The sequence below is a fragment of the Triticum urartu genome, chromosome 1 (genome assembly GCF_003073215.2).
Source record: "Triticum urartu cultivar G1812 chromosome 1, Tu2.1, whole genome shotgun sequence".
Taxonomy (NCBI): Eukaryota; Viridiplantae; Streptophyta; class Magnoliopsida; order Poales; family Poaceae; genus Triticum; species Triticum urartu.
In genome coordinates this window covers 226,884,265-226,956,353 of record NC_053022.1, presented here as the reverse complement: position 1 = coordinate 226,956,353, position 72,089 = coordinate 226,884,265, and positions in this window count along the sequence as shown.

Sequence of the window (72,089 nt, the reverse complement as noted above, 5' to 3'; positions counted from 1 at the left end):
ATCACACAAAGCAGTTTTGCCATAATTATTTTTGATGGAGCAAAGTATAGTTGTTATTCCCGGATCTCAAAGTTTTTTAGGTAGTCCATCTTTAAGAGTATAATTAGAGAGCATAGTGGAGATTTGAGCTTCTGGTATTTTTGTCTTATTAGTGATGATGCCTTTCATATACTTTGCATAAGGAGGCATTTTCAAGATATTTGTCAATCGAGTACGCAAAAAGACTGGCCTCAGCATTTCAGCAAAGCATTCAAATTCTTCATCATCTTTCTTTTTAGCTCACTTTGGTGGAAAAGGAATAGGTTTTTGAACCTATGTTTCTCTTTGTTTACCATGTTTTCTAGCAACAAAGTCACTTTTATCCTATCTTTTATTCTTAGGTTGTGGGTTATCAAGATCAACAGGTGGTTCTATCTCAACATCATTGTCTTGTTCTTTTTGATTATTTGTTTGGGTATTCTCATCAACCTCATCATTAAATTTTTCATTATCAGAAGGTGATTGTTCATTACCACACTGAGTTTCAGCATGAGAGATAGAAGTTTCATTATCATTGTCAGGAGATTTTTCTATTTCAGGTTCACTAGGAGTATGCAAATCCTATCATTTTTCCTTTTCCTTTTCTTTTTAGATGAACTAGGTGCAGTGGTGTTGTTCCATTGTGAATCATGTTCTATTCTTTTTGGGGGTCCCTCAGGATAAACTGGTTCCTGAGTCATTTTACCTCCTCTAGTTGCAACTCTAACAGCAAAGTCATGTATATTATTATTCATTTCATGAAGCAATTGTCTTTGACATTTAGCAACTTCTTCAAACTAGATTTGAACCATAGAATCATGCATTCCACCACCTCTAACATCATTTGAGATTCTAAATAACAAGTCACCCAAGCGAGAAATCATATCAGAATTGTATTTCAATTGTTTCATAACATTTGCATTGAAGTGATCTTGTTTTCTAATGTAGTTTTCAAACTAATAAATGTATTGACTAGGATGCATATTGTGAGGATTTTCATTATCATTGAACTTCATAAGACAATTTACCTCTACCATCTTAGGTGGTGGTGTATTAAGGCCATGTATTTCTTCAATAGGAGGTAAATTTTTAACATCCTCAGCTTTAATACCTTTTTCCTTCATAGATTTCTTTGCCCCTTGCATATCTTTAGGACTGAGATATAATATACCCCTCTTCTTAGGTGTGGGTTTAGGTGGTGGTTCAGGAATAGTCCAATCATCATAATTTTTCAGTATATTGTTCAATAATTCTTTAGCTTGTCCAATGGTTCATTCCCTAAAAACACAACCAGCACAACTACCTAGGAAATCCCTAGAAGTATCTGTTAGTCCATTATAGAAGATATCAAGTATTTCATTTTCCTTAAGAGGATAATCAGGCAAAGCATTAAGTAATTGGCAAAGCCTCCCACAAAATTGTGGGAGACTCTCTTCTTTAATTTGAACAAAGTTAAGTATTTCCTGTAAAGCAGCTTGTTTCTGATGAGCAAGGAAATATTTTTTAGAGAAGTAATAAATCATATCCTGGGGACTACGCACACCACCAGGAGCAAGAGTATTGTACCAAGCTTTAGCATCACCCTTTAATGAGAACAAAAATAATTTGGCAATAAAGTACTAGCGAGTTTTCTCATCATGAGTAAAAATGGTGGCTAGGTCATTCAACTTAGTAAGATGTGCCACAACAGTTTCGGTTTCATAACCATGGAAAGGATCAGATTCAACCAAAGTAAATAACTCTGGGTCGACGAACAATTCATAATCATTATCATCAATAAAGATAGGTGAAGTAGCAAACTTAGGATCACATTTCATTCTGGCATTTGGAGATTTTTCTTTATAATTGCATAATAATTTCTCTAGATCATCTCTATCCCTACAAGGAAGAATATCTCTAGTTGTCTCCTCATTCATGGCATAACCTTCCGGTACCTTAGGAAATTCATATCTATGAAGGCTAGTTCTAGCAGGTGTTTCAGGAGATTCAGTTTCAAGCTCATCATCAGATTCAACAACATCATGTTGTATTACTCTAGCAATTTGTGCATCAAGAAATTCACCAAGTGGCACATCATCATTATCAAGCAAGGTACTAGCATCATCATAATTATCATTCATAGAAGAAGTAGCAACATCAATAACATGCAACGTATCGGGATTGATAGCACGTGGTGGTGTTGCAAGTTTACTTATAACAGAAGGTGAATCTAAAGCAGAAATGGATGGCAGTTCCTTACCTCCCCTCGTCTTTGAGGGAAAAATCTTAGTCTTGGCATCCTTTAGATTCTTCATATTGATAAATTGATAATAATCCCAAGTGACTCAACAAATATAACTATGCTCCCCAGCAACGGCACCAGAAATATGTCTTGATAACACACAAGTATAGGGGATCGCAACAGTTTTCGAGGATAGATAATTCAACCCAAATTTATAGATTCGACCAACGGGAGCCAAAGAGTATTTGAAGGTATTAGCAGCTGAGTTGTCAATTCAACCACACCTGGAGATTAATTATCTGCAGCAACATGATCAGTAGCAAAGTAATATGATAGTTTGGATAATAGTGACAATAGTAATAGTAACCATAACAGTGATAGCAATAGTTTTGTATCAAGTGTAACAGTGATGATAACAGTAGTAACTTAGCAAGAATAATATAAGATAAATTCGTAGGCATTGGATCGGTGACTTGTTGGATGATATTCATCATGAGACAGTTATAACCTAGGGCGATACGGCACTAGCTCGAGTTCATCAATATAATGTAGGCATGTATTCCGTAAATAGTCATACGTGCTTATGGAAAGAACTTGCATGGCATCTTTTGTCCTACCCTCCCGTGGCAGTAGGGTACTATTGGAAACTATGGGATATTAAGGCGATGCAGAAGGGTTGGTGATGACAAAGAACGAAGATCCCCCTCTTCGGAGCCCCAAACAGACTCCAGATCTGGCCTCCCGATGAAGAATAGGAGGCGATGATAGCTCCGTATCATGGATCACGATAATTCTTTCTCCCTAATTTTTGAATGGAAAAATAGGATTTTATAGCATCTGTTGCAGGGTCTGCGGGGCCACCAGGTGGGGACAACACACATGGGCGCACCAGGAGGGGGCGCCCCTGATGGGTTGTGCCCACCCAGGTGCCCCCCTTCGGTAGGTCTTGGATCCAGAAATTCTTGTTTACTGTATAAAAATTCCTCGCAAAATTTCGTTCCATTCCGAGAACTTTTATTTCTGCACAAAAACAACACCATGGTAGTTTTGCTGAAAACAGCATCAGTCCGGGGTTAGTTTCATTCAAATCATGCAAATTAGAGTCCAAAACAAGAGGAAAAGCGTTAGGAAAAGTAGATACGTTGGAGACGTATTATGGCTCACATCATATGAACCTCGCGAGATGCACCTTGCATAGATATCTCCGCTCCTCGAGAGCCAGCCTAAGGAGCCTGCCCCCCAGGGAGGTCTTGGTGTCACCCGCCTCGCGAGGCTTGGCCCCTCGCGAGGGTCTTGGGTTGTTGATCCTGAAGCTGGGCCATACCAGGCCAGCAATGGAGCCATGTCATGGGCCGCAGGCAGGCATGTCTGGGTACCCCTGTTCCCAGGATGTCGACACCTTTACTCACCCACACCCCCTGTTATAATCTCGTGATGGCAGCCTTACACCGCAGCCGTACCAGTGAGCCCTCGTACTCCCCTTCGTGTGGGCATCACTACTGCAGGATGCTGCTAACGCGACAAGAAAGGGGGGTTACAGTGTACCACTACTGCAGGAAGCTCACTACGATCAAAGACCCTTCGACAAAATTGTGTGTGATGCACTAATCGCAATTGGTGGTGTAAAAAACCGTCAAAAGAGGTGCAAAAAGTTTGTGATGGAGGATGCATCAAACACAATGTCCGCTTTCTCGGAATGGGGGTACCCAGACTTTCCTGCCTGGGGCCCATGATGTGGCTCAATCGATGGCCTGGTACGGCCCAGCTTCAGCAACAAACAAATCGAGACTGTCGCGGGGGGGGGGGGGGGCAAGCCTCGCGAGGCGGAAGACACGAAGACCTCCACGAGCAGCAGCCTCCCCGGGCTCGCTCCTGAGGAGAGGAGATTCCTATGCAAGCCTCACCTCGCGAGGTTCGGATGAAGTGAGCCATGATGACCAAGGCCAGGCGGGCGCCAGTGGGCGTAGTGTACCAGTTTCCTCATTGGTGCTAAGGTGGCAGGAGCAGGCGCGGAGTCCCGAGGAATCAGCCAAAGGTTTCCATTCTGGTGCAACAAGACCAAGACCGCCAGGACAGCAGGATGAAAGTCATCGTCGAGCCCACCATGGTGTCACAACTAGAGGCTTTTGTAGGAAAAGTCCACTTTTGTCATGATGGCATGTACTAGTTGTCTCCCTTCGAATTTGGCCGTTCTGGGATCCCTTCCTGCCTTCATTTGGGAAGAGGACCAAGGCCATTATAAATAGGACCTGGCCACCATCATAGAGGTGGATCGATTCGACCCTGATTAGCTCACCAGCTCACTCGAGCCCAAGAACACCCCTCCTCCTGAGGTTGATCTCCACTGTACTAGTTCATCCACAGCCCATTGAGGCCAATCCACCACAAAGCTGGAGTAGGGTTTTACACCGCAAGGTGGCCGAAACCTGGGTAAACTGTCGTTTCTCCATTCCATTAGGTTCGTCGAGCTAGGGCGTGAGATTAGCGAGTTGGCAGACTGGGGAGGACGACTTCTTCACACGCACCCCAGAGTTCGAACCTCTCAAGGGTCTGTGGAACCAGAAGTCCGACATTTGGCATGCCAGGTAGGGGTGAGTCGAAGATCCGCCGCTCTGTCCGCTATGCTCCGCTGTCGGATCTCATGGCGGGCGCTCCTCCATCCACCGGATAGACGCACGCCTTCGGAGAAGCCGAGGGCCTCTAAGCTTTCACCCCCGCGCTGCGGCAGGTGCAGTGGCCACCTAAGTTTAGGCTGGAGCTGCCGCCCCGATACGACGGCGCGGTGGACCCGGCAGGTTTTCTTTAGGCGTACAAGGAGGCTATGTTGATGGCCGGCGGTGACGACAAAGCCATGGCCAACTGGCTTCCTATGGCCCTCGCAGGCACGCCACACGCGTGGCTGCTCAACCTGCCGGGATCTTCTTGGCCCCCCGGGCAGAACTGTGCGGCCTCTTCTCCGCGTGCTTCATGGCTCCGACGCCCCACACCGTCGCGGCCCTCCTCGGTGGTTCGCGGGCACCACCCTTGGACCTCCATGTCAAGTAGTTCTTTTGCCAGGTGGGTGCCGCTCGCGAGCAATGGGGGGCTCCGCCGGGCTGGGCGGCACCCAAGGCAGCCCTCACCTTTGACTCAAGGGACCACCCCGCGACCACCACAGGCGCCGTTGCGTTCCCGATGATCAACACCCCCACCATATGCAATGTGGGGATCACCAAGACCCTCATTGACGGTGGAGCCGACCTCAATGTGCTCTCTATAGAGGCATTCGGCTTGCTTCATGTGCCTCATGGCTGACTCCGCCCCACCAATCCCTTCTCTGGCGTCGTCAACGACTCGACCAGCCCCCTGGGGCAGATCCGCCTCCCGTTCACCTTCGGCACCCACGACAACTACCACACCAAGCTTATTGACTTCGACATTGCTCGTATTGGCCTCCCGTACAACCCCATCATTGGGTATCCAGCCTTGGCCCAGTTCATTGCAGCAACTCACCCTGTCTACAATCTCATGAAGATGCCAGGGAGCAGCGGTGTCCTCAATATGGCAGGAGATACAAAGGAAGCATTGATAGCCCTCAGACACGCCTTCAGGGCCGCGGCGGCTGTGCGACCAAGCGAGGAAGGAGCCCTAATGGCTCCAATGGCCATGTCAGCGAAGAAGAGACATCTGTTCTCCCTAGATCGTGCCGAGACGAAGCAGGTGCCTGTTGACGAAGACAGGGCAGCAGGTTCCACCTTCACCATAGGAGCCAGTCTCCCTCCGGGTCAAGAGGAGGCGTTGGTCGGCTTTTTGTGCAGGAACAAGGATGTGTTTGTGTGGGAGCCTAAGGATCTGGTCGGGATCCCGAGATGGATAATTGAGCATCACCTAAGGGTATGCCCTAACGTGTGCCCAGCGAAGCAAAAGACGCGGCGGCATTCCACAGAAAAGCAGTCGTTCATCGTCCAGGAGACTCGCAAACTGCAAGAAGCCGCTGTCATTTGGGAGGTGCGGTACCCGGAATGGCTGGTGAATCAGGTTGTCTTCCCCAAGAAAGGCGGGAAGGAGCGCATGTGCATCAACTTCACCAACCTCAACAAGGCTCCACCGCCGAGTACGGCCTGCTGTGTTTTCTGGAAGCCTTCTCAGGCTATCACCAAATCAAGATGGCGGTCCAAGATGTTGAGAAGATGGCTTTCCTGACCCCATGCGGGTGTATTGCTACACCTGCATGCCACTCGGGCTGCGTAACGCCAGAGAAACTTCCCAGCGGCTGATGCACGTCGCTCTGGGCCAATAGCTCGGGAGGAACGTTGAGGCCTATGTTGACGCGCACATAGTGGTGAAGTCTTGGGAGGTGAGGAATCTCATTGAAGACCTGGAAGAAACGTCTGCCGGCCTACGCAAGGTGGATCTACGGTTCAATCCAGAGAAATGTGTGTTCGGCATCCCCTCTGGCAAGCTTCTAGGCTTTCTGGTGTCGCATAGGGGAATCGAGGCCAACCCACAGAAGGTCAAGGCCATAGAAGGGATGAGCCTACCATAGACCCTCAAGGAGATGCGGAAGCTGGCGGGTTGTGTGACCTCGCTAGGGCGCTTCATCTCCAAGCTTGGGGAGCACGCCCTCCCATTCTTCAAGCTGATGAAAAAAGAAGGGACCACTCGAGTGGATTCCGGAGGCCGACGCGGCGTTCCAAGACCTCAAGAAGTACCTCAACAGCCCGCCAGTGATAGTAGCGCCACATCCCCTCGAGCCCCTGGTGGTCCACCTGGCTTCCACCCCACACTCGGCTAGCGCGACAGTGGTGGCGGTCCGGGAGGAATGCCCGGCCAAGGGCTCTCAAAGCACCACCCCTGCTGCCGGCTGGAACGCACTGGCTTCAGGATGGTGCTCCTGAGGCCTCGGCTACCCCAACAGAAGACCAAGCCCCTTAGGACGGAGCTCCTGAGGCCTCGGCGGCCTCGACCAGAGACCAACCTCCTGAGGCCCTCGGGCCTTAGGAGGTGCAAGGCGTCACCTACACTTCCGCCCTCGTCAAGCACCCGATGTACTTCGTCAGCATGGTGTTGCGTGATGCGCGAGCATGCAACCCCATGCTGCAAAAGCTCTTGCTCGCCCTTCTCATCGCCTCCCACAAGTTGCCGGGCCACCCCATCAAGGTCGTGATGTACAGTGGAACCCTATACGGCCGATCTTTCATGAAAGGAGCGGATCCCGCGAAGAACACGAAGAACACGGGGAAGAACGAAGAGAAAACACAAGGGGAAACACTCAAGAACAAGTCCAATCACACATCCACTAGACAATCAAACACACAAGATCCACAAGGTACATGAACAACAAAGGGAAATATACAAGGTAAGGTTCATCTCCGTGAGGAGGTCTTGAAGGGGACACCCAAGAGGGGATCTTGAATCCAACGTGGATCTTCTCCGAAGAGGGGCCGCGGTCTCTCTCTCAAGGAGTAGATCCATATGGATGAGCGAACCTCTATCTCTCAAATGAGCTATCACAACGCCAACCCTAAGTAGGAGGAGGTGGAGGAGTATATATAGTCTAGGTCCACGAAGGGGTAAATGGGAGAGGGATACATGGGCCTCGGGCCCGATCCTGTGCGCAGACAGGTACCAGACGTCCGGTGTGTAGTGGTCTTCCGGTAGTCGCCGGACTCCCACTCATTCTGGCTCGGTCGCTGAAGTACCAGATTTCCGGAGGTGTCCGGTCATCCGGGCACCGATCGTCTGGAGGTGTCAGATGTCCGCTTCCTGTAGCTCGGCTGGGGCTTCAGGCGCCGGTCATCCGGTGGAGGCCGATCGTCCGGTGGAGGCCGGTCGTCCGGTGTGGGCCGGACGCCCGCTCTCTGTAGCTTCTTTGGTAGCTCTTCTTCCGTCTTCGTTTCCACGCTTCCCTTGTGGATGGTGTAGTTGTTCCTTGGCATTTGCACTCCTCCTCGTCGTGCATAGTGTTCCGACAATACCTATGCATGCACACAAGAGCGGTGTCAAGTAGTATACCATCCTCGAAAGGGTCAAATGAGCACGTGTAAAGGAGATGAGTCACCTTTGTGTATGTGAAGTACATGTCGCACGTGTCACTCGCCGAATGGACTCTTAATATGGTGATGCCCATAGGATGCTCCGCACCATGTCCCCTCCCTTGCGAAAGATCCTACCTCGGATCGAAAACCAAATCACCATGGGAAAGAGATGGCTTCGTTGTGTAGAAGTGGACGTTCACCAAGTTCTTGTCATCTTAAAGATCAAAATAGGCACTCTCCAATGTCGCACCATCTTGTGATTCCTTCAAAAGGATTAAGGACAACAAACACTTGGAAAAACAAATATGGTTAGCATTAGTGAAAAACCAAGCATTCAAGATGTTATTCACCAAACAAGTGTCGTCATCATGCAAAGCATATGGTGTGACAAAGGATTGTGACATGGCATGTAAGCATATCAATCGAGCACAAGCAAAGAAATGTGAGGTAGTGATGCAAATATGTGTAACAAGAGAAGAAGCATCTACCTCAAGTTCATAGCAAGCATTCACAAATTGCTCAATGAAAGGTCTATGGTAGGCATAGGAATCATTAACAACACCAAAAAAATGAAGTGTCTAAACACATGGGTCAAGTGCAAGACAATCCGAGCATAATGTGCATTGGGTGTAGTGAATATCGTGTGGGACTCAACAAAATAGAAAGAGCAATTGTTCATCATGTGTGAGGCAATCAAGGCAAGCATGTAGCAATCAATGGGACATGGCATATGTGAAGAAACGACATTGTTGCAACCAAACATGTGAGAGGAGCAAGTAATCCAAGAATTGGATGCAAAACACAAGGTATATATATCATGATGCATGGAATGATGAAAATGACAAGTCGAAGCAAGATCTCTAACAAGTTTGGAATCAAGTGGTCCAAGTCTCATGGTGCAAGCAACACAAGTAGTATGATCCACAATATTCATGCTCATGGTTTTGGGATTGTCAAAAGAGAATGATATCACCTTGAAAGCATGTCCTTGTGCGTCCTTCACAATGCCGAAGCACAAGCAAGTATGATGTAGAAGCGTCGTGGTAGAAGATGGCTCGCTCTCAAGAGCTCGGATTGTCATCTCAAGTGATGTGAAAGTTGACACAAAGTCTAAGTATCCTACACATCCACAAAACAAAGCAAAGAACGCATGCGCATGGTAGATAAACACATCATCCATCATGTTGGTTCTCTTCTCTTGCACATAACCATTAGAAGCATAAGTGCATGAATAATATGATGCAACAATGGCAAGACAAGCATGCTTTACAAGAAAAATGTCAAAATCTCCAATCATATGTGAGAATGCTATTGGGGCAAACTAATTATCAAGACTAGGGGCATTGTTGCACTCAATACATGTCAAATCATCTAGCATGAGAGATGCAACAAATGGAGATATATGACAAGAAGCAACAACAATCATATGCAAAGCACGTAGATGGTTGTCATCGACCGCATGAAATGAGCAAGTATGAATCATTGATGATGCAACATAAGCAAGCATAGTAATCAAGTCGTGCAAGCTAGTAGTGCGAAGATGCAACATACTAGAGGAAATCATGGAAATCATGTCATGTCAGCAAATAATAGACATAGACAATGCACACGACATATCGCAAGCACGAACACAAAGCAAGATGAAATTATCATAGGCATGGGCACAAAGCAAACATGGCAATAACAAGCAATATCTCCACCAAGCTTGCAAATACACATACAAGTATGAGAATCTATCATCATGTGTAATGCAAAGCATGGGTCACAAATGCATGGCAAAATCATAGGAATGAGTATATCATGCAAAGTGAACATGGCAAGATGGACAAAGGATATATAATCGAGAACAACCCATAGCCATGTGAGGGCCATGTAGAAGAAATGCGCGAAGTCTTTGCGCAAAGAGAGCGGTGGGAAAGACAATCCATGGGATCCCAAGTCATCATTGCTCTCTAGAGCTAGTTTTGTCAACTCGTGGGATTGCGAGGTTGACAAGAATTCATGGTTACCTACACAAAAGAGACACAAACAAAAGAGATTGTGTGTGTGGTAAATGTACACATCATCCATCTTGATGTGTATGTGAACATGAGAGTTATCACAAGATAAGCATCGCTCAAAGAAATTTGATGCATGGTATAAGAACATGTCATCCATCATGAAAGAATAGTTATTGTGTATAACAAGATGGGGATGCAAATTGAGCATACAAGCATATGGCACACCAATAGCATTTTTATTCATGGGGAGAATATGGTGCACACAAGTATTGGGATCATGCAATGGATGGGAGTGATAAAAATCTCCTAAAATGTATGAGGAAACTATGGGGGTCTCGTCATGAGCAATATCGGAAACATCATATGGGGAAAATGGATAACATCTAAAACAATGCATATCCGAAGCTAGGTGGTTATGGCATGGCATATGAGATAAATGATGCAAAGGTAGCATGTTAATATCATCACAAGAGAAACAAATGCCAATAACAATAGGCTTGTCATCTATGCCATATGTGCAAATTGGGTTTATTTTAATATCATATGCATAGTCACTATGAAGAGATTGCAAATATGACATATGATTGATCTCATGCATAGCCTATGACAAGTCAAGCGGATTTTCAAACATGATGTGACCTAGAGAATTGTCACAAGAAATCCTATGTAACATGGCATCACAACTAAGAGACTCCACATGGCAATCATCATACTCATCATAAATGGGTAAACCATCGCATGGAGAAGTCGCACTAGCATGAAGCATGGTAATAGGTTGATCAACATCATGCAAGCAATCAATCTCAAGAATGTCCATTAGTGGGACTAGAGCATCACCTTCACCTATGTTACCTTGTTCATTCCACTCATGTGGTGTAGGTGAGGTGGGAAATACCAAATGGTGGTCATCTTCATCTTGATGGAACCATGTGGGGGTGCATCATATTCCACCATGGCCATCGTCTTGTCCAGAGGGAGGACGAAGTCATCGTGAATCGGCGCGTCATCATAGATGGTACCTAGCACCAATTGAGAAGACACAATAGAGGTAGAGGTCAAGTCGTTTGTGTTGAAAGTGGCCTCACATGACCTATCAACTATCTCACTCTCTCTATGTGTGTGTTCACTCACTCCCTCAAGGTAGGTGCACTCAATCTCATGTATGGTGGAGTCACTCATCTCACTCAAGTGGTGGGGGTTGTGGCTCTCCTCACATGGAAATTGTGGCAACACATCATATATGGGGCTAGTGGTGAAGTCACTCTCGCTCTCAATATGGTGGCTAAAGTCACTCAAGTCATCATATGTCGCCGCTGTCGGAGGGAAAATCCCATGCTCAATGATCTCATTGTCGTCGTCGTGGATGAAGGCCGAAGATGGCGCATCATCACTCTTGCCTCCTAAGATGGAAGCATCATCCTTGCTCGTCACCATGGTCTCCGTAGTCGTAGTCGTAGTCGTCGCCGCACCATCTTGAAAACGAGTCGAAGTAGATTCGGCATCGTCAATTCCACAAAGAGGGGTGGCGGTGAAGTTGAACTTGGGAGCATCGTCTTGGAGCTCGTCGGGCTTGGACATCATGGTGGTACTAGCCTCATGCTCGTTCTCATGGAGCTTGGTCATCGCGAAGTGAGCTTGGGGTGGAGAAGCTTTGGCCTTCATGAGTTCTTATGCCACCTAGAGAGCACCAATGTAGTTGTCGTCGAGGGACTTGTAGTTCTCGAGGAAGATTGTCTTGGAGATGTCATTGTGCAATCCCATCATGAAGTGAAACTTCATCGAAATGGGGTCGTCCACGCCGGCTCATCGCAAGGCAATCTTCAATTCCTTGAAGTCCTCGTCGATGGACTTGGATCCTTGGATGGTGTTCTCCAGTTGGTGTAGAAGTTGTTCCATGTAGGTTGGAGGCACAAACTCTCGCCGCAAAGCTCTCTTCGTCTTGGGCCAACTCATGTCGTAGGTCTTCGAAGATGCGTGAAGCCACCATGGGGATGCGTAGTCGTGGAATTTCCTTGTGGTGCACTTCACTTTATCTTCGGGAGGAACTTGATGTAGCTTGAGGTAGTCGTCCATCAAACGCTCCCACTCAAGATACTCCTCGGGTTCTTGAGTCCCATAGAATGGAATCGTGTGGTCGATGTCGAGGTGAGTAGGAAATGAGATAAACAATACCAAGTTACCTTTTCCCAAAGTTGAGGATGTATCCTGTTTCAGTCAATGTGAGATGAAAGAATAGTGGAATTGGTACCGTACTTGTTCACTCACACCTACAAACTAAAGCTTATGGTGGAGCTCGGTGATGATAGTGACACAAAAATTTAATGCAAAATTTTAGCAAGAGTCAATAATGTTGAAAGAGATTCACAAATTCGCAAGTGAAACAAGTAGACCAATAGCAATATGTGGCACGCGGAAATGCACACACGGATTGATAAATGCGGTCATGCAACTAAGGAATGAGCTCAAAATGTGGAATCCATGGAAAATGCTCTCGTGTTGCACAACTCAAGAGAGACGCTAGCACAAATGCTCTATAGGCGGATACGACACTTGTGCACAACCTATGATATGAAAAATGTATCGAGTTTCTATCCCAAGTATGCTATGTATGATGTTCCGGTGGTATGATCCAAGATGATCGGACAACATTATATGCAATGTGGTATGATGCTATGGCTCTTGCTTACAAGCTTATTTGCTCACTCTTTTTCTTTGCTTAAAAGCTTATTATTTTATTGTATGACCACTTTTGCACAATGCACAAACCAAGATAGCAATTGTATATATATGCGGGAACAAACTTGTGGCACAAAGGATGATATGATACCAAGATGATACGAATATGGTATGGTATGTATGCAATGTATGGTGTAGATCACTAATGTGCACAAGCAATGTTGCCGGCAATACTCAAATGGCTAGTCTCGATAGGCAAGTGACGCAAAATGGGCTAGCGGTTATCAATGCAATGGCAAGGGATTATACAATGGAGGGACACCACGATACCAAGATGATATGGAGGTTACCGTCCTTGGCGATGATGAGTGGCGATGATCTTGATGGAGATACCAAGATGATGGAGACTCATCCCTAAGTAGCCGAAACACCTTAGGAAACGAAAAAACCGCGAACTCAATATCTCAAATGTCAAATGGTGGTAGTGGAAGTGCGGAGGTTGTTGCAGAAGCTCAATGGGATTGCGGAAATGCAATGATGGGTTTTGCGAGTAGGCAATGCGGAAATGGAGGGTAAGGTGGTGGACTATACATGGTGTCGGAGTTGGAAGCACGGTCCCTAAGTAGCTGAAACACCTTAGGACACACAACTCACAACACAAACAAAATTGGGGTAAGTTGCGGTGGCGGGAGTGTAAGGTGGGCAAAACTATGCGGAGTTTATGGTGATGGTGGTGGTCGAATCACTACTCAAGCAACCACATATGCGTAGGGGAACAAAATTGGTTAGGTTGCGGAAGTCGGTGCTGGTGTAGCGGATGATGTGGTGGAAGCCCTAGGCAAAGATGCCAGGATTCACAAAATTTGATGGAGTCAAAAGATGTTGGTGATATTTTTGTGGTAAGGGGGTTGTCAAGAGCTTCAAAACGAGCTAAAGAACGTCAAAATCGGAGTTCGTATGAATTAGTTATGGCCGAAACAAAATTTGAGCGAAGTTAGTTTTTTTACAGGTAGCGGACGTCCAGAAATGGACGGATGTCTGGTCGCCGGATGTCCGGTCGGGTCGGAAATCCGCTAATTCTGCTCGGGTTAGGGGGTTCTGGTCGTCTGGTAAGGTCGGACGTCTGGTGCTTCCTGGGTCACCGGACGTCCGGTAAAGTGACGGTCGTCCGATGGGTCTGGGTCAACGCGAGATGCGAGTCTCGGGATGCGATTTTGGGCAGAATTTGGGAATTTTGTGGTCAAAATTGATGAGATTTTGTGGGTGAAAGATGGGGAAACTTGGGGAGATGCTAGATCCACTTGAAACCAAGCAAATCTATGGATCAAATCCAACAAAACTTCGTCAAACCAACAAATCACAAAAAAAATTGGGGTTATTTTTGTTGGGGATTTACGAAATTGGGGAAGGACACAACAAAATCAAGCTAGAAAACGAAGAGGGGAGGCCGTGAAATCGTGATCAACGTGGCTCTGATACCAAGATGATGTAGGGTGGAACCCTATACGGCCGATCTTTCACGAAAGGAGAGGATCTCGCGAAGAACACGAAGAACACGGGGAAGAATCGAGAGAAAACACAAGGGGAAACACTCAAGAACAAGTGCAAACACACATCCACTAGACAATAAACACACAAGATCCACAAGGTACATGAACAACAAAGGGAAAGATACAAGGTGAGGTTCATGTCCGTGAGGAGGTCTTGAAGGGTCCACCCAAGAGGGGGTCTTGAATCCAACATGGATCTTCTCCGAAGAGGGGCCACTGTCTCTCTCTCAAGAAGTAGATATGTATGGATGAGCGAAGCTCTATCTCTCAAATAAGCTATCACAACGCTAACCCTAACTAGGAGGAGGTGGAGGAGTATATATAGTCTAGTTCCACGAAGGGGTAAGTGGGAGAGGGATACATGGGCCTCGGGCCCGATCCTGTGCGCAGACAGGTACCAGACGTCCAGTGTGTAGCTATTGTCCGGTGGCTCATGGGCGTCCATGCGTCCGGTAGTCACCGGACTTCCGCTCATTCTGGCTCGGTCGCTAAAGTACCGGATTTCCTGAGGTGGCCGGTCGTCCGGTCGCTGGTCGTCCGGAGGTGTCAGACGTGCGCTTGCTATTGCTCGGCTGGGGCTTCAGGAGCCGGTCGTCCGATGGAGGCTGGCGTCCGCTCGCTGGCCGGTCATCCGGTGTGGGTCGGACGTCCGCTCGCTGTAGCTTCTTTGGTAGCTCTTCTTCTGTCTTCGTTTCCACGCTTCCCTCGTGGATGGTGTAGTTGTTCCTTGGCGCTTGCACTCCTCCTCGTCATCCGTAGTGTTCCGACAATACCTATGCATGCACACGAGAGGGGTGTCAAGTAGTATACCATCCTCGAAGGGGTCAAATGAGCACGTGTAAAGGAGATGATTCACCTTTGTGTATGTGAAGTAGATGTCGCACGTGTCACTCGCCGAACGCACTCTTGATATGGTGATGTCCATAGGATGCTCCGCATCAGGTCGTCTCAGATTACCCGCTGGAGAGGATGCTCAGGAGCCCAATGCGGCAGGGAGGGTTGCAGAATGGAACATCGAATTACAGGCATTCCATTTAGAGTTCAGCACCACCAGAGTAATAAAGGGCGCCGCACTAGCCGACTTCATCGCGGAATGGACTGACATCCCCAGCCCCAAAGCAGGCGAGGACCGATCCCTCTCACTAGAAAGTGAGGCACTAGACGGCTGGGTCATGTATTTTGACGATGCTTTCGCACGTTAGGGTGCAAGGGCTGGTGTCGTGCTCATCTTTCCCACCCAGGACAAGCTCTACTATGCCATGCAGCTCTGCTTCCAGTAGGGAGAGAAGGTCTCCAGCAACATCGCAGAGTACGAAGGCCCGATCGCTCGTCTCAAGGCTGCGGCAGCCTTGGGAGTGAAGTGCCTCACCATCAAGGGCGACTCCCAGCTCCTCACAACTTCTCCCACAAAGAGTGAAGTGAAGCAAGAGAGAATTTCTTGAAAATTTTACTAACTCCCAAATAAATCTAAGTGAAAGAAAAGAGCATTTCTTCAAAAATACTAAGCACACCATGCTCAAAAAGATATAAGTGAAACACTAAGGCAAGTCCATAGCTCATAAAATTTTAAGTGAAGCAAAGAGAGCAATTCTAACAAGTCATGACATAATTTTGGCTCTGTTAAATAGGTGTGTCCAGCAAGGGATCAAGACTTAGAACACAAAATAAAACAAGCAAAAACTCATATCATACAAGACGCTCAAAGAAAAACACATAGTATGTGATGAATAAAAATATAGATTGGGGTAAAATACCGATGGTCGTTAGAAGAAAGAGGGGATGCCGCTCGGGGGCATCCCCAAGCTTAGTTGGTTGCTCATTTTTGGATAATTGTTTGGGATGCCGGGGTGATAATCCCCAAGTGCAGGGAATCATCGTAGCAATTTCCAAAGGTGGAAGTGATAAGTATGGAGTGTCGAACTCACGAGGAGCGAAAGGTAAGATCAATACTCTCTCAAGCCCTATCTGCCACTGATACGACTCTATGTACACCGAACATTTGCTTCCAACTAGAAACGAAAAATAAAACTACGTTGTGGGTATGAAGTGGATAACTTTGTATGATATTGGAGAGCTAAAATAAAAAAGTAGGTGTTGTTATCACAAAGTTAGAATATATTACTATATATTATAAATAGCGAGTGTGGAATAATGGTGGATCGGTGTGCAAAATTGTCCTAGGCAATTGTTACCAAGACTGGTAATCACTATTGCAGTTTCATATGAGGGAGAGACATAAGCTAACATACTTTCTCTTCTTGGATCATATGCACTTATGATTGTAACTCTAGCAAGCATCCGCAACTACTAAAGATCATTAAGGTAAAATCCAACCATAGCATTAAAGTATCAAGTCCTCTTTATTCCCATACGCCATGTCCCGTTTATCCGTGTTTGTGTTTCAGTCACTCACGCAACACAGACAATAAGCAAACCATGGACATATTGCAACACCCTATAGAGGGAATCCCTCACGCTTGCGTGACACGGAGGGCACCATAGGACAGCACCAAAGTAAAACATACAACTCATACCAATCTAGATCAGCAATCAACCCAAAGACAAAGGATATCCACTCAAAACATCATAGGATGGAAATACATCATTAGATCATAATATGTGGCATAAAGCACCATGTTCAAGTAGGGATTTACAGCAGGGTGCGGGAGAGTGGACAACGTAAAAGAGATGAGGGTGATGATGATGATGGTGATGTTGGTGAAGACGATCACCGCAGCGATGATTCCCCTCTCGATGGCACTCCGGTGCCACCAAGAGAGAGGAGGAGAGGTTCTCCCCCTTGTGCTTCCTCCTCCATGGCCTCCCCCCTTGATGGGGAGAGGTTCTCCATCTGGTCCTTGGCCTTCATGACGATGATGGCCCCTCCGGGATCCTCCTCCACACCCTCCGGTGATGATGGCCCCCTCCAGCAGCGTGCCAGAGAGAGCCTAGATTGATTTCTCGTGGCTACAGAGGCTTACGGTAGCGGAACTTCCGATCTAGGTTATTTTTGGAGGTTTCTGTATTTATAGGAATTTTTTGCGTCATTCTCACGGTAAGGAGGTGCCCGAGTCGTCCACGAGGCAGGCCCACGCGCCTGGTGCGGGGGGGGGGGGGGCGCGCCCCCACCCTAATGGACGGCCCAAGACTCTTCTGGCCCAACTCTTTTACGTCGCGGTCTTCTTTTGGTCCATAAAAAATCGTCAAAAATTTGCACGTCAATTGGACTCTGTTTGGTATTCCTTTTCTATAAAAATCAAAAACACGGAAAAAACCGAAACTGGCACTGGGAACTAGGTTAATCGGTTAGTCCCAAAAATCATATAAAATAGCATATAAATGCATATAAAACATCCAAGGTTGATAATATAATAGCATGAATACTTCATATAGTATAGATACGTTGGAGACGTATCATGGGGAATCCCCAAGATTAGGCTTTTCTACTCCTTATTCCTTCATCCATCGTAAGATAACCCAAAACTTGAAAACTTCAATCACACAAAAGTCAACAAAACCTTCGTGAGATCAGTTAGTATAAGAAAATAAATCACTACTATAAGTGTTGTATCAAAGCAATTCATATTTTATTATTGCACTATATCTACTGGATTCCAAATTTTCTATGGCAAAAACTCCCATAGAGCCATCAAAACATGCACACAACGCAAAGAAAACACAATCTGTCAAAACAGAACAGTGTGTAGCAATCTGACTACTTCGAATACTTATGTAACTCCACAAATTCTGAAAAAATAGGACGACCTGAGCAATTTGTATACCGATCTACTTCAAGAGGAATGGGTATTTTATCACTCTCTGGTTAAAAATGATATTTTTTCGTGAGAGCAAAAGTTTCTATTTTCTCAGCAAGATCAAAGAACTATCACCCAAGAAGATCCTAAAGGCTTTACTTGGCACCAACACTAATTAAAACATAAAAAACACAATCATAACAGTAGCATAATTGTGATAACAAACAAGAACATAAAGAAAAAGGCAAAAATAAATTTTATTCGTTGGGTTGCCTCCCAACAAGCGCTATAGTTTTAGGCCCTTAGCTAGGCATAAGGCAAGGATCTAAGTTTTGTCCTCTTTGTTTCGAGATCCATAAGATGCCCTCATGATTGATTCATATGGTGGCCTAATTATTGTTCTGGGGAAGTGTTCCATACCCTTCCTCAAAGGAAATTGGATCTTAATATTGCCTTCTTTCGTATCAATCACGGCACCGATAGTGTGTAAAAACGGTCTCCAAAGAATAATTGGACAAGACAGATTGCAATCAATATCAAGAACAATAAAATCTATGGGCACATAATTCCTATTTGCAAACATAAGAACATCATTAATTCTTCCCATAGGCTTTTGAATAGTAGAATCCGCCAAGTGCAAATTCAAAGAACATGTTTCAATATCGGTAAGACCAAGCACATCACATAAAGATTTCAGAATTGTAGAAATACGAGCACCCAAGTCACACAAAGAAAAGTGCTCATAATTTTTGATCTTGACTTTGATAGTAGGTTCGCACTCATCATGCAATTTTCTAGGAATTGAAACTTCTAATTCCAATTTTTCTTCAAAAGCTTTCATCATAGCATCAACAATATGTTTAGTAAAAGCATTATTTTGTTCATAAGCATGGGATGAATTTATCATGGATTGCAACCAAGAAATACAATCAATCAAAGAAGAACTATCATAATTGAAGTCTTTGTAATACAAAAGAGTGGGCACATCACTAGGCAAAGTCTTGACCTCCTCAAACCCACTTTTATCAATTTTCTCAACAAGATTTTCACCCTCCGAAATATTGGGACGCCTTATAGCTAAAGTTGACTCTTCTCCAGTCCCTTTTTCATCAATCTTAACTTTACTAAAAAAGGAATCAATAGAAGAAACACCAATCATTTTAAGATCTTCATCACTTTTGCGAAAGAAATCACTACAAAACGCTTTTTATAAAAATTCTCTTTTAGCTCTAAGCATAGTAGTTCTTTTCTTACTTTCATCCATGGAAACATAAAGAGATTTAATTGATTAATCTACTTTAGGCACAAAAAAATTCATCTTGAGTTTTTCCACATGAGCAATTCTATCAACACTTCTAGAAAAATCATCAATCTTACTCAACTTGTCTTCTATGGAAGTGTTGAAAACTTTTTGCGTGTTGATAAATTCTTTAATATTTTTCTTAAGAACAGAGGTGTTCCTATTATTATTATGAGATTGATTTTCATAGGAATTACCATAATTTTTAGAGGAATTACTACGAAAATGCCTAGGATTAAAATTACCTCTATAAGCATTGTTATTGAAATTATTTCGGGGGATAAAATTCACATCTATGGCATCACTATTTTGATCAATCAAAGTAGACAAAGCGTATCATTAAAATTGATAGGAGCACTTCTACTAGCAACCAATTTCGCAAGGGCATCAACTTTTTCACTCAAAGAAGATATTCCTTCAACCGAATTAACCTTTTTAGTATTAGGAGCTCTTTCGGTATGCCATTGCGGATAATTTGCCATAATATTATCAAGCAATTTGGTGGCTTCACCCAAAGTAATTTTCATAAAAGTACCACCCACGGCAGAATCTAAAAGATTATGAGAAATAAAATTCAAACCCACATAAAAAATTTGTATGATCATCCAAATATTTAACCCACGAGTTGGGCAATTCCTTAGCATCATTTTCATCCTTTCCCAAGATTGTGCAACATGCTCATGTTCAAGTTTCTTGAAATTCATGATATCGGTTCCAAGGGAAATAATTTTTGCGGGCGGAGAATACTTAGTGATAAAAGAATCTTTGCACTTATTCCAAGAATCGATACTATTGCGAGGCAAAGAAGAGAACTAATTTTTTTGCAGAATCACGCAAAGAAAACAAAAATAATTTCATCTTCACCACATTATTGTCCACATCTTTTTTCTTTTGAATATCGCTTAATTCCACGAAGGTATTATGATGGGACGCGGCATCCTCATTAGGAGTACCGGAAAATTGATCTTTCATAAGAAGATTCAACAAAGCAGTTTTAATTTCACAAGACTCTTGTCACAGCCCTAGCTTTGGCCTTTTCTTGTCATTGCATATGCATCCATGCATCATCTTAAATTCAAGGAAATTGAATTGAGGGAATTCTCAAGCCTCAGAAATCTTTTAAAAATGATCAACATTAAAATGTTTGAAATGAGCCCAACAAAATGTTCCTGCTAGTCTATGAAAATATTGGCAAGAGCTATAACTCAAACCAATATTTTCGGAATCACAGAAATAATTATTTTTGGGCGTTTGAATTAACTCACTAGCTATTTGAATTGGGTTTATATTTACTATAAAATAGATATAAGCCCAATAATTTTGAAAGTTTGCATGTGGCTCTGAAGTAGTTTCCTAAGTCCACATAATAATTTTCAGAAGCATAAAAATTGGTTTGTTTCAAAACCAAACTCAAAACAAACTTCAAAAAAAATAGAAAACAGAAACAAACAGAATAAAAGAGAGAGAGAGAGGAAAGCTTACCTTGAGCTTACCTACAGCCCAGAGGCCCGGCACTGTGTAGCCCAGGAGCTGGCCCAACCCACCACCACTGCCAGTCATCTCCCACCTCACGCCAGAAGGACGCGAGGCGTGTGTTCGCCGCACGCCGGTACGCGCCCGTGCCACCTCCTGCCTGATTGCCTGCGTACCCGACGCCCTGGACGCCTCCAACGCTGCCACACAGACCACCTGGCCCCTCTCTCACTCTACCTGTGTCCATCCCCCTCCTCTGCTCTCTCTGTGCAGCACCACCGAACGCCACCATCGCCGCCGCTCGCCGCTGTCGCGGCCACAACCATCTCCTCACCCCTCTGTCGTGTCCACAAGCACCGTCGTTGAGCTCCGCCTCCCCAAGCCGAAGGAACCGAGCCCGGACGTCCTGTATCGCCTCCACGCCATCGTCTTCAACCTCGGGTTGACCGAGATCGCCGTCGCCCGTACGTCACCGTTAGGACGACCCTGAGCTCACCGTCTCCTTCATCCGAACTGCCGTGAGCCCCTGCCTCTTTCCCCTCTCTCCCGTGCGCTTTTCCTCGACATAGCCGCCGCTTCGCTGACGACCGAATCGCGCCGCCGCATGAGCCCCTCGCCGTCATGGCCACAGTCACCGTAGCCCCCAACCGAGCACACCCACGTGCTCACCGCACCTCACAGAGGCCGTAGGTGCTACGCCCGCATCGCCACACCCACTGCAGCTTCGAACCCGAGCTCGCCTGAACTCCGACCGCCACGGATGACGTCGCTGTGGTCGTCTCCGGCCACCCCAGCTCCCGCCGTCTGCTCCATCAGCTCCGCGCAAGCAGCAGCTCTTCGTAGAGCCTCCCCACGCCCAAAACCATCACTTGTGGGCGATTTTCGAAGCCCTCCGCCGTCACTGGCCTCGCCGGCGACGAGCTACGGGTCAACTCCGGTGGGTTGACCCCGTTTGACTAGGGTTTGACCCCCCCTGAGTCTATGACATGTGGGCCTAGGCCTACTGACACTTTTAGTTAAGTTTAGTTTAACCACTAACTAGCTCTGTTAATCACTGGGTCACTGAGTAGTGGGCCCCGCTCGTCAGGTTTGACTTGGACCGCTTCTTTGACCGCTGACATCAGCGTGATGTCATGCTGACGCAATAACTCTTTTACTGGATTATTCTTATTTAGGAAATTCCAGAAAATAGTGCTAACTTCTAAAAATCATAGAAATTCAACCGTAACTCAAAATGAAATAATTTATATATGAAAAATTATCAGACAAATTCAATGAATCTGTTTATGGCATTTTCATGCATATTTGAGCAAGTTAACATTACTTTTTAGGACAAACTAAGTGAATGGCATTTGAATATTAACTTATGGAGTTTGAATTAGAACCTAGGGTTCAAAACAACTTCATTTAATATGGTTTCTAGTTGCATTAGCTCAATCTACAACATATTGCCATGTCACATTCATGCATCATATTTTTGCATTTCATTGATTGTGTTTCCTCTCTATTACCGGTATTTGTCCCCCTTCAGTAGATGTTGTTCCGGCGATGAGTTCGATGACACTTATGAAGAGATATACTATCTTCGGAAGTGCCAGGCAAGCAAAACCCCCTTGTTCATTCCGATACAATCCCATTCTCTCGCTCCTGCTCTCTTTTACTACATTAGGACAACAACGATTCAACTATTACGTGTTGCGGTAGTTGAACCCCTTTCCTCTGCATGACCCACTAGTATGAGTAGGAATTGTTTGAGCCTTGATGTGCCTACTCAATCATGCTTGTTGTCATGCCAGCTACTGCTTAGAGTTGTGTCAGGTCTGATTCATCAGGAATGAATTGGAACGTGGTGAATATGTCCTACCGTTGAGAGCTAAGTGTGTGAACACGATTTGGTAAAGGTAGCGGTGAGAGGCCATGTAGGAGTACATGGTGGGTTGTCTCATTGCAGCCGTTCTCAGGAACTGAGTTCTGTGTTTGTGATCCATGAACAGTCACTGCCACACATTGGGTTCCGGTAACTCAGCCCCTCTCGGCTTATTAATCAACTCGATCTCTGTCCAGGAGTTGCAACTAGTTTCTGGTGGTTGTAGGTAGTGTTATTAGTCCACCAAGTGGCAGCCGGTACAGGTGGGCTTGGGACAGACTAGGCACAGTGGCACGGTGTACCAAGTGGCACCCGGATGGTGGGCTTGGGAACCCTGCACACATCGTTTGGGGCCGTGAGCGACACCCCGGCCGGATCTCCTTGCGGATGGAACCCGAATAGGAGATAAACCTGGACGAGAGACTTTTGTGGTTAGTCAGGTCATGGCCGACTCCCTCGCCAGGCTTTCGCTTGAAGGTTGCCGAGGTACACACCGTGTACATGGTGGTAAGTGGCAAGAGCGTTTGTGAAGAAGTACACCCCTGCAGGGTTATCATTATCTATTCAAATAGCCGGATTCCTCGGATATGGAAACTTGGACCCCTTGCATAGTTCATAGACAAGTGAAAGTGGATACTCTATGCGCAAGATAAGCGTGAGTGCTATGGATGGCGTTCTCGTAGGAAGACGGGAGCGGATCCATAGAGGTGTATTGATTTGGTGAATATGTGGACTCATGTGCACCACCTCAAAAGAGTTACTTGCAGTCGTAGTTTAGGATAACCACCGAGTCAAAGCTGGCTTGCTGCAGTTAAACTCCTTCACCCCCTTTGTTGATACCGATGCATATGTAGATAGTTCTGATGTAAGTCTTGCTGGGTACATTTGTACTCACGTTTGCTTATTTTATGTTTTGCAGAGACGTCAGTCTCGCTAGTAGTTCCATGTGGACTTCGAAGTTTAGCTTGATACCTCAGCTATGATCTTGTGCCCTCGGCAGGATCTGGTAGATAGTCAGGCTTCTCAGCCTTTTTCATCTGTAGAAGTCTGTACTCAGAGATGTTAAGCTTCCGCATGTGCTTTGACTTGTATTCTCTGAATGTTGGGTCATGAGACCCATGTTTGTATTATCTGGCTCTTCGGAGCCTAATGAATAAATACTTGAGTCGTAGAGTTATGTTGTGATGCCATGTTGTGTTTACACATAACAAGCATATTGTGTGTATGATTGAAATGCTTTGTATGTGTGGGATCCGACAACCTAGTTGTTCATCCTTGGTAGCCTCTCTTATGGGGAAATTTAGTCTTGTGCTTCCACGAGCCATAGTAATCCGCTACAGCCCGGTTCACCGGAGTCCTGCTAGCCCAGCACTACTGCTCCGGAACACTTAGACTGGCCGGCATGTGATTCACTTCGTTCCTGTGTCTGTCCCTTTGGGGAAATGTCACACGGTGACATCCGGAGTCCTGTTAGCCTGCTACAGCCCGGGTTCCCGGAGTCCTGTTAGCCCAGTTGCTACAGCCTAGATTCACATGCTGCTGACCGACATGCTCGATGTTGATTCATGTATGCCTGTCCCCATAAGTTAGTGCCACTTTGGGTTCACGACTAGTCATGTCGGCCCGGGTTCTTTGTCATATGGATGCTAGCGACACTATCATATACGTGAGCCAAAAGGAGCAAACGGTCCCGGGCCATGGTAAGGCGACACCCGTGGGGATACCGTGCGTGAGGACGCAATGTGATATGAGGTGTTACAGGCTACATCGATGTGACTTAGAATCGGGGTCCTGACAACTCTGCACTTGTGGCGGGAGGAGCGATTGGAGTGCCAATAAAATCATTGTTGTTGGTATTTGAGAAATCAGATAACTTGGTGTTCTCTTGAGTCATGATGACCGCACAACAAGATTGCACTAAAAACAGAGCCGACAAGAAAACAGCGAACAGAAAAAGAGGGGCGAACAAAATGGCAAATTTTTGTGAAGTGGGGGAGAGGAAAACGAGAGGCAAATGGCAAATAATGTAAATTGCGAGGAGATGAGATTTTTGATTAGGAACCTGGTATATGTTGAAGATCCTCCCTGGCAACGTCGCCAGAAATTTCTTTTGATGTCACTTGAAGCTACATCGGCATTTCCCCAAAGAGGAAGGGTTGATGCAGCACAACGGCGGTAGGTATTTCTGTCAGATATGAAACCAAGGTTATGAACCAGTAGGAGAACCAAGAAACACAATGTAAACAGCGCCTGCACACAAATAACAACCACTCGCAACCCGGGGTGTTAAAGGGGTTGTCAATCCCTTTCGGGTAACGGCCCCAGAAATTGGTGCGTGGACGGGAGAAAATTGTAATAGATTGAATAAATATATCGCAAATAAAATAATGTGCAGCAAAGTATTTTTGTATTTTTGGATTAATGGATCTGAAAATAAATGGCAAATAAAAGTAGATCGCGAAGGCAAATAATATGAGAAAGAGACCCGGGGGGCATAGGTTTCACTAGTGGCTTCTCTTGAGAAAAATAGCAAACGGTGGGTGAACAAATTACTGTTGGGCAATTGACAGAACTTCAAATACTGATGATGATATCTGGGCAATGATCATTATATGGGCACCACCTCCAAGATTAGTAGATCGACTCCTGCCTGCATCTAATATTATTACTCCATACATCGACCGCTATCCAGCATACATCTAGTGTATTAAGTTCATGGAGAAATGGAGTAATGCAATAAGAACGATGACGTGATGTAGACAAGATCTATCTATTTAGAGATAGACCCCATTGTTTATCCTTAGTAGCAATGATACATACGTGTTGGTTCCCCTTCTATCACTAGGATCAAGCACCGTAAGATCGAACCCACTACAAAGCACCTCTTCCCATTGCAAGACAAATAGATCAAGTTGGCCAAAAAAACCAAATATGAGAGAAGAAATACGTGGCTCTAAGCAATCATGCATGTAAGAGATCAAAGAAACTCAAATATTTTCATGGATTTAAAAAGATAGATCTAATCATAAACTCAAAGTTCATCGATCCCACCAAACACACCGCAAAAGGGTTACATCATATGGATCTCCAAGAGACCATTGTATTGAGAATCAAGATAGAGAGAGGAAGCCATCTAGCTACTAACTACGGACCCGGAGGTCTACAAGGAACTACTCACGCATCATCGGAGAGGCACCAATGGAGGTGGTGAACCCCATCTGAGATGGTATCTAGATTGGATTTGGTGGTTCTAGACTCTGCGGCGGCTGGATGAATATCTCGTCGACTCGCCTAGGGTTTGGGGAATATTGGGCTATTTATAAAGCAAAAAGGCAGTCCGGGGGGCACCCGAGGTGGGCACAACCCACCAGGGCCTCCTGGTGCACCCTGGTGGATTGTGCTCTCCTCGGTGTTAGGCTCTACGGTAGGGTGCGTCGACTACAAATTAAAAAAAATCCTACGCGAAAAACAACCAAGAACATGCTACAGGAGATGGATCACAGTTCGTTACCATTGGACGCGTAGTGCCGTGTAGCGGAAGAAGAGTTGGGGCAGTGCGTCCGCGTGGATCGTCTCCTCCTCGTCCCATCTCTCTCGAATAGCCGGTCGTCGGTTCCCACGTACAGGTTCGCCAGAGCGGCTCAAGTGCACTGCCTCTAACAGTATCCGTGCGTGTAGGAGGAACGTCGTGCGGTGGACTGCTATGTCCGATCACACAACCAACGGCGAGTGGAGGTGTCTATTCGCAACACATGCAAACCCTAGTGACAGTGCCAAAGCGATCAAAATCACATGAGCGTGCGGCACATCCACTTTATATAGGCGTCCGTCATGGGCTCAACACTTGGGCCTCGCATAGACCCTAAAGCCCATAAGTCTACTTGGCCACAATTAGAATACAGCTCGGATCACATCGGATCAGTGTCCTTGGATCCGACCTCATAGGTTCCTTCCCTTTAGTGTGCGACCCCTTAGGTTCAAGTCGGCTTGGTCATAGTTCGGATCACCTCCGAACTGTATGGTTGGTAGCGGCCCCTAGCAAGGCATGCCGAACACCAAGCATACTATGGAGCTGGTTAGACGAACCTGTACATCATACTTCCATTCCTTTTGCCACACGATATATGTTGTCGGGCTCAAAGCGATTCTGTCATCCTTGTGCTAGCCCGACCACTTTTTCGTTCTAGTGATTTCGACCACATACCGGATTATCTCATAATCTTTGTCGCATGGCCATGCTTATCCTGGTCGGATCACACGAGGGGCCCAGAGTATATCTCTCCTGATCGGAGGGGCAAATCCCATCTTGCTCGACCATGTCTCGCAGCTTGTGTCTTGACAAGCCCGAAACCTACATTTGTAAGTACCCAGTCATGGAGTAGCATTTGGTTGGCCCAAAGAAAGTCTGTCACCATCCCAGGTACATGTGCCAGCTCAGGTCGTAGTACATAGAACGTATGTTGTACTAGAGATGTACAGATGACATATCGCTGCATCTCATAGTTGGGTCTCTCCGACTCGGACCTTATCTCATCTCGGATCCAACTACGCCGAATCCGACCAGATCCTATCAAGTCCATATTATCAAGTTTGCATCCAATGCTCCATGGCTAGTGAGACCAAGCCCTCGACCATGTCATATGCTAGTCTAGTCGGCTGCTTGTCCACACAGCCCTTTTGACTAGGAACCTTTTAGGACCATCATCATACAATGCATAGTCCCACAAACAAGTCACGTACTTGCTGATACACATCATTGATAATGTCCAAGGACTATGTTTATTCACAAACACATAGGAAATATCATGATAGATGATTGCCTCTAGGGCATATCTCCAATAGTCTCCCACTTGCACTAGTGTCAATCAAATAAGCATCGAATGCCCATAGCTCTAATGTGCCCCTCATGCTTATATTCTGGAAGTGGCTTAGTCAACGGATCTGCAACATTTGCATCCGTGTGAACTTTGCATAACTCAACATCACCATTCTTTACGATCTTTGGTATCAAGTGATATTTATGATCTATGTGTCTGGTCTTGTGGTGATCCCTCGGATCCTTGGCATGTGCGATGGCACCAGAATTATCACAATAAAGGTCCAATGGTTTTACCGAGGCTGGGAAATACCAAGATCATCCAGAAAGTTCCAGATCCAAACACCTTCCTTTGCAGCTTCACAAGCCGCAATGTATTTGGTTCCTGTGGTAGAATTGGCCACCGTATCTTGCTTGGAACTCATCCAGCTCACTGCTCCTCCGTTCATGACATACACGAATCCTGACTGTGATCGACAATCATCACCGTCGATTTGGAAACTAGCATCGGCGTAACCCCTTACGACGAGCTTCTCCTCACCTCCATAAACTAGGAACATCTCTTTAGTCCTTTTCAGGTACTTCAAAATAGTCTTTACCACTACCCAGTGACTCTCACCAGGGTTGCCCTCGTATCTACTTGTTAGTCTTATTGCAAAAGCAACATCAGGCCGTGTATATATCATGGCATACATGATGGATCCAATTGCCGAGGCATACAGAATCCGACTCATCCTGCTTCACTCATCAGATGTCGAAGGACTCTGAGTCTCGCTTAGCCATATACCATGTGAGATAGGAAAAAACCCTTTCTTGGCCTCACTCATGTTCAACCGCTTCAACACTTTATCTATGTACGTGCTTTGGATCAAGCCGAGCAGCCTCCTCAATCTATCTCTATAGATCTTGATGCCTAAAATGTAAACTGCCTCACCAAGGTCTTTCATTGAAAAATTGCCATTCAATGATTCCTTGACCGAGTTCAGCATCGAAACATCATTTCCGATCAGTAGTATGTCATCCACTTACAAGATCAAAAACACAATCGAGCTCCCACTTAACTGCTTGTATAAACAAGCGTCCTCATCTCTTTTGATGAAACCGAGACCAGTGACGACCTTATCAAAACAAATGTTCCAACTCCGAGATGCTTGCCTCAACCCATAAATGGATCTCTTGAACTTGCATACTTTACTAGTGCTAGTCGGATCGACAAAAACCTCGGGCTGTATGATATACACGTCCTCGGTTAAATTTCCATGAAGGAAAGCCGTTTTGACATCCATCTGCCATATCTCGTAATCAAAATATGCAGCTATAGCAAGTATGATCCTGACCGACTTTAGCTTTGCTACCGGCGAGTAAGTCCCATCGTAGTCAATTCCTTGAACTTGTCCATAACCTTCAGAGACAAGCCATGCTTTGTGGATCTTATCATTTCCATCCACATCGGTTTCCTTCTTAAAGACCCATTTACAGCCAATGGCCTTTATGCCAGGCGGTGAATCAACCAAGTCCCAGACATGATTTTCATCCATGGACTTTAAGTCGGATCTCATGGCCTCTAACCATGCGTCGGAATTCGGGCTCACCATCGGTTCCATACCTATGTGGCCGGCTCGTCGCTTTCTAGAAACAATACATCACACACTCTGCGCAATCTTTCTGATCTCTGTGGTTCCGGTGCCACTTCCACTACGGGTTCCCTGAACGACTCCGGAATGATCTCATCACCCGCCGAGCCATCCCCGAGTGGTACTCGAATTTCTTTGAGCAGGACGGTCCTCCCACTGGCCTCCCAACTAAGAAACTCTTTCTCAAGGAAAACCCTATTCCGAGCAACAAACACTTTGTTCTCTTCCCGGTTGTAAAACCTATATCCCAAGGTTTCCCTCGGATATCCCATGAATATGCATTTGTCCGGCTTGGGTGTAAGCCTGTCTGACATAAGTCACTTGACAAATGCTTCACAACCCCAAATCTTTAGAAAAGACAAACTGGGAGTCTTCCTGGTCCACATCTCATGTGGTGTCTTATCTATGGATTTTGATGGTACCCTTTTAAGTGTGAAAGCTACAGTTTCTAGAGCGTATCCCCAGAATGACAAGGGTAAATCCAATTTGCTCATCATAGATCGAACCATGTCCAACAAGGTTCAATTCCTCTGTTCCGATACGCCATTTCTCTGTGGCGTACCCGGAGGTGTGAGCGGAGGTAATATACCTCGGCATTTCAGATGATCATCAAACTCCTGGCTCATGTACTCACATCCATGATTAGATCATAGAAGTTTTATAGTCTTGCTGAGCTAATTCTCAACCTCGTTCGGAAACTCTTTGAAATTTTCAAAAGTTTCCGACTTGTGCCTCATCAAATAGATATATCCATATCTACTCAAGTCGTTGGTAAAAGTCACGAAGTACGAATAGCCACCTCTGGCAGTTGTGCTCATTGGACCACACACATCACTATGTATAAGTTCCAATAGCTCAGACGCCCTCTTGCAACTCTTTGCAAAAGGAGACTTAGTCATCTCGCTGAGCAAGCATGATTCGCATGTCTTGAATGACTCAAAGTCAGACAAGGTTAGGAGCCCATCATCATGGAACTTCTTCACGCGTTTCAGACTAATGTGTCCAAGCCAGCAATGCTAGAAGTATGTCAGATTTGTCTCATCAGTCTTATGCCTCTTGACGTTCACATTATAGACCGGTTCCTGTTCTAGACTCAATATAAATAGCCCATCAACAATGGGTGCATAGCTGTGGAACATCCCATTCAAATAAATCGAACAACCATTGTCCTTTAAATTGAATTCATAACCCTGACTCATGAAGCATGAGGCATAAATAATGTTCCCACTAAGTGCAGGAATGTAATAACAATTATTCAATTCCAAAATAAATCCAGAAGGAAGCTGGAGCTGCATCGTGCCAACCTCCAACGCAGCAACTCTTGCTTTGTTGCCGACCTTGATGTCAATATCACCTTGTGCCACACGCCTATTTCTTAAAAGCCCCTGCATCGATTTGCAAATATGAACAACCAATCCGGTATCAAATACCCAAGAGCTACTAGGTATGTCAGCAAGGTAAATGTCTATAACATATGTAACAATTGTACCTTTGCCGGAAGAAGCATTTCTGGCATTCTTGCCATGCTCTGCAAGACACTTGCTACAGTTCCTCTTCCAGTGACTAGTTTCCTTGCAATGATAGAAAATGGTCTTTGAGTCCGGTCCAGACTTCAGTGTAGTGGCGGAGGTTACCATCTCCATGCCCTTTTCCTTAGCCTTTTTATTGGAACAACTCTTCTTGAACTTAGCTGATTTTTGCACCATCAACACTTGTTGTGTGCTTTTCTTAATATCCTTCTCTACTACTTTGAGAATCCCATGCAATTCAGTAAGCTACTTATCCATGCCATGCATATGATAGTTTGAGATGAACGTCCCATAGCTGGGTGGAAGAGAACCCAGAACTGCATCAGTATCCAGCTCATCCAATAGCGGGAAGCCCAAATGATCCAAAGCTTGCACATATCCGATCATCTTGATCACATGTGGGCTCAGTGGATCACCTTCCTTCAGCTTGCAATCCATCAAGGATTGCTAGACATTGAACCTTTCGATCCTAGCATGTGTCTGAAACATGCTCTTGAGACTCTTGATCATATCGTAAGCCTCAGCATTCTCGAAATGCTGATGCAAATCGGGCTCCATACAAGCCAACATAAGACAGCTGATCTCCGTTGATTAATTAACGAGTTTCTGGTAGGCATTCTTAGCTGTGGCACTAGCATTATCGGCAGGTTCCTCTGGTATTGGATCCTCTAGAACTTGTTCCTTTTTATCATGCTTGAGAACAATTCTCAGATTTCCATACCAGGTGGTAAACTTTGTTCCATTCAGTTTACAATATCATGTTAGATTTCAATGCAAAGTTGGGTTGAGCAGGTGGTGCCATTGATTTACAACACAAAATATGTAATCACTGAGCAATGTGTTTATGTAGAGTAATTCAAGCCTTAAATATAAATACTTCCACTGAAGTTGGCATACCTCCGCAAACTCTCAGTGATTCAGGATCCGACTAGCACATGCGACTCGTGAGCTTTAGCGTCACTGCTAGACAACATGCCAATCCGGCAAGCAACTCCTTGCTAATCATATCTCTATATGAATCCTGTCGGTCAGGAAGGTATCTCATACCCCGGCCCCCAACCTTCTATGCCCCAAGGCCCAAAACCATCTTGATAGCCTTTTCAAGTTAACCAGATGCAGTGCATGTCCGTGTCCGACATGAACCCTTCAGTTCAAAGACACCTAGCAGCACCGCAATTTTATGAGCCCACTAGACGTACTTGACATGCGAAGGTGCAACATCGGCGATGGCAATTCGCTTTATATTCATGAGGGATATTTCTACCATTTTAGCATGCATAGAAAACAAAAAGTATAACAATCACAAATAAAACATATATTGTGAAATAGTATGGCTGCTTCATGGATGTTCCTCCAGGTGGCTCTGAGTCCGATGACCATCTAGGAACTCCATCTTGTTTGTCACGCCGGGACGCCAAGCCACCAACCTGAACTCTATTATCCAACTACTACAACTAGTAATGAATGTTACATAGAGTCACAAGTCGACTCGCAGGTCGTTATAAAATATAATGACATCACTTTGGCTCCTATCGGCTGACAAATCTGACACGCATGCCATGTATAATTTACACACATGCATCACTACAAAATAAAGTTATGCATCACATGAGCCCTACTATTCACATCAAACCCTACAAAATAAAGTTATGCATAGAATCGCATTCTACCAGTTTGAGTGATCGTGCATGAAATACAAGGCGCTACGCACACGATAGTCCCGAAGGTCTACTAGGAACTACTCATGAATCATCATAGATGCACCAATGGAGGTGGTGACCCCCATCCGAGATGGTGTCTAGATTGGATGTGGTGGTTCTAGACTCTGCGGCGGCTGGATGAATATTTCGTCGACTCCCCTAGGGTTTGGGAATATTGGGGTATTTATAGAGCAAAGAGCCGGTCGGGGGGCAACCCACCAGGGCGTGCCTAGGCATCCTGGCACACCCTGGTGGGTTGTGCTCTTCTCGATGTTGGGTTCTACAGTAGGGTGCGTCGACTGCAAGTTAAAAAAATTCCTATGCGCAGAACAACCAAGAACATGCTACGGGAGATGGATCAGGGTTCGTTACCACTGGACGCGCAGTGCCGTGCAGCGAAAGAAGAGTTGGGGCAGTGCATCCGCGTGGATCGTCTCCTCCTCGTCCGATCTCCCTCGAACAGCCGGTCGTCGGTTCCCATGTACATGTTCGCAGGAGCGGCGCAAGTGCACCGCATCTAATGGTATCTGCGCATGCAGGAGGAACGTCGTGCGGCAGACTACTAAATCCGATCACACAACCGGCAGCGAGTGGAGGTGTCTACTCGCAACACTTGCAAACCCTAGTGACAACGCCGAAGTGATCAAAATCACATGAGTGTGCGGCACATCCACTTTATATATTCGTCCGTCGTGGGCTCAACAGTTGGACCTCGCACAGATCCTGAAGCCCATAAGTCTACTCGGCCACAATCCGAATACAACTCGGATCACATCCGATCGGTGTCCTCGGATCCGACCTCGTAGGTCAAGATGGCTTGGTCGTAGTTCAGATCACCTCTGAACTGCATGGTTGGTAGTGGCCCCTAGCAAGGCATGCCGAACACCAAGAAGACTATGAAGCTGGTTAGGCGAACTTGTACATCATACTTCCATTCCTTTTGCCACACGATATATGTTGTCGGTCTCAAGGCGAGTCTGTCATCTTTGTGCTAGCCCAACCTCTTTCTCGTTCTAGTGATGCCGACCACAAACCGGATTATCTCATAATCCTTGTCGCATGGCCATGGTTATCCTGGTCTGATCACACGAGGGGCCAAGAGTATATCTCTCCGGATCGCAGGGGCAAATCCCATCTTGCTAAACCATGTCTCACAACATGGGTCTGGACAAGCCCGAAACCTACCTTTGTAACTACCCAGTCAAGGAGTAGCGTTTGGTGTGCCCAAAGCAAGTCTGTCACCATCCCCAAGTACATGCGCCATCTCAGGTCTTAGGACATAGAACGTATGTTGTACTTGAGACTTACAGATGACATATCACTTCGTCTCGTTGTTGGGTCTATCCGACTTGGACCATATCTCAACTCGGATCCGACTACGTCGAATCCGACCAGATCCTCCCAAGTCCATATTATCCGGTTAGCATCCAATGCTACATGGCTAGTGAGACCCAGCCATCGACCGTGTCATATGCTAGTCTAGTCAGCTGCGCGTTCACACAGCCCTTTCGACTAGGGACCTTTTAGGATAGTCATCATACAATGCATAGTCCCGCAAACAAGTCACGTACTTGCTAATACACATGATTGATAATGTCCAAGGACTATCTTTATTCACAAACACAAAGGAAATATCATCATACATGATTGGCTCTAGGGCATATCTCCAACACTCGGAGCACCCCCAGGCGCAGCCAGGGCCCATTACTTGTCTTGTGGTCCATAGAAAATCTCTGTAAAGTTTCGTGGCATTTGGACTCTGTTTGGTAAATATTTTCTGTGATGTAAAAAACATGGAAAAAATAGCAACTGGCATTTGGCACTATGTCAATAGGTTAGTACCAAAAAATGATATAAAATGACTATCAAATGATTATAAAACATCCAAGATTGATAATATAACAGCATGGAACAATCAAAAAATTATAGATATGTTGGAGACGTATCAGTCATCCAAAACAACTGTTTGCATTGAAGGGGTGCACAAATAATGCGATGCGAATTTTCCCTCGACTTAAGGGGGGAGACCATAACTCTCACTTTGCATACGGGTGTTCTATCTAAAACATTTGCGATCAAGAGATGCAGAAATACTTCTCGGCACATTTTCTCTTGGCTTCCTGGGGAAGCTGTCGGTTTCCATACATGTGTTCTAACTAAACGTTTGCGATCAAGAGCTGCACAAATCTTGCTCGGCACATTTTCCCTTGGCTTCATGGGGAAGTTGTCGATTTGCATACTTGTGTTCTAACAAAAACGTTTGTGATTAGTGTTTTATATTTAAAAACTGTATTAAACTACGGCTTGGGCGCCATTAATGGAGAGGATGCGAGCAAAGTTGGCTGCCATAGAAGTCAAAGGGCTCGCTTCCCGAGGAGCCTGCGTGGCATACAGCTCGCACGCTTCCCGGTGAGCCTCTGCACTGGAGTATAGCTAGCACACTTCCCATTTAGTCAAGCACTCAAGCACCTGTCCGCACGGCACCTCCTAGCCATTAAAAGAGTGAGGCGTGGCGTCACGTGAATGGTTAACAGAACGCACACAATATGAATTATACAAAATGTTTGAGATGTTACAGTTGTAGCTATTTGTTTCAAAATGCCTTTGTTGGAAGTTATTCGAGTGCGCCTTCTATCAAATGGACACGAAAAATTCCAGGGCATGTCGGGTGCATTCCACGATAGCATGCCAAGTTTCATGAATTTCAGACGAGTTTTGGATTTACTAGAATTTAAAAACAAAGTATCTCAATGTTTTGCCGACAATCAACAGTGCCTTGGTGTTTAGAATTCATTCACATTTCTTGCATGGGACCTAAGCATGCACGGAAGGACACATATTTTATTTTTCAACCAATTTATATGTAATGGAGCATGTGCATGTAGTTCAAATTTGAATTATGCACGTAAAATGCCTAGAAAAACCAGTTAATATATAAAAATGTCCAAACGAACCCTGACAAATTCCAAAATTAAACACGACACACCTGTTGTTCTATGTTGACACTAGAAAATTTTTGGAAGCAATAAGAGGCAACGAAAATCGTTTCATCCCCAAAGGTGGCATGTTCCCTACCGAAACCATCACGCTTGTTGTGTGAAGCTCTGGTTTGTGAGAAGCTTATACCCAAACCTGCCACAAATGGGACACAATTTTTACCACGACATGTTGACACCGTTCCATGATAGCATGCCAAGTTTCATGAATTTCATTCGGGTTTTGGATTTACTAGAATTTTAAAAACCAGGTATCTCAATGTTTGCGACCGAGTGACGGTGGCAGGGTGTTTGAAATTCATTCCCATTTCTTGCATGGGACCTAAGCATGCACCGAAGGACACAGATATGATTTATCAACAAATTCATATGCACCGGAGCATGTGCATGTAGTTAAAATTTCAATTATGCACATAAAATACCTAGAAAGCCCAGTTGATGTATCAAAACGTCCAAATGAATCCTGAAAAATTCGAAAATTAAGCACAACACTCCTGTTGTTCTATGTTGACACTGGAAACTTTTTGAAAGCAATAAGAGGCAACACATATAATTTCGTCCCCAAAGGTGTCACATTCCCTATCGAAACCATCATGCTTGTTGTGAGAAGCCCTGGTTTTGTGAGAAGCTTATACCCAAACCTGCCCCAAATGGGACAAAAATTTTACCACATCATGTCGATGCCGCTCCATGATAGCATGCCAAGTTTCATGAATTTCAGACGAGTTTTGGATTTACTAGAATTTAAAAACCATGTATCTCAATATTTGCGGCCGAGTGACTGTGGCAGGGTGTTTGACATTCATTCACATTTATTGCATGGGACCTAAGTATGCACCGAAGGACACATATTTGATTTTCAACCAATTTATATGCACCGGAGCATGTGCATGTAGTTCAAATTTGAATTATGCGAAAAAATGCTTAGAAAACCAATTAATGTATAAAAATGTCCAAACGAACCCCGAAAAATTCCAAAATTAAACACAACACTCCTGTTGTTCTATGTTGGCACTAGAAAATTTTTGATAGCAATAAGAGGCAACAGATATCGTTTCGTCCCCAAAGGTGTCACGTTCCCTACCGAAACCATCACGTGTGTTGTCAGAAGCTCTGGTTTGTGAGAAGCTTATACCCAAACCTGGCCCAAATGGGACAAAAAAATTACCACGACATGTTGATGCCGCTCCATGATAGCATGCCAAGTTTCATAAATTTCAGACAAGTTTTGTATTTACTGCAATTTAAAAACCAGGTACCTCATCATTCGCGACCGAGTGACGGTTGCAAGGTATTTGACATTCATTCCCATTTCATGCATGGGACCTAAGCATGCAACCGAGGACACATATTTGATTTTTCAACCCGTTTATATGCACTCGAGCATGTGCATGTAGTTCAAATTTGAATTATGCACCTGAAATGCCTACAAAACCAAGTTAATGTATAAAAATGTCCAAATGAACCACGAGAAATTCCGAAATTAAACACAACACTCCTGTTGTTCTATGTTGGCACTTGAAATTTTTTGAAAGCAATAAGAGGCAACGAATATCGTTTCGTCCCCAAAGATGTCACGTTCCCTACCGAAATCATCACACTTGTTGTGAGAAGCTCTCGTTTGTGAGAAGCTTATACCCAAACTAGCCCCAAATGGGACAAAACAATTTACCACGACATGTTGATGCAGCTCCATGATAGCTTGCCTAGTTTCATGAATTTTAGATGAGTTTTGGATTTACTAGAATTTAAAATCTAGGTATCTCAATGTTTGCGGCCGAGTGACGATGGCAGGATGTTTGACATTTATTCCCATTTCTTGCATGTGACCTAAGCATGCAACCAAGGACACAAATTTGAGTTCAACCCGTTTATATGCACTAGAGCATGTGCACGTAGTTCAAATTTGAATTACACACCTAAAATGCCTACAAAACCAAGTTAATGTATAAAAACGTCCAAACGAACCCTGAATAATTCTAGTTTTTTGGATGACACACCTATAGTTGCATGTTCACTTCAGATAAAAGTTCTAGCAATTCAAACACCATAGTTTGCAGTTTTAACCCCATTATGTAATTCAAATCAAGACAAAAAATCAAGTAGATCACACACAGTTTATTATCACAAACCGTGTGAGATGCAGCACAAAATATCTTGGAGCACCATTGGTGTGTCAAGCACACTAGCCCGCTCATCAAATATCATTTCACTGTTTAGTCGTCGCCGGTGAAAGATGGGGACGTGGACCCACGTCGTGAGGGAAACTTCGCAGCCGCCAGGTACGTGCTAACAGGCTTCATGAGGGCGACCGCAATCTGCGTCCGGGCGGCCAAGGCAGCCCAAACGGCCGTTGTTGCTTCTCAGGCGGCGGCAACAACATCTGCCTTGGGGATAGCAACTAGCGAGAGCGGCACATTAGCTGTCCATTCCGAAGCGGCGACCTTAGCCGTAATGGAGGCCGCCCACGACCATGTCGAGGCCGTCCACACCCAGTTCCTGGCGGTCACGGCACAAATCGGACGAAGCTTCTCCAAAAACGGTCGGCAACCCATGGCCAAAGAGTTGGCAATCGCCGAGAGTGTTTGAGCAGTTGTCTGTTCCTGCGTGGCATACCTTGCCACGACGGAGCCCACCGAAGCCCAGATCAGGGCTGCCCACACCCAGCTCGTCACGGCCTATTCCAAAGATATGGCGGACACGGATGGCGAGATGCTTGTCGAGTATGGTGCAATTAATGCCATGGAGCCGCTTCCTAGGAGACCGTCAGGCGCGAGCTGGACATGGAGGCGGCGGCAGAGATCGACAAGCACCAGCCGTAGTATCACTCTTTGTTTTGTTTAATTAAGACCATCGGTCTTTATTTTGTTAGAGTAATGTTTAGGTCAGCTAGCTCTGTTTAATTGTTGAACTTGCTCGATTAAGAAGTTTGGCTGTGCTGTAGTCTCCTTTGTGTACCCAAATTATGCAATGACGTGGATGACCACTGTAACCAGGGAAATTTTAACCTAAATTTTTTACGTTCAATCTCATCGCACATGGTTTAAGCTATCTGAATCATTTTTGATGTTCACATATCATACACATTTCTGAATAAGGGACTATGTCTGATGACAGTTTGCACGCCAATTTTTCGCTGAAGCGATTCCAAATTTTCGACTTCCGCGGAAATATCTACCTCCCCGCCCCTCACCCTTACCATGTCACATTCCCCTGTTTCTGCCTTCCTTTCCAAGTTTAAACCTTCACTCCTTGCTTGCAGCGCCGCCTCCTCGCCAGAGACCCGCCTTCACGCTGCTCAGCCTCATCTCTCGAGGCAAGTAATCCACACCCAACCCCCATCCTCCTCCTTCCACATCCCACATGCCCCGACCACCGGCGGGACACCTTGCACCCAAATCACCAACCCCTCCACCAACAAGCGCCCCCCTAAGCCATGGTGCACGTAGTATAGCCAGGATCTGAAGGAGCATTTGGCACCGGAGAAGCAAATCATGGCCGCATGCGCGGATGATGTCGTGATGGCTGTCATTCATGTCGACCCCCAGATCTGGGAGGAGCACCTCGCCGTCGAGGCCACCGTCGACTCCTTGTGCATCAATGACGCGATGTGGTTGGCTATTTGGTTCAATTCTGCATTGCGATGTTCAATTGTTGTGGGTGCATTCTGTTATTGTATACCATGTTGGTCCAAACTACAGCCCCTTGCAGCGCCACCTCGGGGAAACTCGAGGGCTTGTTTTAGTTGTACGGATTGCTTATCCGGTGTTGCCCTGAGAACGAGATATGTGCAGATCCTATCGGGATGTCGGCGCATCGGGTGGTCTTGCTGGACTTGTATTACCATTGTCGAGGCTGTCTTGTAACCGGGATGCCGAGCCTGATCGGATTGTCTTGGGAGAAGGAATATCCTTCGTCGACCGTGAGAGCTTGTGATGGGCTAAGTTGGGACACCCCTGCAGAGATTTGAACTTTCAAAAGTTGTGCCCGCGGTTATGGGCAGATGGGAATTTGTTAATGTCCAGTTGTAGAAAACCTGAAGTTGATCTTAATTAAAATACATCAACCGCGTGTGTAACCGTGATGGTCTCTTCTCGGCGGAGTCCGGGAAGTGAACACGGTGTTGGACTTATGCTTGACGTAGGTTGTTCTAGGATCACTTCTTGATCATATATTTCTCGAACCTACTTTGCCTTCTCTTCTCGCTCTCATTTGCGTATGTTTAGCCACCATATATGCTAGTCGCTTGCTGCAGCTCCACCTCATACCTTTTACCCATCCTATAAGCTTAAATAGTCTTGATCACGAGGGTGTGAGATTGCTGAGTCCCCGTGACTCACAGATACTTCCAAAACCAGTTTGCAGGTGCTCGATGATATCGTGAAGGTGACGCAACCAAGCTCAGGAGGAGCTCGATGAAGATCGTGTTCGTTAGGTTGTCCCGTTTCTAGTTGATCAGTAGTGGAGCCCAGTTGGGACGATCGGGGATCTGTGTAGCATTTGGGGTAGTCTTCTTTTATTTTGGTTCCGTAGTCGGACCTTGAGTGTATCTGGATGATGTAATGCTTTATTCATGTAATTGTGTGAAGTGGCGATTGTAAGCCAACTATGTATCTCTTTCCCTTATGTATTACATGGGTTGTGTGAGGATTACCTCACTTGCAACATTGCTTTCAATACGGTTATGCCTCTAAGTCGTGCTTCGACACGTGGGAGATATAGCCGCATCGAGGGCGTTACATTTTCCGTGTGGCTTGAATTAATTTGATGAATCTCCAATGTGCTTATTTTTCATCAACATATTTTACTGATAGCATGTGAACCCTCACTTTACCTGATGACTAACTACCTTATATGTGTTGCACGAAAACAATGGAAGCACTGAGGTTTACAATCGAGGTATGCACATGCATGGTACTTGGTCTAATAGCACATTATTGTGCAACTGCAGGAACCATTCTAATATTTAGGTTTTTAACAATTTGATCTTGCACATGTTGGTCCAGCTGTCAGAGGTTTTGACCCACTGTTCGACCCTTTTTGCAAATGGGTAAATGAGTTGTCCATGAATATAAGTCAAGTCAAGAAACTCAGAAAGATTGTTAGGATAAATAAATTAGCGACAAAAACAACAAGATCTTTGTCTGCACAAAGAAAAAGACATCAGTTCACTACAGGATGGTACTAACTATTATACCTTGCCTCTTTTATTCCTTTGCCCCATTTCCAATATAGAGAAGATATTTATGCATATCCTTGTTTTCAGGCCTTTCCAAAGTGGTTCACTGATGATTACCTCTCAAACCACTTGTATGGTCAGGAGGCGAGGAAGGTATTCGTACAACACCCACTGTTTAATATTGAAGTATTCCTGAAGAGGAAGACGGATGTACGTTCAATCATCCACAGGCATTGGCCTAAAGTTGCAAAGACCTTCAACATCAAGGAAGGCTCAATATTTGCCTTCTGCTTGAGCAGTTTTCCAGCTGAGATACATCTGTCTATGTACCGTCTATGATGCTAATTTCTAAAGGTTATAGATGTTGCATGTGAAACTTGGTGATGGTGCAGTTGTGTAATGGATAGCTGAGTGCTGAAGCTACATGATGTTTTACTCTAATGTATTTCAATTATGAAAATGAAATATATTGTGTGCTTAATATGAAAAGTCAATTAGATTAATAAATGGAATATTTATAATAGGATAATTAGCCTGCTAATTTGGTTTTTCTATTGCAAATGGTTATTGAGAAAACACCATGTGTGATGCACTAAATATAGCACACAATTTCTAGGAATAGACTGTGTTAGATTAATGAACAATCACACACATCATCCTCTTGAAAACTATTTGCATTAGGCCACCTGGCGCAAACGTTTACCACATAAAAACTGTGTGTGATGGACAGCCTTTGCCACAAGTTTCTTCGATGCACCGTGTGTGATGCATTCAATAACGCAAAAAATAAAAATGTTAATACCATGAGCAATTGAAACGCTATCACAAACAATTTAACGTGCGAAATTGTGTGTGATGTACGTGCAAACAGAAATGTTTTCCTTGGAGGGACTGTGTGGGATGTATATACGAATGAAAACGTTTAGCGGGGACTAACTGTGTGGGATGTACTTATGACAGGAAATGATTTTTCCTGTATAATTGTATATTTTAGCAATACTGTACATATAACCGTATTTGGTCGCTCGCCGGTCACACAGGACCCCATTTTGCCGCGTGTGTGTGCCAGGAGGGCATATCCCCGACGGTTTGTGGGTCGTGTGGGAAGGACCCCCCTATCGCCCACACTCACTTGGCGATGGTGCCAAATGCCGTCATGGAAAGGGGTTAAAAACCATTTGTATAGCACCTCGTTGTACTAGTGTACTTATATTTTTTCAATCGAAAGTGCGCAGGCACTTGCCAAATATTAGCTCAAATTATGTAATCTTCTTTGCCCATGTTTCTGTCCTATAAGATCTGTACTTGTTGATTATCATATTAATGAAGAAGACAAGCCTTGTCAGGTACTTGTGAATGTAACACGTCCATGGAGAGGTGGGTTGCCTCCATATGTTCAAGTTAACAAGTTTTCCCCGGAAGGCTATCCTACCGGTACCCTCAGTTTGTTGCCGCGGAGCTAGGCCTGTCGGGCATAAACCACAAAGAGGGACCAGCCCCCCGCCAAACCTTCTCGCCAAAGGCCACTACAACCATCCTGACCGAAGCAACATTTGAATCAAGAGATGAGAGCACTGAACTTTCGAAGGCGACGGTGTTTCATATGCACAAGTCTCTACTTACAGGACATGTATGGACGAGAAAAGAACTTATTTCTTTGTCTTGCCGAGTGTCGGCATTCTAGGAACCAGGGTAACCAGACTTGCCTACCTGCGGCCCAAGGTGCGGCTCCATCAACGCCCTGGTATAGACCATCTTCAGCACCAACAAGGCAAGACCCTCGCGAGGGGCCAAGTCTCGCAAGGCGGAGGACGCCAAGACCTCCAGAGGGAGTGGCCTCCCCAGGCTGGCTCCCGAGGAGCGGAGATTCCTATGTGGGCGCCCAGCTCATCAGGTTGAGGTGACGCAAGCCATGACGACCAAGGCCAGGCGGGCGCTAGCGGGCGCAGAGCAGTGAGTTTGCTCTTTGGTGCTAAGGAGGCAAGCGCAGGCGCAGGGTCCTGAGGAATCAGCCAAAAGTTTCCATTCCTGTGCAACGAGACCAAGAACGCTAGGACAGCAGAACGGATGTCATCGCCGATCCCACCACAGCGTCCTGACCAAAAGCTTTGCAGGCAAAGACCACCTTTCGTTAGGATATGATGTACTTCTTGTCCCCCTTCAAAATTGGCCATTGTGGGATTCCTTCCTGCTTTAGTTTGGAGGAAGAGGACCAAAGACACTATAAATATAGCTTAGCCACCACCATAGGAAGGGATCCAAATTCTGAAAAGTAGAGAGAGACCACACTAGCTCACACCCAAAATAGAACAAACCTCCTAAGGTTGTTCTTCCTCTGTACTAGTTCATCGTTAGCCCCTCGCGAGGCTAATCCACCAAAAAGCATGAGTAGGGTCTTACACCGTAAGGTGGCCCGAACTTGGGTAAACTGTTGTGTCCCTTTCCTTTCTTATTCATCAAGATAGGCCGTGGGGGTGATGAACTGGCTGGCTAGAGAGGTTGAGTTCTTCGCACACGCTCCAGAGTTTGAACCTTTCTTGGGTCTGCGGAGCCCTGAATCCGACATTTGGCGCGCTAGTTAGGGGCATGTCAAATCCTCTCCTCCGTCGATCATTCCGCTGCCGCTCCGTCATTCCCATGGCTGATGCTCGTCGTGTTCGTGCTGAGCGTCGGGCTGCTTGTGTTGCTGAGACGGCACCTGTGGGCAACATCCCACCTCGCCGCTCTACCTTCTTGGTGGCTAACACCGCCACCGACCCCGCTGTCCAAGAGTAGTAGGACTCGTCGTTGCCGCCGTCTGTGCGGCGCGATGGCCGCACCGCGACCCCTTCTCCTACTCCAGCCACGGCGTCGTCTTCCCATCTTTGTCGCGGCTGGCGAACGCGCAGGCTGCGTTGTTCATGGTGTGCGAGCTTCTGTGCTATCTTCTGTCCAACGACCTATACGAGGATTGGCTGGGCCCCATCCCCGAGCTCATCAGCTGTAACACCCTGGATGTAATTTACCTTATATGTATCGCAACTCTTGCCATTTTCGGCCTAAGTTATTTTATTCTCCTCGGGTTCGGGTTTTTGTCTCGGTGTGTTGTTTCCTTTGTCATGCATCTCATATCATGTCATCATGTGCATTGCATTTGCATACGTGTTCGTCTCATGCATCCGAGCATTTTCCCTGTTGTCCGTTTTGCATTCCGGCGCTCCTATCTCCTCCGGTGCCCCTTTCTACCTATTTTCGTGTGGGGGGGTTAAACATTTCCGGCTTGGACCGAGACTTGCCAATCGGCCTTGCTTTACTACCGGTAGACCGCCTGTCAAGTTTCGTGCCGTTTGGACTTCGTTTGATACTCCAACGGTTAACCGAGGGACCGAAAAGGCCTCGTGAGTGTTGCAGCCCAACACCCTTCCAATTTGGCCCAAAACCCACCAAAAACCCTCTCCATCATCTAGAGCATTCGATCATGATCGCGTGGCCGAAAACCGCACTCCATTTGGAGCTTCCTAGCTCCCTATACCTCTATATATAGATCCCTTCCCCGAAATCCGGACGAAACCCTAGTCCCCTCCCTCTCCACGCGCCGCCGGACACTTTTTCGTCCGGCCGGACATGTCCGAATCCACCGCCGCCGCCACATGTTGTAGCTTGATTGGCCGCCGCCCGGTCCCCAGTTTGCCGTGCCGCCAGGGCCCTTGAAGGCCATCGCCGGCCCCCGCGGCCCATCCCGAGCGCAACAATCGGGGCTACGGGCGCAGAGGAGGCCGAAGCGGAGGACGCTGGGACGATCACGGCCCCCGCTAGGAGTGGCACGACCACCATTGTGAGGACTGTTGGCAGGTCCAACCTCGCGAGGGTCCCTGGAGAGACCAGCCTCGTGAGGACCGTCCTCAGGACAATGCTAGGCTTCCTCCGCTGCCCCCACCACCAAGAAGGAACGACGACCATCATTAGGATGAGGGGCTGGGGGCTTCCAGGAGCCTTGTGCCATCGCCTGCATCTTGGGCAGTGCTCAGGCCCCTACCTCTCATCACATCTTCAAGAAATTTTCCAGTTAGGTGAACGCCCCCCCCCCAAGCTCGAGGCCACGCGCCCGCTCAGCTGGTCCAAGTGCACCATCACCTTTAGCTCGTCCGACCAGCTCAAGTGCACGGCAACTGCCAGCGCCCTACCGATGCTTTGCTTGCCCAACATCAGCAATGTCCTCGTCACCAAGACCTTTGTCGATGGCGGTGCGGGGCTCAATGTTCTGTCCATCGAGACCTTAGACCGACTTCAAGTGCCATATGCCCAGCTATAGTGCATGAAGCCCTTCTCAGGAGTGACCGACGGCTCCACCACCCCGATAGGGCAGATCCGCCTCCCTGTCACCTTTGGCACTCGTGACAACTACTACACAGAGCTCACCGACTTCGACGTCGCCTAGATCTGTCTTCCATACAACACCATCCTTGTGTATCTGACCCTAGCCAGGTTCTTGGCAGTGACTCATCATGGTTACAATGTCCTCAAGATGCCAGAGAGCCGCGACGTCATCATTGTCGCCTGCGAGGAGGAAGACGTAGTGTGCTCTCTCGAGCGCGCCTACCATGCTGCAGCGGTCGAGAACCAAGATGACGAAAGCGCCATATACCCTCCTGAGGCTATCCCTAAGACGAAGAAGCAGCTGCTCCGCTAAGAGCCTCGAGGGAGCGATGTGTCCAGCGGCACCACCTTTGGATCTACGCCCACGAATTGGGCGCCTCCCTCTCTCGCATAGGAAGGCGCGCCTGACGCCCCTCTTAGGCTGGGCTCGGGGGCTCTCCTTTGGAGGGCCTCTAACCTAGCCAATGTCACGAGGGAGGTGCTCAGGCACCATGTGGAGGAGTGCTTCGGCGCGAGTTTCCGCCAGGAGGGCATAAGGCACGGGGCACCAGGTGATCAGGAATTCATCACCAAGGCAACCGAGGAGCTTCAAGAGGCGAGAGCCATGCGCGGCGACCACCACCCACCACCCAGTGCGGCTCCTTGTCCTGGCGAGGACAGCGAGTTTCCCACCAACGTCAACATCCCTGCTCTCAACAGGGTCACATCTAAGGAGCGCTTCTAGCCATCACGCGCTGGCTGGTGCGAGGGTCCCACTCAGGAGGCCAGGCACCAGGCGATCTTGACAGAGATGGCGACAGTTCTTCACGAGCCTCCCGGGCCTCTAGAGCCTCCTAAGGTTCAGGGCCTAGGTGGCTCATGATGAGCGATTTCTTCAGCACGCGTCTTCGGCTACTTCAACATCTCTGTAGCAATGATGCCAGGTGACGTTTTCTAGTTTATTCATTTGAGGGCGCCCCTCGGGCTGTATTATCCCCAGAACGCTTGGGCCTATCCCTGTGGCATGTATCCTTTTTTAGTCATTGATTTACTATGTTGGGGGTGCCCCTTGGGCCGCATCATCCCCGGGCCGCATGGGTCTATCCCGGTGGCATGTATCATTTTTCCCCATCTATTAGAGCTAGATCTACCCTATCCATGAGATGATTTATGTTATCACCTGTTTGCCTGGTGTGTTGTCGCCCCTCCACGGCTTCCTGCAATGCTGACCGACCTCTTGCTCATCCCGCAATGGGGGCTACACATGTTGGAATGACGCTTGTGCTTGGGTCTGTCCCTGGAAAGCTGATAAATCTGAGGGATTAAGATCTGGCTCACGGCCTGCCCCGCGCACGTCACCTCACCAGGTCCTTGGTGCCTCCACCTCATTGCAGAAAGATTAGCGGCAGGATGGCAAGCGCGTCAACGAGTTATGATCTCCTCTTGGACTAACACAAAGGAATCCTAGGAGCTCTAATGCAGGCAGCCCTGTCGGTCACCCCTTTTTCAAACAATTCGCTTGCATGTTAAAGGGGGGACTCCTGAACTCTGTGCCTCAGGAGCACCTACTGACTCTCCAACCCTGACTCCCTGGCCTTGACCACGGCATCGTGACCTGGCATACCAGCGGCGGCTGATCCCCACTCAAGGGTCGGGACTCGAGGACGTAGAGCGCTTAGATGAGCAGGGAACAGGGAGGTCAGCATGAGCCCTGCCTGGAGGCATCACCGTTGAGGCACAATCAGGCGCTACACGAAGGAATCTCCTCAGGCTCGCATAAATAAGTCACCCATACATGTCATCGCAAACTTCACCGTCTGATGTTTTCACCCCTAGTGATGTTGATCTGGCAATGCCATTTTCCTTTTCGGCCTCCAGGGAGCTACTTTCACACCAAAGGGGACCTCTTGAGCATCGCGCCTCACGAGATCTTACCGGACCTAGGGCCGCTCACCTCCTGGCCTTGACCACGGCATCGCGGCCTAGCATACCAGCGACGGCTGAAGCCTGCCTGAGGACTGGGACCTGCCGGCGTAGAGCGCAAAGGTACCACGACAACGAAAGGGGAAACAATGCCGAAGCAAGATAAGCAGCTGCAATCTTATACTAGGAGTAATAAACTTCGGAGCAAAAGCATTACTATACTTTTTACATACCCACACGTGGTTTGTCACGATTTTGCGCATGAAAACAAAAGAAGGAAGCCTCAAGGATCCCGGATGCTGGGCATCATCGACGACATCGAGTGGACGCCGCGGTCGCGCTCCGGGTGCGGCGGGAGCTCGGAGGCACATAGATGTCGTCGCTAGACTCCGGGGACCCGCTGGGCTCGGGAGAGTCGCTGGATTCCCAGGAGTCGCCGCTATTGCTGGAGGGGTTGTCGGCGAGGCTGGAGGCGGGCTCAACGCCCGCGGCCGCGCCACGCGGACTGCTTCCTCCGGGGCAGCACTCCAGCCATCGGCCTTCCTCATTGAAGACCTTGAAGAACAATGTGGAGGCACCGTCATATTCAAAATGGATGGTGAGGGCCCCTTCAGGGAGGCAGGCGCCAGCAACCTCACCCCATCCTTGGGTCATGAAGATGCCGCCTGGGGGAACGACCTCGACCTCCATCCCCATGGCCAGGCTGCAGCACTCGGTGTGCTGCAGCCACAACTCAAGCGTCCCCCTCGGCGGCATCTCCTCGGTGAAGAACCGCGGTAACCGGATCTATGTGCGCGGCGGCATTGCCGCCCACACCACGAACGCGCGCGAGGAGCCCTCGACGTGGGTTCGCGGGCCGGCTAGCAGTGTAGCCCCAGCCTGGCCACCGTAGTCGTGGCCCGCGCGGCGGTGGGCACCACTGCCCTCTCCGGAGCCCTGCGCGTGGGTGTACAGAGGGAGCGGGAAAACAGGCAGTGGCCGCTCGTACCAAGGTCGATTCACCTCCTGCGTTTCGTCGGCATTGCAAGTGCGGCTGAACCTCTTCCTTGGCGGAAACGGTTCGGATCCTCCTGACGGGCTTTCCTCTTTTCTACCGTACAGAACCTCTTGATCGGTGCCATGGGAGCTATGGCAAGACGGCAAGACAAGGAAGAAGAAGCAGGCGGCGAGAAGATGGAGATGAGCAAGAGGGGTGCCACCCTGCCCCTCATTTATAGGTTGAGGGAGGCCAACCGCCGGCCTCCATGATCCCACGCAATGATGGGTTTTCTCTACATGCAGCGGAGTCACGTCAAGTCAAACAGTTGCCGAGGCAGTGTGGGGAAGCGGAGGCACCCAGGTCCCACAAATCGACACGCCTCGACCAAGGCCGCAGGCAATTAGGGCCTGTAGCGCTCCGCACTTGACCATTGGCTTTGCCTTGAAGCCAAGTTCGAGTGTGCCTTGGGCCCGGGCGCTACTGTCGGTGTTCTGGGAATGGGGGCGCCTAGACTTGGCTACCTGCAGCCCACGGCGTGGCTCCACGACGGCCCTGTATGGCCCATCTTCAACATCAACAACTCAAGACCTTCGCGAGGGGCCAAGCCTCGTGAGGCAGACGACACCAAGATCTCCACGTGGGGCAGTCTCCCTAGGTATCCCCCGAGGAGCGGAGATATCTATGCGAGCCTCACCTCGCGATGTTTAGATGACGTGACCCATGGCGACCAAGGCCAGGCCTGCGCTAGTGGGTGTAGTGTACTTGCTTCCTCTTTGGTTCTAAGGAGGCAGGCACGGGCGCGGAGTCCCAAGGAATCAAGCAAATGTTTCCATTTCGGTGCAACAAGACCAAGACCGCCAGGACGGCAGGATGGAGGTCATCGCCGAGCCCACTGCGGCGTCACCATAGGAGACTTTTGTAGGCGAAGACTACTTTTGTCAGGATAGCATGTACTAGTTGTCTCCCTTCAAATTTGGCCGTTTTGGGATACCTTCTCGCCTTCATTTGGGAAGAGGACGAATGCCACTATAAATATGACCTAGCCACCACCATAGGAGGGTACGGGTCATTCGAATCATCCTCACACCCATCAGATCATCGAGAACAAGAACACCTCTTCTCCTAAGGTCATTCTCCACTGTACTAGTTCATCCTCAGCCCCTCGAGGCCAATCCACCACAAAGCAGGAGTAGGGTTTTACACCGCAAGGTGGCCCGAACTTGGATAAACTGTTGTGTCTCTTGTCCACTCGGTTCGTCGAGCTAGGCTGTGAGATTAGCGAGCAGGCAGACTGGGGAGGACGAGTTCTTCACACGCACCCCAGAGTTCGAACATCTCAAGGGTCTGCGGAAACCAAAATCTGACATATCGCTTTTGCATATATCACAACTGCCCTTACCCTTTCATGAGTTGCTTTATATCATCACGTGGATGACCGGTGCTTTGCCACCATGAATGTTGTGCACCCTCACAAACCCGCCGTGACCGCCTCATGATTAAGTTCTGGCATGGCATCTGTGCTCGGATCTGTCCCTGCAGCATCGCTAAACCCAAGTGGCCGAGCTCTCTCTCATGGGCCAGCTCCCGTCTACGTCACCTCCCGTGGTCCTTGATGAATTTTTCTCGCATCAGCTAATCGAGAGTGGAAAAGTAAGGGCGTGCGACCCGGTGCCTCGCCAACGCAGCAGCCGCGCGCCGGTTGTCTTTCTTTGCGATTGTTGCATGAGAATACTAGGCATTGCATCTATGCTCAGGTCTGTCCCTCCAGCGTCAACCAAACTACTGGCAGAGCTCTGTGTGGCGGGCTGGCCCCATTCATGCCAACTCCTGGGGTCGTTGGTGTTTGGCCTTCTCACGCAACATCCTCCAGAAATTCACTCGGCATTAGCCACCTAAATATCTCACAGGAGCATTACAAGTATTACGAACCAAAATTTAGGCGCAACCCGCCTTGAGGTAGGGCCTCTTGAGTCCCACACTGGCTCACGGTTGCCGATATACACCTCCTCCAGTCCTGTCGTGCAAGACACATGTCAGGACGGGGCTGTACACGCCTCGGGATCTACCCCGGGAGGGAGCTCCCACCCATGCACCATAGGAAGACCCATGCTCCGTGCTGCCGAACGACACAGTCGAGGGGCGGCTGTGCCCATGGAAAAGTGGAAGCACCATGCTCTACGCTCGTGAATAATGAACTGGGGCGCCCTAGCGGCTGCAGCAACCTCAGGAGGGCCACTAGGCTCGGCGTCCGACCTCACCGCGCCACTTTCCCTACGGGCCGCGCGAGGGGGCTGGGCATGGGGGCTGCACCTAGGTCACGCATGGCGCATGACACCTCACCAGGTCTCTTGCTCCTGGTCTTCTCACGGCTCTCCTAGGCAAAACCTGGCGAGGAAAGGTATGAGGGCTCCGGATTAACCTAGACGCTACTCATATTTCCTTCATGAGGGTTGTTCGTACGTCAAGGAGGACTCCTGAGCATCGTGACTCAAGGAGCTCACTGGTCACGTAGCCCCTCACCCCTTGGCTTTGTCCTAGTGATCCAGATGCCCTAATGGCAGTTGAGGTATGCGCGGGACCGGGCCTTGCCGATGCAGTACACTAAGGAAGATACAAAGGAAATCGAGCATGGAAAGGAAATTGCGGAGTCCTGGCAAGTTGTTACAAAACATAACGTCTCAGAAGTTCAAGTAGAAGTTCTCACGCCTCCACGAGGCATGGCAAATGTTGCAGGGTCAAACTAGGAGGAAGCGCCGCCATCACCTCGGTTGCCGATGTCACTCGCCATGGGGAGCTCGTCATCGAAAACCGCCGCCATCTTCGCCACCAGCTCCAGTTGCCACAGTCGCGGGGTCGACGCAGAGAAACTTCTCCAGCAAGGATTCCACCTGCTTCTTCACGGGCTCGGCAGCAGTGTTGCGGGACTCAGGAGCCACCGGCTCGATCAGTGCACCAAGGTCGAAGCTTTGGTCTCAGAGATGGAGGTGGCTAAAGACACACGTCGCGACTGTAGTGAAAAGTGCATTGCACTCCCCTTCCACCATGGAGTCCACTCCGGCGGTGATGCCCTCGAGCTCCTCTGCGAGGTTGGGGAGAAGACCGGCAAGGCCATCCTCCGAAGTCGCCAGCGGCTTCTCGTACCCTTATCCGTAAAGGGAGTGCAGCACTGTGTGGGACCTCAGCACTAGCGAGACAAAAGTGTCGCGTCCCGTGGTTGCCGCCTTCTTGGCGCCAACGAGGGCCTTTTCCCTAGCCTCCTCCCGGACCGTCTCCTCAGATACAAGCTTGGCGTGGGATGCCTGGGCCATGTCCGCCTCCTTCTTCAACTTGCCCAGGCGGCTCCGTGCCGCGGCCTAGTCCTTGGCTGCCTGGGCCAGCTCGGCATCCCGATCCGCAAGCGCAGCCTCCCAGGTCTTAAGCTCCTCCTCCCGCTCTTTGAGCCGGCGGGTATGGGCAGCCTTCTCTTCACAGAGGGCCTTCATCTCGGCTTCCACCATGTTGCAACGTTCGTTGGCGGACGCTGCGTTGACTAGCACTGCTTCGAGAGCCGATGTGGCCTCGCCAGCCTCCTTCCTGGCCTCCATGCAGTAGGCTCGGCTTGGCCCCAGGCCATCCTGACAGACGCGTCAGCCTAGAGCCACCTCGAGATCAGCCCCAGATGCCCCGTCGCCATGCACCTCTCGGCGCCCTGAAGATCGGTGTGGAGCTGGTCCAGCGCGGTGTAGGCCTCCTCCATACCACCGGGCCTGGCTGAGGGGCGATGGTCCACCAGCTGGAGGGCCTTGCGAGGAGGTGGCACCGGCACCTGGACTAGCGCCGCCACAGCAGCAAGGGCAGCAGGGGGCTCTGGAGCCACCAAAACCCTCGTGGGTGCGACATGGACGGTCGGCTCAGGAGTTTGCTGGGCCACGAAAGCGGCCTCCTCCTGAGGTTCTGCCACTAAGCTCTGAGGGGCCTGCTCCGTCACGGGGGAGCTTGAGGCGGCCTCCTTTACCTACGCCAGGGTCACCGCGGCCATGGTAGATAGTGCGGCCTCATGGGTCTCGCCTTCCTCCTCCTTCTTCACCATGGGCTCCGCCCTGGTTCCAAGGAGAAGAGCATTGTGGGCACGTCTTCGAGGATGGCGAAGAAAAACAAGGTAAGATACTTACTCGTCGGTGGCGATGTACACCCTTTTCCTGGCCAAGACTGTGGTGCCTCGGATCGTCCTATGCGCGGGCTTCGTCGCACCGTGAGGATCAGCTGAGTGCACGGCAGCTAGCCCCGGAGCGGCTGTGACGGATGACAAGGCGGGGGCGTCGCCCCGAGGAAGCGATGTCGCCTCGCCCTTCTTCGGAGTCACTCGGCCCAGCCTCCGCAAAGGGGTGCCTTGACTGGGTGCTCGGCGACGTCGTCAGGTGGGTGCTCGATGACTCTAGAGGAACGCAGAGATCCCTTGATTGGGTGCTCGGCGACGTCGTCATCATCAGAGAGACCGTGGAGAAGGTCGGTCTCCGATGGGGGACAGGTCTCCACCACATTATCTACGGTCGCCTTAGAGTCCTCACGGGAGGACACTGGCACCGGAGTGGTTGGGAGCTTGGGCGGCACGAGCCCCAGCTTGTTGAAGATGGGCATGGCGGCGACCGGCTCTGCCCCATCATCACGGTGGTACGGCGGCAGATAGGCCACCGGGAGGCCACCCGAATCCTTCTCAAGCAAGGTGCACTTGGCCTTTCTCAGCGCTTCGCCTATCAAGCTGCCTGGGCCCAGCCGGATGTCATCCTTCGCGCCCTTGAAATCCCACATGGGGCGCGAGTCTACCTGGATCGGCGCCAGGCGCTTCGTTAGGAACACCCTAACAAGCATGGCCCCCATCAGCGCCCCGGACTCCATGTCCTCCTGCATCACCCTCAAGACCGGCACTGCCCAGGGGTCGGAGAGCTTCTCATAAGCCCACTGGCCCTGCTTCTCCGGCATCTCGGTCGGCAGCTCCACCCGAGCGTGGAGGCCCTTGGCTTCCATGTAAATCAACTTACAACGGAAGTCCTCCACCTTCTTCCCTGCCCTCGTGAGGGCGTTGCTGAGATGGACCACGAAGAAGGAGACACAGCCGGAGCACTGGGTCGGGTCGTGCATCTGGAGGAAGAAGAAGTGGCGGAGTAGCGCAACGGAGGGCATCACGCCCACGAACACCTCGCAGTAGAAGACGAAGATCGACTGGAGAAGGATGGAGTTCAGCTGGAGATGCAGAGTGTGAACGTGGTAACTGTCGAGGGCGGCGATCAAGAACTTGGGGAAGGGCGGGACGAGCCCCATGAAATACGCTGTGAAGAAGAAGGGATAGAATGTCCCACCAAGGTCCCCCGCTCGGTGGAGCCTTCCCGGAGCGTTGTCTCCCTCCCCTCGTTGTCATTGCTTGCCGTACGAGGGAGCATGGTGGCAAGGTGCCTTCCCTCGGTGATGGCGGACGTACTGAGGGCCGGTGCGGGCGCAAAGGAAATGTGTGCAGCCAGAGAAGTGGGCTTCTCTTTTCTTGAATGCCATCAGCGAAGAACTTGGGGAGAAATTTGGCAGATCTGGAGGTGCTGTCGGCAGGGACAAATGGGGGATCAGGAGCAAGACGAAGAGAAGGCAATGAAGGCTCGGCTCCAGGCGCCAGTCTTTTTGTCAGTCTGGGCAGTTGCCGAGGCAACGTGGGGAAGTGGAGACACCCATGTCCCATCAAGGGCCACGCATCGACTCGGTCCGTTGGCGATTGTGGCCGGCGGCGTTTCGCCCTAGCCCTTTGGCTTCGCCTCGAAGCCAAGTCCAAGTGCCTTGGGCCCGGGGACTACTATCGACGTTCTCCAAACCAGGGTACCTAGAATTTCCTACCCGCGGCCCACGGCATGGCTCCATGAATGGCCTGGTATGGCCCACCAGCAAGATAAGACCCTCGCGAGGGGCCAAGCCTCACGAGGAAGACAACGCCAATAGCTGTAGAGGGAGCAGCCTCCCCAGGCTTGCTCCCGAGGAGCGGAGATTCATATGCAGGCGTCCACCTCATGAAGTGGAGGTAACGCACGCCATGATGACCAAGGCCAGGCTGGCGCCAGCGGGCGCAGAGCAGCGGGTTTCCTCTTTGGTGCTAAGGAGGCAAGCACAGGCGCGGGGTCCCGAGGAATCAGCCAAAGGATTCCATTCCCGTGCAACGAGACCAAGACCGCCAGGACAGCATGATGGATGTCATAGCCGGGGCCACCATGGCTTCATGACCAGAAGCTTTGCAGCCAAAGACCACCTTTCGTCAGTATATGATGTAATTCTTGCCCCCTGTCACATCCCTAGTTCTGGTATGACCTAGACTAGCCAGTCATGTGTGCATCATGTTTAAATTTCATCTAAATTTGAAATGGGGATTTCTAAAACCCTCAGAAATCATTTCTGGAAATGACCCAAATAAAAATTGCTCCAAAAAGGTCCAAGAAAATGTTCGTGTTGCTCTCTGAAAATATTGGTTAGAGGTAAATTTGAAACCAATATTTTTAGGAGTTCATAAATATTTATTTGCCCATTTGGAATTAATGCAATAATTATTTGATTTCGGTATTTATATGTTATATATTTTATATATGTCCAAAAATTCTGAATTTTGGTCCCTGCAAAAATTGTCAGAAGAAAATAAAATGATTTAGTATTTTTACTATGTCAAAACAAATGAAAAAAATAGAAAAGAAAACAAAAGTGGAAAAACGCTTATGTGTGCTTACGTGTGGCCTAGCACTGTGCAGCCCAGACTGCCCACTAGCATAGTGCCAGTCGTCCTTGTCCTCGCGCCAGTCAGCCGGGCGCGTGGCCTACGGGCCCACATCGCCGTCCCGCCATGCCCCCTACCTGCCTGGCCTCCTCCTCGTTGCCCTGGATGTCCTGCACGACGGCACGCGCCGCCCCGGACATCTCTCACTCTCTCTCGCTCTCCCTCCTCCCCTGGATCTCTCCTCTCCCCGCGACCGAGCGCTCCCGTCGCTGCAGCTTGTGGCCGTCGTAGCTACCGCCTCCCCCTTGCCCTCTCTCCGTGTCTGCAAGCTCCGCACCGTCGTCTGCTACCTCTCCGTCGAGCCACGCAACGCGGGAAGCCCGGGAGAGCCGCCGTCGCCGTCGTGTTCATATCCGACCACCGAAGATCGCCTTCGCTACCGTGCATGCTCCGGGCCTCCCCCGAGCTCACTGACGCCTCCGCAGGATCCGTTGTGAGCCCCGCCGTCGAACCCCCCTCTCACCTGCTCTTCCGGCACCCTCTAGCCCCGTCTGCCACCACGGCCGTAGATCCTCGCCGCCGTTCATTTCGTCGCCGTCGTCCTGGCCACTTCAGCTCGCAGCCGCGCACGCCAACACGCTCAGCAGCCCCCCAGCAAGCCCACGCCACCAACCGCAGCCCCTGGCTGGCACCGCAGCACTGCGCGCGCACCCAACCGTGCTCTGACCGCCGCCTCGAGCTCATTTCCGGTGAGCTCCGGCACCCCCGCAACCTCCCGCTTGCTCCAAACGATGCGGACAAGCTCCAGCTCCTCGCCTGTGGTTTCCGGCGCCTAAATGGTCGCCGGAGCGACGATTCCGAGCCCTCCGCCGCGTTCGGCCTCGCCGACGGCTAAACGCCGGCGGGTTAACTGGGTTTGACCCCCCCTAATTATCCAGATTTGACCCGTATGGGTCAATGACAGGTGGGGCCCGTCTCTGACTAAATCCGTAGTTAGGTTAGTGTTAGTGCTAATTAACCTCTGTTAATTAACTGTGACACTGACGTGTGGACCCCACATGTCAGGTTTGACCTGGTCAGCGCTGTTAACTTGCTGACGCAGGTATGACGCAGTGCTGATGCAATAAATGATTTTCTGGATTATTTCTATTTTGGAAATTCCATAAAATTGGGTAAACTTCAAAAAAATCATAATAAATCAACCGTAGCTCAGAATGAAATAATTAATATATGAAAAATTATTAGAAAAATGCAAGGAATCCATTTATGCTAGTTCCATGCATGAAAGAACAACTTATACATGCTGTATAAGTGAAAACATAATACGGGCATTTTCAATGCTTCATTTTGAATTTGCATTTGACTCTTTGATTCAAATGGGCTTCAACCAACTTGGTAGCATCTTGCATTAGCCCAAACACTAGCATTTGCACATATCATGTTCGTGCATCATATTGTTGCATTTGTTTGTGTATTGATTGTCGACACCATTTCTTCTCGATAGGTTCCACTCCGGAAGGTGTTCCCGAGTACCTCTCAGAGGAGCAGTGCCCCTTCGTTGATCTATCAGGCAAGCAATCCCCCTTGATCATCTCGATGAAATCCCACTCTCTGGCTCCTACTCCTTTTACTGAATTAGGACAACAACGATTCAACTGCTACTTTTTCTGCTGCGGTAGTTGAACCCTATTTTCTGGCGTTTGTAGGTTGTGCTAGTTGTCTACTGGGTGATGTCCGACGGGACGGGCTTGAGACAGACTAGGCACTGTGGCATGGTGTATCAAGTGGCACCTGGATGGTGGGCTTGGGAACCCTGCACACGTCGTTCGGGGCCGTACTTCAGACTTCAGCCGGAACTCCTTGCGGATGGAACTCGAATAGTTGATAAACCTGGACGAGAGACTTGTGTGGTTAGTCAGGTCGTGGCCGACACCCTCGCCCGGCTTCCTCTTGAAGGTTGCCGAGGTACATGACATGTACAGGGCAATAAGTGGCGAGAGCGTGTGTGAAGAAGTACACCCCTGTACGGTTAACATTATCTATTTGAATAGTCGTTTTCCTCGGATATGGAAACTTGGAGGACTTACGTAGTACATAGACAACTTGAAGTGGATACTCTAAAATACGCAAGATAAGCGTGAGTGCTATGGATGGCCTTCTCGTAGGGAGACGGGAACAGATCCATAGTGGAGTATTGATATGGTGAATATGTGGACTCATGTGCATCTTCTCACCTCAAAGAAGTTTCTAATACTCATAGTATAGGTTAGCCACTGAGTCAAAGCTGGCTTGCTACTGTTAAAACTCCACCACCCCATTTGTTGATAATGTTGCATATGTAGATAGTTCTGATGTAAGACTTGTTGAGTACCTTCATACTCACGTTTTCTTATTTATGTTTTGTAGTTGGTTACACTAGTGACTTCGACGAGTAGCTTGTATCCCAGCTACGATCTTGTACCCTTGGGATGGTCTTGTAGATAGTCAGGCTTCTCAGCCTTTTTCTTTTGTAGTTGTGTGTACTCAGAGATGTAATGCGTCCGTTGCTTGTATGCTCTGAATGATGGGTCATGAGACCCCTGTTTGTATTGAATGCGATGTGGATCTTCTGGGCCTTTATCCATATGAGTTTGGGTTATGTTGTGATGCCATGTTGTACAAGACATACTTGCATGTTATGCGTACGTGTGACGTGTATTGCTATGTGTGGGATCCGACAACCTAGTTGTCTATCCTTGGTAGCCTCTCTTATGGGGAAATGTAGTCTAGTGTTTCCACTAAGCCTTGGTAGTCCGCTATAGCCAGGCTTACCGGAGTCCTGCTAGCCCAGTTACTACTGCTCCGGAGCACTTGGACTGGCTGGCATGTGATTCACATCGTTCCTGTGTCTGTCCCTTCGGGGAAATGTCACGCGGTGACTTCCGGAGTCCTTTTAGCCTGCTACAGCCTGGATTCCCAGAGTCCTATTGGCCCATTTGCTATAGCCTGGATTCACACGCTGATGATCGATATGCTCGATGTTGTTTGATGTATGCCTGTCCCTGTAAGTTAGTGCCACTTTGGGTTCATGACTAATCATGTTGGCCCGGGTTCTCTGTCATATGGATGCTAGCGACACTATCATATATGTGAGCCAAAAGGCGCAAACGGTCCTGGGCCAGGTAAGGCGACACCCTTGGGAATATCGTGCGTGAGGCCGCAAAGTGATATGATGTGTTACATGCTAGATCGGTGTGACTTAGGATCAGGGTCCCGACAGCGTTGGTATCAGAGCTTGACTGACTGTAGGATTCCCAAGACAAACTGATCGAAGTTTAGTCTAGAAATGCTTTATTTATATAAGGGAATGGATTGTGGAAGGGAACGTAAGGCTCTTTTTACTCCTTTACCTCATGTCATTTTTTCTGGGTCAGCCTCTTCTTTTCTATGAGGGTTAAGGACTAGGCTTCTACTCTATCTCTCGGGATGACGTGTTACTAAACCATAAAGTCTTAGGATTGTTCGGCCTGTGTCTCAATACAGTTCTACTACTTCCATGTGTCATCAATTTGACCCAGAACCTTGATATTATGATGCTGAGTGATTATGCTATTCTTTTGATGAATGTCTCAAAATCCTTTTTGAGCATTTACAACTGTTATGCTGCCGAAATTGTCCTAGGATTTCAAGAGTTTCCAATGCTTTTGCATCACATTACGCATCCTTGTGTCGATGCTAATTCCATCCTTGTTTCCTTGGTTTCTGTGCCAGGATGTTGTCAGCTAACCGAGGTTCAGTTGCTCATAGCAAGAACCACGGAGATGGTAGGGACGAGGATCCTCCTGACCAGCCTTTGATGGCAGAGTTCTTGTTAGCATCCGAGAGGAACAAGCGTGAGTCTAACCGCTTGCTGGTATAGATTGAGCAGAACACCGCACATCAACGTAAGAAGTTGGTTCCCATCACCGACTTCATTGGCCTGAAACCACCCACCTTCCATCACTCCATTGATCCACTCGATGCAGATGACTGGCTCCGTAGCATCACTCTTAAGCTGTGTTCTGCGAACGTGGATGAAGGTGACAAGGTCACCTATGCTACCTATAACCTGGAAGGTCCTGATAGTATTTGGTGGAAGAGCTATGAGGCTATGCTTCCAGCTAGCCAGATTCCTACCTGGAGGGATTTCACCGAGGCTTTTCGTGAGCACCACATTCCTCAGGCTCTCATTGACCGCAAGAGGGAAGAGTTCTGTAGTTTTACCCAGGGTAAGTTGTTTGTTGATGCTTATAGTAGAGAGTTAGGAAACCTCACCCGCTATGCTACAGAAGAAGTGTCCACAGACGCCAGGAAGCAGGCTAGATTCCGGAAGGGTCTAAACCCCAAGCTGCATCATGATCTCCACCTGCACCATTGTGATACATTCCAGTCTCTTCTGAACAAGGCCATCAATGCAGAGACAGCTCAGCTCACTTACGAGGAGTCTCGTAAGCACAACCGTGATCTTGGTTCTTCCTCCCGTTCTGGCCCTCAGAAGCGGCGGATTTGTATTCTGAGGTCAGCTCTTCCACCCGAATATCATCCGAGGCTATCTGATGTGGCGCCTCACCTAGCTCAGCAACTTGCTCCACCCAGACCTATTAGTGGACCACTTGCCAATTAGGGTCCATGCCCTACCTCAGGAACTTGCTTCACCTGTGGAGAACCAGGACACTATGCACGTGACTGCCCTTAGTCCAGTTATCCTCCACTCTAGTCTGAGAGGTCTGTTGGCCATGAAAAGCCATTAGGCAAGATGATCAGTACCAAGCCAGCCACCACTAAAGGAGCATGTGTGCACCACGTCTCAGCTACAGAAGCTCAAGATGATCCCGAGGTCGTACTGGGTATGCTTCTTGTCAATTGTCACCCAGCTTCAGTTCTGTTCGATACTAGAGCATCTCACTCCTCCATATCTGAAGGATATGCTCGGTTGCACGACATGTCATTTTGTGATATGCCAACTCCACTAATAGTCCAGACTCCTGGTTCCAAATGGCAAACCTCCAAGGTAAGCCATGGTAATGAAATCCTTGTTGACAGACTGGTATTCCTTGCTTATTTGATATCTCTCAAGTCTTCAGATATTAACATCATCTTGGGTATGGACTGGATGAAAACTCATCATGCCAAGATCGATTGTTACACTAGATCTGTTCAACTTACACATCCATCTGGAAAAATAGTCACTGTCTCCACTAGAGTTGCAAATGGTCAACTCTATTTTCTTAATGCCAGCCCTCTTCCAGACCTTGAAGATATTCCGGTAGTCCGTTACTTCTCGGATGTCTTTCCAGAAGAACTGCTAGGTGTTCCACCTGACAGAGATGTGGAGTCTGTCATAGAACTTATCCGAGGAACTGTTCCAATCTCTAGGAGACCATACAAGATGGCACCTTTGGAGTTAGCCGAGCTTAAGAAACAACTTGATGAGTCCGTGCAAAAGGCTTTCATCCATCCCAGTTATTCTCCTTGGGCTTGTCCTGTCCTCTCCGTCAAGAAGAAGGATGGTACGGATCGGATGGTTGTAGACTATCGTCTCGTTAATTTGGTCATGATAAAAAACAAGTATCTGCTCCCCAGGATCAACGACCTGTATGATCAGCTCGCTGGATCCTCAGTCTTTTCCAAGATGGATTTGAGGTTAGGCTACCACCAAATCAAAATCAGAAACGGGGACATCCCCAAAACGGCCTTTGTCACTCGTTATGGTCAATACGAGTACACCTTGATGTCTTTCGGTCTAACCAATGCTACAGCTACTTTCTCCCGCTTGATGAACTCAATCTTCATGGAGTACTTAGATAAGTTCGTCGTGGTTTACCTCGATGATATTCTTATTTACTCGAAGAACGAGGAAGAGCATGCCGAACATCTTAGAGATGTGTTAGAAAAACTCGGAGAGCACCGCCTTTATGCCAAGTTCTCCAAGTGTGAATTTTGGTTACCAGAAGTGACCTATCTAGGCCACGTGATCTTTGGTAAGGGCATTGTTGTCAATCCCGAGAGAGTTAAAGCCGTTCTCAATTGGACTCCATCCGAAACAATCAAACAAGTTAGGAGTTTCCTTGGTCCAGCCAGCTATTGTCGCTGGTTTGTTGAAAAATTCTCCAAAGTGGCCAAACCCCTCACAGGACATCTCAAGAAAGATAAAAAGTTTGAGTGGACCCCATAGTGTGAGCACAATTTTCAGGAACTAACAAGACGCCTGACTTCTGCACCCATACTCATGCCACCAGATTTCACTAAAGACTTTGTTATCTGTTGCGATGCTTCACGTCAAGGACTAGGTTGCATACTCATGCAAGATCGTCATGGGATTGCCTATGCATCTCGACAGTTTCATCCACATGAGGAAAATTATCCTACACATGATCTAGAGCTTGCAGCCGTAGTCTATGCACTTAAGACTTGGCGACATTACCTTCCTGGTAACCATTGCGAAATCTACACTGCCCATCAGAGTCTCAAGTATATCTTCACCCAACCGGGTCTGAATCTCAGACAGAGACGTTGGTTGGAGTTGATCTCGGATTACGACTTAGGAATCACCTACACCCTAGGCAAAGCCAATGTCATGGCTGATGCTTTAAGTCGTAAATCCTATTGCAACAACCTCATGTTGCAACAATGTCAACCATCCCTCCATGAGGAATTCTGTAAGCTTAACCTTCACATAGCTCCTCATGGTTCCCTTTCTACCTTGGTGGCGAAACCTACCCTTACGGATCAGATCATAGAGGCTCAGAAGCATGATACCGGAATCTCCTGGATCAAGAAAAATATTTCCAAGGGAGTTGCTGGTCGTTTCTCTATGGATGAATGAGGTGTTGTTTACTTTGGAAACCGTATGGTGGTTCCCAAATGTCAACAGATGCAGCAACTGATCCTTATGGAGGCCCATGAATCTCATCTCATGATTCATCCCGGTAGTACCAAGATGTATCAGGATCTACACCAGAGGTTCTGGTGGACTAGGATGAAGAGAGAAATCGCTCAGTATATTGCCAACTGTGACGTTTGTCATCGCGTTAAGGTAGAGCATCAAAGACCTGCTGGCACCCTTCAACCTTTAACTATTCCCGAGTGGAAATGGGACAAAGTTGGTATGGACTTCATCACTGGCTTTCCCAGGACCAAAAAAGGAAATAATGCTATCTTCGTAGTCATTGATTGACTTTCCAAAGTGGCTCACTTCCTACCTGTTCAGGAGAGTATCACTTCTAGTCAGCTCGCTAACTTATATATCTCCCAAATAGTGTCACTCCATGGTGTTCCACTAGAGATCAATTCAGACCGTGGCAGTCTTTTCACCTCTCATTTCTGGGAAAGTTTCCAGAATGCCATGGGAACCCATCTTTCTTTCAGTACTGCTTTCCAGCCTCGGTGAAGTGGCCAGGTGGAAAGGGTCAACCAAATTCTCGAAGACATGCTTAGAGCTTGCGTTATGTCATTCGATATCGATGGGGAGAAATGTCTTCCCTTTGCGGAGTTTGCTTATAACAATAGCTACCAATCTAGTCTTAAGAAAGCACCCTTCGAGATTCTGTATGGACAAAGATGTCGAACACCTTTGAACTGGTCAGAAACCGGTGAAAGACAATTCTTTGGCCCATATATGATTCAGGAAGCAGAAGAGCAAGTTCGCATTATTCGTGAAAATTCGAAAACAGCCCAATCTCATCAAAAGAGCTAGTATGAACTGTCATCATACGGAAGTGGCTTATGAAGTTGGCGACAGGGCTTACCTTCGGGTTACTCCTTTGAAGGGTACCCATCGTTTCGGTATCAAGGGCAAGTTGGCTCCTCATTACATTGGTCCTTTTCACATTCTCGCTAAATGAGGAGAGATTTCCTACCAGTTGGAACTTCCCCCACACATTTCTCGAGTTCATGATGTCTTCCACGTCTCACAACTCGGGCGTTGCTTCTCGGATCCCATCCGCGGAGTGGACCACGAAACGCTTGATCTCCAAGATAATCTCACATACCGGGAATATCCCGTTCGTATCCTTGATCAAGCCGAGCGTACCACTCGACGTCATAACATCACGTTTCTCAAGGTTTAGTGGTCTCATCATTCCGAGAGAGAAGCTACTTGGGAGCGAGAAGATCGTCTTCGACTTGAGTACCCCACTTTCTTTCCGCCAACTCCTGAATCTCGGGACGAGATTCTTCCGAGTGGGGTCGAGTTGTCACGTCCCTAGTTCTGGTATGACCTAGACTTGCCAGCCATGTGTGCGTCATGTTTAAATTTCATCTAAATTTGAAATGGGGATTTGTGAAACCCTCAGAAATCATTTCTGGAAATGACCCAAATAAAAATTGCTCCATAAAGGTCCAAGAAGATGTTCATGTTGCTCTCTGAAAATATTGGTCAGAGGTAAATTTCAAACCAATATTTTTAGGAGCTCATAAATATTTATTTTTTCCATTTGAAATTAATGCAATAATTATTTGCTTTGGATATATATATGTTATATATTGTATATATGTCCAAAAATGCTGAATTTTGGTGAGGGGCTTTCGATTAATCCCTTAGTCCCTTCAAAAATTGTTAGAAGAAAATGAAATGATTTAGTATTTTTATTAAGTCAAAACAAATGTCAGAAAATAGAAAAGAAAAAAAAAGTGGGAAAATGCTTACCTGTGCTTACCTGCGGACTGGCAGTGTGCAGCCCACCCGGCCCACTCGCACAGTGCCAATCGTCCTTGTCCTCGTGCCAGTAGGCCGGGCGCGTGGCCGACGGGCGCGCACCGCCGTGCCGCCACGCCACCTGCCTGGCTGGCCTCCCCCTCGTCGCCTTGGATGTCCTGCACGACGCCACGCGTCGCCCTGGACCTCTCTCACTCTCTCTATCTCTCCCTCCTCCCCTGGATCCCTCCCTCTCCCCGCGACCGAGCGCTGCCGTCGCCGCAGCTTGTCGCCTTCGTAGCTACCGCCTCCCCCTCACCCTCTCTCTGTGTCTGCAAGCTTTGCTCCGTTGTCTGCTACCTCTCCCTCGAGCCATGCGACGTGGGAAGCCTTGGAGAGCTGTCGTCACCGTCGTCTTCATCTCTGGCCACCGAAGATCGCCTTCGCCGCCCTGCATGCTCCGGGCCTCCCTCGAGATCGCTGACGCCTCCGCAGGATCCGCTGTGAGCCCCGCCATCGAACCCCCTCTCCCCTGCTCTTCCGGCGCCCTCTAGCCTCGTTTTCCACCACGGCCGTAGCTCCTCTCCGCCGTTCATGTCGCCACCGTCGTCCTGGCCACCGCAGCTCATGGCCGCGCATGCCAACACGCTCAGCAGCCCCCCAGCAAGCCCACGCCACCAACCGCAGCCCCTGCCATGCACCGCAGCGCTACGCGCACACCCGGTCGTGCTCCGGCCGCCGCCTCGAGCTCATTTCCGGCGAGCTCCGGCACCCCCGTAGCCTCCCGCTTGCTCCAAATGATGCGGACGAGCTCCAGCTCCTCGCCCGTGGTTTCCGCCGCCTAAATGGTCGCCGGAGCGACTATTCCGAGCCCTCCACCGCGTTCGTCCTTTCCGGCGGCTAAACGCCAGCGGGTTGACTGGGTTTGACCCCCCAGTAGACCAGATTTGACCCGTATGGGTCAATGACAGGTGGGGCCCGTCTCTGACTAAATCTATAGTTACGTTAATGTTAGTGCTAATTAACCTCTGTTAATTAACTCTCACACTGACGTGTCGACCCCACACGTCAGGTTTGACCTGGTCAGCATTGTTGACCTGCTGATGCAGGTATGACGCAGTGCTGACGCAATAAATGATTTTCTTGATTATTTCTATTTTGGAAATTCCATAAAATTAGCTAAACTTCAAAAAATCATAATAAGTCAACCGTAGCTCAGAACGAAATAATTTATGTATGAAAAATTATCAGAAAATGGAAGGAATCCATTTATGCCAGTTCCATGCATGAAAAACCAACTTATACATGCTGTATAAGTGAAAACATAATATGGGCATTTTAAATGCTTTGTTTTGAATTTACATTTGAATCTTTTATTGAAATGGGCTTCAACCAACTTGGTAGCATCTTGCATTAGCCCAAACACTAGCATTTGCACATATAATGTTCATGCATCATATTGTTGCATTTGTTTGTGTATTGATTGCCAGCACCGTTTCTTCTTGATAGGTTCCACTCCGGAAGGTGTTCCCAAGTACCTATCAGAGGAGCAGTGCCCCTTCGTTGATCTATCAGGCAAGCAATCCCACTCTCTCGCTCCTACTCCTCATACTGCATTAGGACAACAATGATTCAACTGCTACTTTTTCTGCTGCGGTAGTAGAACGCATTCTTCTGCATGACCTGTCATTGCCATAGTAAATATTTGAAACCCACTAGCATGAGTAAGAGTTGCTTGAGCCTTCATGTGCCTACTCATCCATGCTTGTTTTCTTTATGCCAGCTATGCTTAGAGTTGTGTCAGGTCTGATTCATGGGGAATGAATCGGAGTGGTGATCATGTCCTACTGATAAAGGCTAAGTGTGTGAACACGTTTTGGTAAAGGTAGCGATGAGAGGCCATGTAGGAGTACATGGTGGGATGTCTCATTGGAACCGTCCCTAAGCACTGAGTTCTGTGTATGTTATCCAAGTCCAGTTACTACCACACATAGGGTTCCGATTATCCGGCCCCTCTCGGCTTATTAATCTACTTGATCTCTGTCCAGGAGTTGCAACTAGTTTCTGGCGTTTGTAGGTAGTGCTAGTTGTCTACCAGGTGGTGTCCGACGGAATGGGCTTGGGACAGACTAGGAACCGGCGCACGGTGTACCAAGTGGCACCCGGATGGTGGGCTTGGGAACCCTGCATGCATCATTTGGGGCTGTACTGGAGACTTCGACCGGAACTCCTTGCGGATGGAACTTGAATAGGCGATAAACCTAGACGAGAGACTTGTGTGGTTAGTCAGCTCGTAAGTGACACCCTCACCCGGCTTCCGCTTGAAGGTTGCCAAGGTACATGACATGTACAGGGCGATAAGTGGCGAGATCATGTGTCAAGAAGGGCACCCCTGCAGGCTTAACATTATCTATTCAAATAGCCATTTTCCTCGGATATGGAAACTTGGAGGACTTACGTAGTACATAACTAGAAGTGGATACTCTAAAATACGCAAGATAAGCATGAGTGCTATGGATGGCCTTCTCGTAGGGAGACCAGAACAGATCCATAGTAGAGTATTGATATGGTGAATATGTGGACTCATGTGCGTCTTCTCGCCTCAAAGAAGTTTCTGATACTCGTAGTATAGGTTAGCCACTGAGTCAAAGCTGACTTGCTGCTGTTAAAACTCCACCACCCCCTTTGTTGATAATGTTGCATATGTAGATAGTTCTGATGTAAGACTTGCTGAGTACCTTCGTACTCACGTTTGCTTATTTATGTTTTGCAGTTGGTTACACTAGTGACTTCGACGAGTAGCTTGTATCCCAGCTACGATCTTGTACCCTTGGGATGGTCTTGTAGATAGTCAGGCTTGTCAGCCTTTTTCTTTTGTAGTTGTCTGTACTCAGACATGTAATGCTTCCATTGCTTGTATGCACTGAATGATGGCTCATGAGACCCCTGTTTGTATTGAATGCTATGTGGCTCTGCTGGGCCTTTATCCATATGACTTTGAGTTATGTTGTGATGCCATGTTGTACAACACATACTTGCATGTTATGCGTACGTGTGATGTGTATTGCTATGTGTGGGATCCGATAACCTAGTTGTCCATCCTTGGTAGCCTCTCTTATGGGGAAATGTAGTCTAGTGCTTCCACTGAGCCTTGGTAGTCCGCTACAGCCCGTTTTACCGGAGTCAAGCTAGCCCAGTTACTACTGCTCCGGAGCACTTAGACTGGCCGGCATGTGATTCACATCGTTCCTGTGTCTGTCCCTTCGGGGAAATGTCACGCGGTGACTTCCGGAGTCCTGCTAGCCTGCTACAGCCCGGATTCCCAGAGTCCTGTTAGCCTAGTTGCTACATCCTGGATTCACACGCTGATGACCGATATGCTCGATGTTGTTTCATGTATGCCTATCCCCGTAAGTTAGTGCCACTTTGGGTTCATGCCTAGTCATGTCGGCCCGGGTTCTCTGTCATATGGATGCTAGCGACACTATCATATACGTGAGCCAAAAGGCACAAACGGACCTAGGCCAGGTAAGGCGACACCCGTGGGAATACTGTGCATGGGGCCGCAAAGTGATATGATGTGTTACATGCTAGATTGGTGTGACTTAGGATCGGGGTCCCAACAGCCCCCTTCAAAATTCTCCACTGTGGTATCCGTTCCCGCATTCGTTTGGAGGAAGAGGACCAAGGACTCTATAAATATAGTTTAGCCACCACCGTAGGAAGGGATCCGAAAGCTGAAAAGGAGAGGGAGACCTCACTAGCTCACACCCACACTATTCTTCCTCTGTACTAGTTCATCCTCAGCCCCTCGCGAGGCAAATCCACCCCAAAGAAGGAGTTGGGTCTTACACTGCAAGGTGGCCCGAACCTGGGTAAACTGATGTATCCCTTTCCTTTCTTGTTCATCGAGCTAGGCCGTGGGGTTGACGAACTGGCTGGCCGAAGAGGTTGAGTTCTTCGCACATGCCTGAGAGTTCAAACCTTTCTTGGGTCTGCGGAGCCCTGAATCCGACAACGGGGATCACAACGTAGGTTCTTCTTCTCTCCTCCTGTTCGGGACCGAGTACACGGTAGGAGCCGGCAGATTGGTGCAGATGAAAATAATGCCACATGCGATCTTATGTACATGAAGATGCTATGCTCATGATATGCTTATGCAGGCCCCGACAGTCGCGCCTTATGGGTACAACTTACGGAGATGCTTGATGTTCCATGAGTTTTGCAACTGAATGCCATCTCCAGTCTCCAAACGGACAGCTGTCAGTGTTTTGGGAACCAGGCTACCCAGACTTGCCTGTCTGCGGCCCATGGCGTGGCTTCGTCGACGGCCTGGTATGACCCATGTTCATCACCTTCAAGACAAGGCCCTCACGAGGGACCAAGCCTCGCGAGCCGGACGACATCAAGACCTCCGGAGGAAGCGGCCTCCCCAGGCTGGATCCCGAGGAGAGGAGATTCCTATGCAGGCGCCCACCTCATGAGGTTGAGGTGACGCCAGCCATGACGACCAAGGCCAGGCGAGCGCCAGTGGGCGCAGAGGAGCACGTTTCCTCTTTGGTGCTAAGGAGGCAAGCGCAAGCGCAAGGTCCCGAGGAATCAGTCAAAGGTTTCCACTCCCCTGCGACAATACCAAGACCACCAGGACGGCAGGACGGATGTCATCACCGAGCCCACCACGGCGTCACGACTAGAAGCTTTGTAGGCGAAGACCACCTTTCCTCAGGATAGGATGTACTTCTTGTCCCCCTTCAAAATTGGCCACCGTGGGATCCCTTCCCGCCTTCGTTTGGAGGAAAAGGACCAAGGCCAATATAAATATAGCTGAGCCACCACCGTACGAGAGATCGGGGAGAGACCTCACTAGCTCACACCCACACTAGAACTGACCTGGTGAGGTTGTTCTTCCCTTGTACTAGTTCATCCTCAGCCCCACGCCAGGCTAATCCACGACAAAGCAAGAGTAGGGTCTTACACCGCAAGGTGGCCCGAACCTGGGTAAACTACTATGTGGCTTTCCTTTCTTGTTCATCGAGCTAGGTCATGGTGGTGACAAACTGGTTGGCTGGAGAGGTTGAGTTCTTCACACACGCCCTAGAGTTCGAACCTTTGTTGGGTCTGCGGAGCCCTGAATCCGACAACCGCGCCAGGTCTGGTGACTCGTACTACCCAGTAAGGGCCTTCCCACTTCGGCGTCAACTTGTTTCTACCCTTGGCTAACTGAATAGGCATAAGGAAAAGGTCGCCTTCCTCAAAAATCTGAGCACGAACCATGCCGCTATGATAGAAACGCAGGGCTTGCTAGTAGCGTGCAGCACTCGTAGCATCCCAGAGATGGTTCTCTTTGAGTAGCACAGCGTCATCATGCCGGTGTTGTTCTTTCCCCAGTTCATCGAAGGCAAGCACTCGAGGTGACCCGTTAATGAGTTTCGTGCAGATAACTGCTTCTGCCCCAAAGACTAGGAAGAAGAGTGTCTGCCCGGTAGCTCGATTTGTTGTCGTTCTGAGGGACCAAAGAACCACCGGCAGCTCATCAATCCATCGCCTCTGCCACACTTCTGCAGCTTATCAAATGTCCTTGTCTTGAGTCGTCACTACACTTCAGTGTTTGCCCTCTCAGTTTGCCTGTTACTCCTTGGGTGAGCGACGGAGGCGAATGGGATCTCTTGCTTCCGAGGGCATGAACATATTGCATGAAGGCGTATCTCGTGAATTGGGTACCATTGTCAGTGATGATTTGGGCAGGGACACCAAAGCGGCACACCAATCCTTTTAAGAACTTGATAGCTGACTAAGCAGACACTTCTCCCATGGGCTCTACTTTCGGCCACTTCATAAACTTGTCGATTGCAACAAATAAGAATTCAAAACCCCCAGTAGAATGGGGAAGGGGCCCAAGATGTCGAGCCCCCATACTAAAAACATCCATCATAAAAGGATTGTCTGAAGAGCTTGGGCAGGCAGATGGATATTCGTGGAATGGAACTGGCAGGCTTCACATTTGGTGACCAACTCAATTGTATATTGGAGGGCTGTGGGCCAGTAAAATCCTTGCCGGTAGGCCTTTCCAACCAGAGCCCACGATCCGATGTTTGAGCTGCACATACCTTGGTGTATCTCTGCCACCAGTTCCTTTCCTTCTTCTCGGTAAATGCACTTCAATTTCACACCGTTGGGCCTTCTTTTGTACAATGTGTCGTCAACAAACTGATACATACTAGCCCTTCGGGCTACTCTTTCAACTTCTTCATGCTCTTCGGGAAGTTCTACGATTTGGAGGAAATGGACTATGTGATGCGCCGAAGTTGGAGCCTGAGGCTCGGCTACGAGGACTAGTGTAACACCCTCGATGCGACTATATCTCCCACGTGTCGAGGCAGGACTTAGAGGCATAATCGCATTGAAGGCATATGTCGCAAGTTAGGCAATCTTCACAACATACCATGTAATATAGATAATAAAAGGGGAGATAACATAGTTGGCTTACACTCGCCACGTCAATCAAGTACAAAAATAGCATTACAACATCCAAACACTCATGGCCCGACTACGGCGCCAAAATAAAAGATAACCCAACAAGCGACACAGTCCCGATCACCCCAAACTGGGGACCACTACTGATCATCAGGGAAAGACACGTAGTATCGTTGAGAGTCCTCGTCGAACTCCCACTTGAGCTCAAGCGCGTCACCTGGAGCGGAATCATCAGGCCCTGCATCTGGTTTAATAGTAATCTGTGAGCCACAGGGACTCAGCAATCTCGCACCCTCGCGATCAAGAATATTTAAGCTTAATAGGTATGGCAAGGTAAATATATGTGGAGCTGCAGCAAGCGACTAGCATATATGGTGGCTATCCTGTTCGCAAAAGAGAGCGAGAAGAGGAGGCAAAGCACGAAACTAGAGAGCAACCTGCGCAAACATTACTCCAACACCGTGTCCACTTCCCGGACTCCGCCGAGAAGAGGCCATCACGGTAACTCACACTATTGATTCATTTTAATTAAGTTAAGGTTCAAGTTATCTACAACCGGTCATTAATAAATTCCCATCTACCCATAACCGTGGGCACGGCTTTCGAAAGTTCAAATCCCTGCAGGGGAGTCCCAACTTAGCCTATGACAAGCTCTCATGGTCAACGAAGGAATAGACCTCCTCCCGAGATGTTTCGATCAGACTCGGTACCTCGGTTCATCAAGACACTTCGACAGGTTAAAACAAGACCAGCAACACCGCCCGAATGTGCCAACAAATCCCGATAGGAGCTACACATATCTCTTTCTCAGGGCACACTCAGATTGTCTTAGGTACGGGTAGGCCAGCCCAGAGTTGCCCCTGGTGGCCACCGACAGCTGACAGGTGGACCAACACTCAGAGGAGCACTGGCCCGGGGGGGGGGGGGGGGGGGGGGGTTTAAAATAAGATGACCCTCGGGCTCCGGAAACCCGAGGGAAAAAGAGGCTAGGTGGCAAATGGTAAAACCAAGGTTGGGCATTGCTGGAAAAGCTTTAATCAAGGAGAACTATCAAGGGGTTCCCATTATAACCCAACCGCGTAAGGAACGCAAAATCGGGGAACATAACACCGATATGACGGAAACTAGGGCGGCAAGAGTGGAACAAAACACTAGGAGAGAGGCCGAGCCTTCTACCCTTTACCAAGTATATAGATGTATTAAGATAACATGGCAATAAAATGATATCCCAACAAGCAAATAAATGTTCCAACAAGGAACGGTCTCCAATCTTCACCTGCAACTAGCAACGCTATAAGAGGGGCTGAGCAAAGCGGTAACATAGCCAATCAACGGTTTGCTAGGACAAGGTGGGTTAGAGGTTTGACATGGAAATTTGGGAGGCTTGAAAGCAAATGGTAGGCATCGTAGCATTGGCATAGCAAAAGAGTGAGCATCTAGCAAAGCAAAGATAGTAGTGATTTTGAGGGTATGATCATCTTGCTTGCAAAGTTGTCAGTGTTGACTGGATCCTCGAAAGCAAACTCAATGGGCTCCTCGTTAGCGAACTCGTCTCCCGGCTCTACCCAAACAATACAAACAAGCAAACGGAACACAATCAACCACGTGCAAAGCTCAAACAATATGATGCAAGGATGGTATGCTATGCGGGATGCGATGCGGGATGCATATGCAAGATTTGGATCTAGATCCAGATACGGATCGCGCGTGTTTCGAGGTTCGCCGGAGACTTGTTCGCCGGAGTAGTCGTGGGGCGTCGCCGGAGGTCGGAGACGAGGAGGGAGAGGCCGGGGCGATGTGGGCCTCGGGGGAGAGGTCGCCGGCGGGGGTTCCGGGCGGCGCGGCGTCGGTCGGGATGCGGCGGAGTCGGTCCGGCGGGCTCGCAGCTGGCCAGCATCGATGGCGGGCGGCGGCGCCGATGGCCTCGGGCGGCCGGACGCGAGGAGGGTGGCGGCGGCTTGCGGGCGTGAGTCGGCGGGGTGATGTGGGCCTCGGGGGCCCCGAGCGGGCCTCGCGGGCCGGCGGTGCTGCGGCGGCGAAGTGGGCGCGCGGGTGCCATGTGGCAAGATCTGATAGGTTGGCAGCGGTGGGCGGAGAATGTCCGGCCGTCCGGATTTTGTCCGGCAGCTGGAGGAGGAGGAGGGTTAGGGTTTCTCCCGAGATTTCAAATGGGGAAGATATATATAGGCATAGAGCGAGCTAGGAGAGTCCAAAAGAGGTGCGGTTTTCGGCCACGCGATCGTGATCGAATGCTCTAGATGATGGAGAAGGTTTAG